Source organism: Ceratotherium simum, chromosome 6 (assembly GCF_057802395.1).
Source record: "Ceratotherium simum simum isolate JZ-2026a chromosome 6, ASM5780239v1, whole genome shotgun sequence".
Taxonomy (NCBI): Eukaryota; Metazoa; Chordata; class Mammalia; order Perissodactyla; family Rhinocerotidae; genus Ceratotherium; species Ceratotherium simum.
In genome coordinates, this window is record NC_141905.1 from 54,686,183 (window position 1) to 54,758,271 (window position 72,089).

The 72,089-nt window shown below is 40.2% G+C and overlaps 1 protein-coding gene and 1 long non-coding RNA gene across 3 annotated transcripts; one reads left to right on the forward strand and one right to left on the reverse strand.

Moving 5' to 3' along the window:
• Positions 1-2,293: 2,293 nt before the first annotated feature.
• LOC147916870 (uncharacterized) lies at positions 2,294-9,643 on the reverse strand. Its single transcript, XR_015552571.1, has 3 exons — positions 9,569-9,643; positions 8,271-8,523; positions 2,294-3,298 (listed from the first exon to the last, which is right to left on the reverse strand). It is a non-coding gene; the product is annotated as an uncharacterized LOC147916870 (long non-coding RNA).
• Positions 9,644-23,883: 14,240 nt separating this feature from the next.
• On the forward strand, positions 23,884-33,769 carry SLC35G1 (solute carrier family 35 member G1). 2 transcript variants are annotated; one of them, XM_087432291.1, is made up of 3 exons: positions 23,884-24,117; positions 28,288-28,465; positions 30,691-33,769. In XM_087432291.1, exons 1-3 carry the CDS (start codon positions 23,940-23,942, stop codon positions 31,427-31,429), a joined length of 1,095 nt encoding a protein of 364 aa, XP_087288417.1. In that variant the 5' UTR covers positions 23,884-23,939; the 3' UTR covers positions 31,430-33,769. The 2 variants fall into 2 exon arrangements, with proteins under 2 accessions (XP_087288417.1, XP_087288416.1); XM_087432290.1 differs by having other exon boundaries at positions 23,885-24,117; positions 28,285-28,465.
• Positions 33,770-72,089: the final 38,320 nt, after the last annotated feature.

The following is a 72,089-nucleotide window of genomic DNA, read 5'->3' on the forward strand; positions in this document are numbered from 1 at the left end:
TAAAATTTTATTTTACTTTATTTTATTTTAGGAGTATTAGCATTGTAATAGGGCAGGTCTTAGACAAAAGAAATATTACTGAACTCTGAAATAGCATCACATGGATAGGAACCTATTTTGCTCATTCATAAAAGCCATTTGTTTTTATTGTGGTAAAATATACATACCATAAAATTTACCATTTTATCCATTTTTAAGTGTACAGTTCTATGGCATTAAGTACATTCACATTGTTGTGCAACTGTCACCACCTTCCATCTCTAGAATTTTATCTTCCCAAACTGAAACTGTGCGCTCATTAAATACTAAAACTCCTCATTCCTTGCTCCCCGCAGCCCCTGGCAACCACCACTTTATTTTTTGTCTGTATGATTTTGACTGAGAGAAAACTCATTTTGTGCTGCTCAGAAGAACAGGCTCAGGATCGCGCATGTGAGTTGCAAGTGTTACATGGAGATCTGTTCGTGGGTGGACCCATTGTTGGCAGGCTGCTACAGACAGAGCTGCCTGCCTGTGGCAATGCTCGTGATGAGCCTGAATGACCATCTGCAAGGATGCCAAAGAAGGGTGAGGGGCTGAAAGGGAGGACACTCCCATCCCCCACCCCAATCCCCAGCCCCACGCTTGCAAGCTCCCTTCTGACTCTTTAATTCCATGGAAAGGAATCTTGGACGGAGGAGTATGAAATGTGTTAATAGAAAACACAAGTTGATTAAGTTATTGTAGCCAGTATGTCCATATATGAGTTACTGACAGTTAATGCCAGATTTGTGCATAATAATATTGACCAAATCGAGTGTTTTGATGGAGGCAAGTGTCCCAAAAAAAGCAGGAATGATCAATGTGGAAGTGGTGAGGGGAGGCAATACTCTCTACAGCAAAAGTTACCAATGGGGAGCTTGTAGGCCAGACTCCAGCGAGACTCGTCCTGTTTGGTCTGCACGATATATTTTAAAACGTGATTAGTTGGCAGATTTACACATGTGATTTCTGGTTTCACTTGAAAAACACTAGGCCTAGAATCCTGCATGGCAACAAAATAAGGCTCCCCTCTCCTTGTTCCCCTATGGCATGGCTCTAGGAGCATTCGAGTTTGCAATTCTACTCTGGGATTTTAGGGCCATCTTTAACGATACATTTAATAAAATGTCAAAGACATGATTAATTATAGCTTTAAAAATAATTTTAAAATGAATAGAGGAAATATTTGAAAATGAACAGATTCCACGGGTGTTATGGAAAGGGAGGTTCAACTTCATCAAATAAATTTGCAAAGTTGGTAAAGTAATTTAAATAAATCTGAGGGGAAAAGATGAATCAATATACATATTTATGGGGCACTTATAACACTCCCCACCACACCCAATCCAATCCCTGCTCTGTTTTTCCACAGTACTTATCACTATTTAACGTACTATAAGCTTTAGCTGTTTATTATATTTATTTACATATGTTGCATATAATTATTCATTATAGCTTAATAAACATAGTCACATTTTTAAACATAATTGTTCATGATAACTTATTTTCTGTTTCTGTTCTACTAGCATGTAAGCCTGCCAATGGTAGAATTTTTCCATCTGTTTTATTTACAGTTGCATCTCCAGAGCTGAGAATAGTTCCTGACACATAGCAGATACCCAACAAATATTTGCTAAATGAATGAATAAACTTATTGTGAGCAATGTGCCCTGGGGGACGCAAGGATGCACAAGGCACCACCCTCATGTTCAGAACTCGTAAGGTAATTAGAGAAATAGGTTATAAAGACAAAAGACAATAATAGATTTGTATATAATTAAATTGGATATAATTGGACTGGAGGAGACAAAATACTCCAAAAGTCCAGAAGGAGGAGAGATTATTTTGATTTAGGGTGGATGTTTATAAAGAAGGTGGGACTTACCCCTGACTTGGAAGAAAGGGTGAGATTCATGTGAGCAGTAAGCAGGACGTTCAAGGAAGAGGAAACTATATATTAGAAAAATTAGTAAAATAGTTTGATGACATCCTGTGAAAACTTTCACTCTATCCTTCTATAGTTGGAGCAGAATTTGAATAAGGTATATTCTTGGAGGTTTGGAGCAAGTCACTTGTCCAAATCAGTGTTTTTGGACAGTCAGCTTCGTGGCTGGGTAAAGGATGAATTCACAGACATGGTACTGATGGAACTTGCAGAGACAAGCAACAAAAGTCTTGAGGTTTCACAGCTTAGTAAGCAAGAGTATCATTTACAGGAACAGAGAAGTCAGGATAATGGAGGCAGGTGGTCAGGATTTTGATCGCCAGCGACAGAAATGCAATTTGAACTTTTATGGGCAAAATAGAGACTTTATTGGCTCATGAAACCAAACTGCAGAAAGGCGGGTGTGATGCGGAGTCTCAAAAACATTTGGCAGCAGGAACTGAAAGTTCATCTCACTCTCCACCTGCATTTCTCTCCTTCTCTCTGGGTTCATCTCATTTGTGAAGCTGGAATACATCTGCCAGCATCTCTCAGGCTCACATCCTCCCCACTCTGACACTAGAGATGACAGAACTTGCTTCCTTAGTTTCAATTAGGAAACTCCCAGGGAACACTCTGATGGATCTGTGGGGTCACATGCCTACTTAAGTTGGAGGGAAGAGGCAGTTCCTCTGATTAGCAGCGCCCACTAAAATCACAAGGTTGGCAGGGGGAGCAGTCCCTCAAAACAAAGGGAGGATACATTTTCAAAAAGAAATGGGAACACATGCTGGCTAAAGCAACTGATGCCTACCACAGGGAATAGGCTGATAGTTTTTTGTTTGTTTGTTTGTTTTGACATTTTAAACTTAGGTAAATGGCATAAATCTGAGATCACAGAATCTCATAATCTCAGATTTCCGTGAAAGTCATCTGATCCTACGTCCTATCTAATGTATTCATCATTTCCATAATATGCCCAACAAGTAATCTTCCAGCAGGCACTCAAACAATTTACTCCTTCCTTAAGCACTCTATTCCATTGTAAAATGTCCCTACTTGTTACAAAGTTGTTCCTTATAGTCAGGTAAAATCTGCCACCTTGGAGCTTCCAATAATTGATGGCAACTCCCACCTTTGGAGGTGTCCATAATGAATCCCTTCCATTTTGCGGGTTTGAAAAGAGCTCTCATGTTCCCCAGCGAGTCTTTTATTCTCCGGATAAGTCTCAATTTACTCCATTTCTCATGTGGCATAGAGATGAAGTCCCCTTGAACCTTTGTCCAGTGAATTTTTTCAACATTCAACAAATGTTTATTGTGTACTTTCTCTGTGTCAAGCAGTAAACTAGATCTTGGGAATAAGATGGTGAGAAAAACAGGTTACATTCCTGTCCTAATTGAATTTGTAATCCAGGAGGAGAGACAAATATTATATAGATAACCACACAAAAAGTTTGCAACCAGGATAGGTATAATAAAGAAAAACTACAGGGTAAAATGTTTCTCTTAAATTTCAATGCCCAGATCACGTAAAATGCTTCATGTGTGGTCCTGACAGTGGTAACAGTGGGTGGTTTAAACATGCCCATAAATTCTTCGACACTTCCTTCAGAAGGTGGAACCCTCCCCCTGAGTGTGAGCTGGACTCGTGATTTGCTTCTAATGAATAGAAGAAAAGCAGAAATGACAGATACCACTCCTGAAACCAGCTCATAAGAGGCACTGTAGTTTCCTGCTTGTTCTCTCTCTCTGGATCACTCGCTCTGGGGAAAGCCAGCTTCCATGTCATGAGGAAACGCAAAAATCCCTATGAAGAGGCCCATGTGGTAAGGAACAGAGGCCTCCGGCCAACAGCCATGTGACCAATCTTGGAAACAGATCCTCCAGCCTTAGTCAAGCCTTCAAGTGACCATAGTCTTAGCCAAAAGTTTTGTTGCAACCTCATGAAAGACCCTGAGCCCAGCAAAATCAGTCTAAATTCCTGACCCAAAGAAACTGTGAGATAATAAATACTGTTTTAAGCTGCTAAATTTAGAGCATAATTGTTTATACGGCTATAGACAATTAACATAGTAACCAAAGCACGACAATTGAATATCCATCCTTCACGTCGACTATTTTGGCTGTCATGTTGCTCTGTTGCTTCATGTTGATTTTGCAGTCAATTAATATTCCTAAGTCTTTTTATCCCACATTCTGCTAATATTTATCCCATTGTTCCATCCTGTCAAAACCCTTTGGGAATTTAATTCCCTTTCAAGTTAATAAGTTATCCCTATTGCTTTGTGCTGCTTCATGGAAGGATTAATAACATCAAAATCCAAGGAACTGGGTGGTGGTTCCAGATCTGCCACTAACTAGTTGAGTGACAATGAGCAAATCTACAAATCTCCTTCAGCTTCAGTTTCCTCATATGCAAGTTGAGTATAATAATGCTGACTTCATCGGGCTCTGAGGATAGACTAGCCTGAGACTTGTTTCTAGATCCAGGAATTACCAGCTGAAAGGGACATTTTTCACCTGCCCAGCATCTACTTGTCCCCTCTTCTTCTGGTAACAGTACTAGATTCTTTTGGGAACCACCCCTCCTACACTCTCAGTCCATATGGTTCAGCAAGCTTAAACCCACCCCCCCCCAAGCCCCAGGGATGGTGTTTAATTAAGATGCAAGGGAAAACTCAATTACAAGTTACTATAAACTATAGAGATATGTACTATATAGGTGTAGGAGGTTTCTGGATTGGACTAGTGGTTGAACAATGTCAGACTCTAGGCCTGCATCTCAGAGATTCTCTTGGCCTTCTCCTCATTGTCAAACTCCAGTCTTTTCATTCTCACACATTAGTGTCAAAGCAGGAAGTCACTGGGTGGGGTGGGGGTATACACATAGGAAGACTAATCTCTCCTTCAATCAGGGAAGAAAACTGTTAGGACTTTGTTAAATTAATATTTATTAAGTAGACCCTGGGATCCTAGATGATGAGCTGGGGTTCAGCAAAAGACCACAAGAGGAACTGAAATGAGGAGGTTTATTACTCACAGGTACTGGAGGAAGTACAATGCATACTTTGAGGGGCCACACAAGGAAGTGACCCTTGCAGGCAGAGAGAACGGCAGGACCTGGGGAACATGCATTTTTCAGGGTCTATGGGTGGAGTGCTTAGGGTTCCTAGGCTAAGGCCAATTTGTTCAATTCAAACCAAAAAGAGTGGGGTTTTGGTAAGCTCCACAGGGGTTTTATCTAAGGGAGAGGGCACAAGGGGAGGGCCCTGGTAGGTGGGGGAGACTTTATCACAAAGGCTGTTGGGGAAGTCATAATAGGAACTTACATTTACTTGTGACTCTGCGGGCTACTATCTAGAGTATGAGTTTGCATGAGGAGGCTGGTGTTAGTTTAAGGCCCCCACAGATCACTTGACCGAACAAAATAGATGCCAAAGCAGCAATACCTTGGAATAGCTTAGCTAAAATCTCAACAAAAATCTTCCCTGAAACTCTGACAGATCACTTCCCCTTTCACTTCATTGGCCAGACTCAGTCACATGGACACCCCTAACTGGAAGGGAAGCTGAGAAATGGAGTATTTGGCTTTTTCAGGCTCTCAGTCAATGGAGAAGAAAGCTGGGAAACACTACTGGGTAGGTAGTTAATCGTTAACATGTGCACATGATAAGTGACCACATGACCCAGACTAACAACTAGCATATTCCATCCTTCCAGTCACAGGACAGGTGCATAGATGGATGGATGCATGATCCTTGGCTCCTTGATCATGGCTCCTTGAAAGTCAGAAATACTATGGCCATCTTGCTACCTTTAGCAAGGAGTCCACCTGAGAATGGTATCAACACAGAGGAAGCAGAAGTGAGAGGCAAGGAGAAGCATATTCCTGTTGACCTCCCTTAAGTGCCTTGTTATAGCCTAAGTCAGCTATACTTCTTGGACCAGCCAGTAATGTGACTCAATAAAATCCCTAGCCCCGTACGGTTAGACTATTACTTTAGTAACCCTCAATGAACCATGCCTCCCAGTACTCATAACTTGCGTAGTCTCTCTCCTTGAATCTGGGTTGGCCCTCTGCCTTTAACCAATGTGAAAATGACATTGTGCAAATTCTGGGCCTAAGCCTTAAGATTTCAGCTATTGCACTCTTGGAAACCAACCACTGTATAAGAAGTCCAACCACCCTGAGACTATCACGCTGTGAGGAAGCCCAAGCTAACAATGTGGAAGAGCTATATGGAAGAGAACTGAGGAACCTAGCTGCATTAGTCAGGGTTCTCCAGAGAAACAGAAGCAATAGGATATATAGAAATATATAGAAAGGGATTTATTTTGAGGGATTGGCCCACATGATTATGGAGGCTGAGAAGTCCCATGATCTGCCATCTGTAAGCTGGAGGCTCAGGAAAGCTGGTGGTGTGGTCCCAGTCCAAACCCAAAGACTTGAGAACCAGGGGAGCCAATGGTGCAAGTCCCAGTCTGAGTCTGAAGGCCCACGAACCAGGTGTGCCGGTCTCCAAGGGCAGGAGAAGATGGATGTCCCAGCTCAAGCAGAGAGATCAAACTTGCCCTTCCTCCACCTTGCTGTTCTACTCAGGCCCTCAGTGGATTGGATGATGCCCTCCCACTTTGGTGAGGGCAGATCTTCTTTACTCAGTCTACCAATTCAAATGTCAATCTCTTCCAGAAACACCCTCACAGACACACCTAGAAATAATATTTTGCCAGTTATCTGGGCATCCCTTAGCCCAGTCATGGTAACTCATAAATTAACCATCACACCAGCTGACAGCAAGAACTGAGGCTCCCAGCTGAAGGCCAGCACAAACTCGCCAGCCGTGTGAATGAGCCATCTTGGAAGTCGACGCTCCAGCCCCAGTTGATAAGCTTTCTCCACCTGAGCCCTGTCCACATTGCAGATAAATATAACGTTGTCGTTTTAAGCCACTAAGTTATGGACTCGTATATTACGCAGCAATAGATAGTTAAAACACTGTTTGAGTAGGATTCAGATATCATTTGCAACTGAGAGGGTATTAGCTACTACACCAACCATGTAACCTTAAGGAAATTATATCTGCCTACAATTCAGTGTCTTCAGCTATACAAGGTCTGTAATTGACATTCGGTATAATTTAATTTTCTTTCACTCACTGGGTTATTTTTAGGATTAAAGGAAATAACATATGTAAAAGTGTCTAATAATGCTAGGGATTCTTGCTGACTCCCAGTGACACTGCCTTCCCACCTGCCTTGCTGAAATCCGGTAACACAGCCTCCAGCATCACCTTGATCTTCCAGCTTTGTAAATCATCAAAAAAAGAGATTAACTTAGCTGGTGAATTCTTGCTGACTCCCAGTGACCACTGCTTTCCCAAGTGGGTAAAGATTCATTAAATGGACCTTTCTAGAATTTTGCCATGGATAAAGAAAGGCATAGAAAGCCATTTAAAACTTCATTTTGTTCATTCCTGCATTTGTTTCTTGTTTATTCCTGTTTCCTCTCTTCTCCCATCCTACCTCCTCCTCTACCTGCCATCCCCAGAATAGATAAAGTTTCTCTGGTCTTGCCTAGTGAGTAGATTGGTTCTACTCGGTTCTAAGAGAGGAACATTTCACCCTCCTTCTCCCCTGGGCATGAAAAAGAGGAAGAACAGAAATCCCAGATTGGTTTTGGAGTTCTAAATGCAGAGGGGACTTAAGCTGCCCCTCTCCAGTAGAGCCCAGGAGGGGCAAAACAGCAGAAACTCTAAACGGGTTTGGGGTTCTGAGCTCAGGGGGGACCGGAGGCAAGATCTCAGACTAGGAATGGCTGTGGTGGCCTGGGCAAATGGGCCCAAGAGATCTTCACTGGAGTTCCCCACACTTAGCTAGGTAAGGGGACAGTAGATGATTCCACTGAATGCAACCCAGGCATAGTGAAGGGCAGCAACCACCTCATGGGGTTCCTGTGTGCCTGGCATGATGTGGAACACCAGGAGCCCCATGCTCCTGAGAAGGCACCCAGTGAACTAAGAGAGCCCCAGAGCTAAGAGAGGGACCCAGACCTAAGGAGGGATGACTCAGCTGGGACCTGGGTGGATTAACAACTAAAAACCAGGTGAGAAGGATGACTTCCTAGCAGATGCCAGCAAACAGACCAGGCATTCCACTTGCCCCTCCCTGCACTTTAACACTAGATCCTGAACTTTGATGCAACAATAGGGAAGTGGGGAATCCCTGAGTGACTAAGATTAGATGGTTACCACTCAAATCAAAGTGGGGGCTCATAACAGAATCAAGTTCACTTATAGAAAACTAAGTGTTAATATTTTGCATACCTGAGTTTGTACACCAAACATATCCTCTGCCTGGATTTTGGTAAAAGAATTTGCAGCCATACGGGGAGTACCAGGACCTGACCACCACTGGCGCCCTCACCTAATGTTGCATGAAATGGGCACCTGGCACTGCGCCTGGGCCCACTTGATCCAGATCACGAAAGTAGAGGAGATTGGGGTCAGCAAAGTGCCGCCAGCAGCAGTCAAGCAGCTCCATGACTCCAACATCAAGTTCTCGCTGCTCCACTGGGTCCTGTGTGGACAGCACAAGCCATGCTTCACCACCAAAAGACCCAACACCTTCTTTTAGATGCAGGGCCCTCCTCATCCCTGGGTCTATCCAAATAAATTCTCTGGGGAAAAAACCATATATTCTCCACCTGGGGAATGTGTAAAACAGAGATCTGAAAGATGGATGGGGATTAGGGACGTAGACCAATGCAGAAGGAGAGGAAGAGAATTCCAGGCAAAGGGAGGAGCTTGTGTCCTCTTGTTTTCAGAAAACTATGCAGGTCATTTTGAATAAAGTCCCATCCAAAAGAATTTTTGTTTGTTTGTATATTTTTAATGGCATTAAAGGGGCAACTCTCAAAAGCTACCAAAACCCAGTGATTTCTGGTTAGCTAAGCTGTACTCTACACTCCATGATGTTATTTTCCTTAACCAATCTTGCATAACAGTGGGGACTATTTTGAACTACATTGTTTCAGCAGAAACCTACTGGAGTATCTGCCCATTTCTCAGTCACCCTGCTCACAATGAATTGCTCACCCATGAAAGTGGACTCCTGGCAACCTTGTTTGTAATAGATGATCCTGGGCAATTATAAATTAGATAGAGGGAGACATCTGGCTCAATTTGAACCAATCAGATTCTCCCCTGGAAATTAACTTTGGCAGCTAAGCAACAGCTAGTTATTCTCAGGGTGCAACTGGAACTGAGGGACACATAACCCCAGAAGCCAAGAGATTTTCTTCCATTGAACAGAAAAATGAGGAAAGAAGCAGATGGGCAGGGAGATCTAGCATCAAGGAATCATCCAGCTCCAGAGAGAAAGAGACAGGAATCTGACAGAGGGTGCCCTAGCTCCTGATGGCAGTCCTGCAGGAGATCCAGCTGCATTCCTGCCTTTGGGTTCTGAGGCACACTCTGTATGTATATCCTTACACACATTACCTACCCCTCCACTCATCCTTTCTGAAGCTAGTTCAAGTGAATCCCAATACTTGCAAGAAAGGGCTCAAAAATAAGATAATAAATATTTGTGTGCCTTTGTTTTCTGGTGAGGCAGTCAGTACCTGCTACATGCCCAAGCAGCGATGTTGCAAGACCTCAAATAAAGATGATTCTCTGTTCAAAAGGCATCCCTGTGACTCAGCAGTTTCGTTCTCAAAGTCCTTGCAGAGTCCTGGTAAATCTCAGCCAGCTGCTGCCCTCCCCTTGTTCCCCAGCAAGTTAGGTTGGCCGCTTCTGCATCCTCACACTACCCTGCTCAGGGTACAACAGGTGAGTAACTCCTCCAACACATACCGATGCAGTGGTGAACTAGAGGGACTGGGTCTCCACCCACCCAGAGCTTCTAGCTATTGGGGGACACAGGTAATTAAACACACAGTTATAATTCTATTATAAGTGCTGTTTAGCCATGGGGAAGTACAACAAGCCAGGCAGACACGTGGCATGGGTGCCTAACCCAGTCAGGGAGGGGTGGAAGAGGAAGGGTGATTTGTCAAGAGGGAACACAACCCCAAACAATCAAAGCCATTGATTACATAGAGTAACTGTGTGTCAGATATCGTTCTAAGCACTTCACATGAGCTCATTTAATCCTCACAAGTCTATGTGGTGAATACTATTATTAGCACCATTTTACAGATGATTCAAGCACAACACAGAGAGATTAATAAGCATGTCTGAGAACACACAATTAGTAGTGGCGGAGCTGAGATCCAAACCCAGGTAGTTTGAATAATGAGTGTTTATTTATTGATTGAACAGTTACAAATTGGACAAAGTACAACAATGCTTTGCCCCCACCCCACCACCCATATTAGTCATTTTTATTTCTAAAATGTCAATATCCTTAGGCTTAGAAAAATGTATCTAGTGTGACCCTACTATACATACAGAGTCAATATCAAGATAAAAAAAGCATTCCGAGGGAATTCTGCCGTGTTGTCACACCCAAGATAATAATGAATAGCAATCACATTATTATCAGCCGTGACCTCTGCACACTGGGGAGCAGGAAAACAAACAGGATCATTTCAACGTTGCACCAGCTGCCAGCTAAAATCACCCCATTAAAGGGACCTCCGGAGGAGCGGTTGCTAGGTGACAGGAGAAGCTTGTTGACATGAAGTGCTCCTTTTTAGGAAAATCCTTCCATGCAGATTTTTATTTCCACATTTTTCAGATGGATTTTTTGTAGCTTCCTGAGAAAAATGATTATTTGGTTATTCTATTTAACAAAAGGTACTGCAGCACTTCCTTGTGAAGCCACTGAGAGGTGAATCTACTCCAGTCTGAAGGTTTAATTATTGGCGTTTGGATAGTATTTGGCTACACATATTTTGTACTAAAAAAAAGAGATCTAATTTTTTTTCAAAGTGACAGGCTTTTGTATGTTTTCCAAAAATATGTTTATAATTAACAAAATAAAGTACTCTACTTTAGAAGTTTTTCATTTGTTTCTGTTCTTCTTTCCTTCTGGCCTTTATTCCCCCCTCCTCTTCTTTTAGCTCACCTTTATATACTCTCAGTGATATTTTGTTCATTTTCCTTCTGGAAGCTGTATAATATTTAAGTAAGAGATAATGGCCTGATTTGTATATGTGAACTTGCAGAGAGATGATGGGTCTATTTTGATCTAATCTCTCATCTCTCCTGACATTAACTGTGTGACAGTCATTAGGACTACTCACAAATATCCCAGTGCTCCTGTTTCTGGCACATGTTAGGACTGTGCCTCCCACTCCCTTTGAAGCTAAGCATGATCATGTGACCTGCTTTGGCCAATAAAATATGAGCAGAGTGATGTGAATGTATTAAGAGCATGTAGGGTAATAATAATAATAATAACAGAAAATAACAACTCTTGACAAAAATGTGGAGAAATTAGAACCCTCATATATTGCCAGAAGAAATGTAAACTGGTGTAGCTGCTGTGTAAAACTACTTGGTGGTTTCTTAATAAATTGAACATAGAATTACCATATGACCCAGTAATTCTGCTCCTAGGTACATACTGAAACTGAACTGAAAATGGGTGTTTAAACAAAACTTGTACATGAATGTTCATAGCAGCTCTACTCACAATTGCCAAGGGAGGAAACAACCCAAATGTCCATCAATTGATGAATGGATAAACAAAATATGGTATATATACACAATGGGATATTATTCAGCCATAAGTAGAAATGAAGTACTAATACATACTACAACATGCATGAACCTTGAAAACATTATCCTAAGTGAAAGAAACCATATGCAAAAGGCCATATATTGTATAATTCCATCTATATGCATATCTAGAATAGACAAATAAAGAAAGCAGGTTAGTGATTGCCAGGGGCTGGGGGAGGGTGAGGATAGGGACTAGAGAGTGACTGCTTAATGGGTCAGGATTTCCATTTGGAGTGATGAAAAAGTTCTGGAAGTACATAGTAGTAATGATTTCACAACATCGTGAATATACTTAATGCCACTGAATTGTATACTTTAGTTAAAATGGTAAATTTTATGTTGTGTGTGTTATACGACAATTTTTTAAAAAATGAATATATATGTATGTGTGTGTGTGTGTATATATATATATATATATAGAGAGAGAGAGAGAGAAAGAGAGAGCACATGCGTAATTCTCCAAGGGGACCATGAGTTGATATGGAACACCATCAACCTAAATGATTACAGCATGACTGAGAAATAAACTTTCACTGTGTTGTCATTTGTTGCAGCAACATAACCTAGACCATTCTGACTGATATAAACTATTACACTGCATTTAGTTCATCTGATTTTTTCTTAAGCCTTCGTGCCAGACACTGGGAAACAAAGAAGAAAAGCCTCAAGCAGCTTACAGACTAGCAAGAGAGATAAACATGTTAACCAAAAGATGCTCTTCAGTGTGTTGGTGCCATAACAGAGGTAGATTATGAGTTACAGTGGAAGCACAAAGGCTAGAATGGCCAATTCCATCCTGGAAACTCAGAGAAGGCTACCCAAGAAGGCAAAGCTTGAATTACGTTTTAAAAGATGTGCAGAAGTTAGAGAAAGGGAGAGGTTCATTCCAGTTTGATGGAAGAGCTTACCTTCTGTGCAATGATGTAGCATGAAATAGCTTGGCACGTGACAGGAAATGGCAATCATTAGATAACAAGGTGTGAGGTGATGAGTCCTGGAGATGGGACTAGAAAGTTGATAAGTGTCTGGAGTTTGGACCTTGTAGCCAGTCCTTTCTAACCCCTCCATTCATGCCATACATAGAAAATGAAAACACGTATGGCACACTGGGATAAAAGGTAGAAGCTTCTTGTGACTGGCAACACACCTGGCCCAACCTTGGCCACCACTGGCATATTTTAATCCATTGCAGTACACGATTGGGGCACATGTTTTGGGAAGCTTTACTATGGGTAATGGAGTATCACTGAAGATTTTTAAGCTAGGAAATACTATCATAAGATTTGCATTCTAAATCATGGTTTGGAAGATAAATCAGTATGAAGAATAAGATTGAAGCCAGGAAGGTCTGTGAGAAGGCAATGGCAATAATCCAGAAAGAAATAGCAACAGTTTAAATCAGAATAGTGGCCACAGAAATAAAGAGAGCAGACAGATTCAAGATATAGTTACAAGGTAGAATTAATAAGCCTTATTGATTGACTGAATGTGGAGGGTGAAGGAGAAGAAAGAGTCTAAAATGGCTCCCAGCTTGAGTGAATGTTAGTTGATCCACCAGGATAGGAAAGAGAGGAAGAGAGGACCGTGAAGACAGGAGTTCTTAGGGACCTATTGAACTGATGCACCAGTTTAGGTGTCGGTATCTGAAAGGTAGTTAGATACCAGGGTAGTTAAATAGGGTTCAGAGAGAGAACTGGAGTAGAGTTAAAGATATGGGGGTCATGGACAGATACAAGCGGTAGTTAAACCCCAGGGAATGGATGAGCTGGTTGAGAGAGGACTTAAGTGAGAAATGAAAAGGGCCAAGGTCATTTAAGGGGAACATGGAGGAAGGAAAGCCCGTGGGAATGACACTGGCATTTCTTTGATACATAATAGGATCTTCTCAATTGACTGAACATTGCGATTCTTTGAAACGAATGACTCTCTTTAATCTTTCTAAATCCGTCTAAATTATCTGTAAAGGCGCCCATGGGAATGCCACAAAATTGGTCCCCTAATACAGTCTGAGGCCTATTGTGAAAAATGAATGTTTAAAAAATTATATCATTTAAAGTAATTTTAACAAGTCATAGTTATGGCTCTTGCTAACATATTACTAGAGTATATTGTGATTATCTACTTATATGTCTAACCCTTCTCACTAGGCTGTGAAATCCTCAAAGTTCCCCAGCCCTAGTGTCTAGCCTGGTACCTGGCACATAGTACATAATTAAAAAATATTTGTGAATTAATACAAATTTGAGTTTTAAAATTCAATATATACAGAGGATGATAACACTTTTTGGAACTCAGGTCCAGTAGTCTCTCCAAGGTTTTGCAATGGAAATACTATAAATGGGCAAGAGATACTATAGTTCTAAATGTGGCAGTGCCCCTCATAATAGTCAAAACTGATAATGATGCATGATATATTCATAAAATATAATGTCATATAGTAAAGACAATAAATCAACTAAAACTACATAGAGCAACAAGGATAAATTTCACAAATACGATATTGCGTGAAAGAGGCCACATAAAAACAAGTGCATACTATAGAATTCCAATCATATGAAGTTTAAAAACAAGCAAAACTAACGTATAGTTTTAGAAGTCTGGAGAGTAGCTATCTTTGGAGGGGATGTAGTGACGGGGAGGAGGCACAAGGAGGACTTTTGGAGAACTGATTATGTTCTATTTCTTGATCTGGGTGTTCTTTTCATGAGTGCACTAAATTTGTAATCATTCATTGAGCTGTACACTTATGATTTGTGCATTTTCCTGTATCGTTATACTTCAATAAAATACTATTTTACAAAAATAATTATGATACATGATACTACATGATAATTAATAACATTAAAGAAAATCTCTACAAGTACAGTAACAGTATGGCATTAAGCAAGTAGTTGAACCTACACTAATTGGCCAATAAGAAAGGAGAGTGAAAGGAAGAAGTCAATGGGTTTCAGAAGGTGTGGGAGACTTGGTTGGTTTATTGGCTAAAGACTCAAGGAGTTGCTAGTAACTGCATATCTGCATGGGATCAAAACCCAAAATGTCCTTACTATTTGATAAGACCATCTCAATTTCTGAGCTTTCAGTATAACTATCACCAAAGGGATCTTCACTTCATTAGATCAAAACTGGGGATGGAGGACTTCCAGTTCAGGCTGTGATGGAGTAACTGATATTATCTTAGCCCCCCTGCCATAAATAAAGTATAGATAAATATGGACAAAATATTAAGAACATTTATTTTAGACTCTGAACAACAGGCTGTCCAAGACTTTAATGTCTGAGAGAAGGGAAACAAGTGAGGTAAGTCCTGCAACTGCCCCAGCTTTAGGTTTAAAGGTACTTAGATTCTGGCATAAAGAGAGAGAACCCAAGCAAAGCAGAGCAGTCTTGCTCAGTTGAGGAGACAGAGATTTTAGTTCGGTGAGACTAAGACAGCTGGAATTCACAGAGAAACTATGAAAGAGGAGGATACCATGAAGAGAGAAACTTCAGAAATCTGCACACAGTCTAGGGAAAAAAAAGTACCGGGAAAAGAACAACTTTCAAGGAGCTATGAACTGAATAACTGTGAAGCTCACAAAGTTTTGGGAGACTTTTGAGTTCTAATCAACCAGAGTGAAGAGATCTCATTAAACACCCAGGACATTCATTAGCAATCCAAAAAGTCCACCTCTTATGAATAAAAATAATCTAGCCACAGAGTTAAAGCTACTCTACTCTAAACCCATTCTAGAAGAGCTTAAAGTCAAACTTTGAAAGGATCAAGCTGATCCACAACTAAATTAACTATAGGCCAGAGCAAAGTTAAACACTCCTTAAAGGAAGACAACAAAACCTAGACTCTGTCCAACATCCCATAAAAAAAATACCAGACGTGAAAAGAAGTAGAAACGTGCAACCCATAATAAGGAGAAAAGTCAGTCAATATGGAGACCCAGAAACGACAGAGATGATGGAATTAGCAGGTAAGGACTTTCAAACTGTTATAAATATATCCCAGGACTTAAAGGAAAACATGAACACAATGAGGAAAAAAATAAAAATTATAGAAAAGATCCAAATGGAACTTCTAGAGTTGAAAAATATAATACCCAAAATGAAAAACTCATTAGATGGACTTGACATCAACTTAGACACTACAGAAGAAAGAGAAGTGAACTTGAAGACAGGAAACAGAAACTATCCAAACCAAAGCACAGAGAGAAAAGGGGATTAAAAAATGAATAATCTCAGTGATCTGTGAAACAAAATCAAACAGTCTAACATTTGTATAATCAGAGTCTCAAAAATTCGGGGGTGTAGGCCAGTGGGGCAGGGGGAGAGAGAAAATGTTGGAGGAAATAATGGCTGCTAATTTTCCGTTGATGAAAAATATCAACCTGGAAATCCAAGAAGCTCAATGATCCTCAAGCAGGATAAACACAGAGAAAATTACAACCTATACCAATGCATATCGGTGAAAATCAATAATAAAAAGTTGCCAGAGAAAACAAGGAAACAAAGATAAGAATTTAACTGACTTCTCATCAGAGACAATTCAAGCTAGAAGAAAACGGAACAAGATCTTTAAAGGAACGAAAGAAAAAAACTGTCAACCCATAATTGTATATCCAACAAAAATATTCCTCAAACACAAAAGAGAAATAAAGACACATTTCAGACAAACAAAGACCGAGAGAATTAGTCGCCAGCAGAAAATGTTTTTAAAATTTCCTCAGGCTGAAGGAAAATGATACCATATAGAAACTTAGATCTGCACAAAGAAATGAAGAGTGTTAGAAATGGTAAATATTTGAATATATATAAAAGATTTTTCTCCTCATTTTTAATCTCTTTAAAAGATAATTGACTGTCTTGAACAAAATAATGTGTATCTATATATGAAGAATCTTATAACATTCCATTTCCTGTCTCCTGTTCTAAGATATCATTGTCACAATTGTCATACATTTTATTTCAACATATTATAAATGTGGATACACATGCACCTACATGTACACACGTGCACACACAACTTGCAGGATGAAGGAAATATTCATCTTGGCAGAACTAGACCAGCCTTAAGGCATTTGTTTTTGTAGGGCAGTAACGGTTCAGAATGTAGGCTTGAGTGTTACAGCCTAGGTTAAATCTAGCTCCACCAGTTATTAACTATAAGACTCTGAGCAAGTTATATAACTAGACAAAGCCTCAATTTTCCTATCCATAAAATGGCAGTAGTGCCTATTTACTGTGTGAGTATGAAGACTAATTAAATTATCAAATACAAAGTGTCAGCACATTGCCTGCCTGGCAAGAATAAAGACTTGACAACAGGCAATGACTATTATCCTAAAGTCAAACATGTCCCCACCTTGCCGGATTTCAACTTGGCCAGACTCCAGTTGATCAAAAAATATGACAGGAACAAGGGAAAGTACGAGGTGGCAAAGGGCACTAAAATTCTTCATCTTCCAAAGCAGAATAAAAGAAATCATAAAAAATTGATACATCAGTACCTAGAGACCTAGAAATGTGTAAGAGTATGATGACAACTACTGGAAGAGTTAAAAACAGAAATTGTTTACAGTGATTGCCTCTGAGAGATGGGATTGGGGGAAGAGAGAAAAGATGTTATTCTTTATAGTATATCCTTTTGTCCTGTTAAAAAATTAAATGTTGCCTAAAACTTCAAAACCTAGTTCTATAATTTAAAAAGAATATGTGGAAAAAGTAGAAAGGTTAAATAAATATACCTGGATTTGTATCAAAATGGAACTTCTTGAGTGCTTTCTATCCCTACAACCACTGAAGGTGAAATTGCTGCTGCTTCAGAAGCCTAGTGCTGGCCTCGGATTAGCTTGTGGTAGCCAAGAACTGTGTGCATGTGTGTGTGTGTGAACACACGCACGAGTGTCCACACATCTGTTTGTCTGTAGAGTAAATAACTCTTTATGTTTAATGTTGCAATTCTCCGCTCACTGACAGTTTGCGCAAGCCTTCTTCCTCCTTGAGGTCTCTTATTACTAAAAATTAATATTTTCCCCTTTTTGTTTGACAGCATGAAAAGTTGGAAAAAGATCCAGGAACGGGAAAAGAAATGGAGCAAGAGAGTGGAGGGAAAATAGTGGACATGAAAATAGAGGCTCTGAGAGAGGCTAAGTCACTTGTCTAAGGTCACACAGCTAATAAGGCAGCCAGGACAAGAGCCAGGCAGTCTGACTCCAGACCCCTGCTTTTAACCCTTATGCATTTAACAGTGCTTGGCATGTTTTGAGCATTTAATAAATGGTAATTATTAAAATATGAACTGAGTGGAAGTCAAATCCCAAGTAATAACAAGTTTGGGGTTAAAGTGGATTAGGTTGTCCTTTTATCATCTAGGGCCAAGTCTAAAGTTCAGGCATCATCACTCTCAAAGAATCTGCAAACAGAAGCAAGTTCCCACAGGAGGATGCACGGTCCCCGGGGTGCCAGAAATCATTTAACGGGAGCTACCTTTTGTAGTGTGGGAACAGAGGAGAATAGGAAAGCCAGGAATCACTGGAGAAAGTCCCAGCCATAGCAAGGCCTACAGAGTGCTCCTCTGCCCAACAGTGACTGCTTGGGGATCCAGCCATGTGAATTCCAAGCTGAGGAAATGGAGGTTGAGAGAGCTGAGTGGATTTGTCCAGACCACACAGAAGCCCGTGTCCTGACTCTCAGGCCAGTGTATGTCAAACTGAGAGGGAACAGGAAGCTAAACAAGTCACACACCACTCAGGCGTCAGTTTTGCATGATGCTAAGTAATGCTAGCATCATATTTTATTCCTCCATCATCCCTATCCTATCGCTGTGGGGACTGCAGCCTTGTCTCCGTTGTTCGCCACTCCGCCTCTGCTAAGAACTGTAAATGGTCCAGTGTAGCACTCAACCAATGTTAGTTGAATGAGTTACATGAACAATGGTACTAAGATAAACATAAATATATTAAGGCATAGAATGGAATATTTACATAAATTTTTAAGACGGGACATGGGACATCAAAGAAATTTCTCATTTCTGATAAGGGCTTTAAACTCTGTCTCCAGAAATGGAAGTTTAGAGTTCCAAGTTCACACTTTTTAGCCATGTGGGATACTTGGATGGAAAAGTTTCGGAAGCCCAGAACACACTATACCATGCTATCTCTTTTCCTATCATTTCCTTTTTTTACGCATGGTCATCCTCCTTCTATAATTATGAACCAGAACTGAAGAGACGGCATGGCCAGTGCTGGGGAAAATATCTTTCACGTCTCCGTTTGTAGACAGACAGTTTATTTCAACTTTGGATCTACGTTGCTGGTGTATTAGCTCTCTGTTGCACACTCTCAGAAGGGTTTTCCCTGGCATCTTTTTAAACTTTTTTTTATTGTGGTAAAATATTGACAACATAAAATTTACCATTTTAACCATTTTTAAATGTACAGTTCAATGGCCTTAAGTGAATTCACATTGATGTACAACTGTCACCACTATCCACTCAAGAACCTATTCACTATCCCAAACTGACACTCTGTACCCATTCAACAATAACTCCCATTCCCTCCTCCCATCAGCTCCTGGCAACCACAATTCTATTTTCTGTCTCTATGAATTTGACTGTTCTAGGCCCCTCATATAAGTGGAATCATACAGTATTCGTCCTTTTAGGTTTGGCTTATTTCACTTACCACATATCTTCAAGGTTCATCCATATTGTAGCATGTGTCAGAATTTCATTCCTTTTTAAGGTTGAATAATATTCCATTGTATGTATATACCACATTTTGTTTATCCATTCATCTGTTGGTAGACACGGGTTGTTTCCACATTTTGGCTATTGCGAAGAATGCTGCTATGGACATGGGGGGACAAATATCTGTTTGAGTCCCTGCTTTGAATTCTTCTGGGTATACACTCAGAAAAGGAATTGCTGGATTATAAGCTAACTCTATGCTTAATTTTTGTGTGTGTGTGAGGAAGATCAGGCCTGAGCTAACATCCATGCCAATCCTCCTCTTTTTGTTGAGGAAGACCAGCCCTGAGCTAACATCTATAGCCAATCCTCCTCCTTTTTTTCCCTTTTTCTCCCCAAAGCCCCAGTAGATAGTTGTATGTCATAGTTGCACACCCTGCTAGTTGCTGTATGAGGGACGCCACCTAAGCATGGCCAAAAAAGTGGTGCGTCGGTGCGCGCCCGGGATCCGCACCCGGGCCGCCAGTAGTGGAGCGCACACACTTAACCACTAAGCCATGGCGCCAGCCACCTCTATGCTTAATTTTTTTGAGGAACCAATCTTGGCATTTTTTTTCCAGTTGTATTTCCAGAGTCAGCTCTTATCATCTATTTGAACAGTTTATTTTGTCTCTACGATGTAGTACCTAAATTTACACTAAACCACCTCTCTTTGCTTTCCCTCTTTCATTTACCGCGGTATTTAGAATTATGATCTTATGTGCCACAGAACTGATTTTGAAACCGGCAAAGAGTTAGCCATTGATGATTAAGTAGCTAGGGACCAAAGACTAGTTTTTTTCCTTTTTGCAATTACTGGCTATAGCTTTTAGCTGTTCCCCCGCCCATCGTTAACTGTACTATTTAGGCAATATGCTATCTGACTCCCACTAGATTCCTATAGATAACATCTCTTTGAAGCCAGGGTCACCATGGTAATGGATGTTTGAGCTGTTTTTCAGGAATTTGAACCCCTTGTCCACTTCATGCTGGTTGAGACCACCAACCCATCAACTGGGCCCGCACAGATGTCAGATAAGCGACCTTTTGACGTCAAGAGGCTAAAAACTCCACCCTTGGGTCATGCCAACACCAAGATTTTGTGAACATGTGTCCCATGAAGGCATGAAGTCTGACTACGCTTGTGCAGATCATCAATTACCTCACCTCTCCTCACCTCCAATCATCTATCTCCACATTTCAGACCACCTTGCCCCCCTATCCCATAACTATCCCTGAGTCCCAGTTTTCAGGGAAGTGGATTTGAGACTCATTCTCCCATTTCCTCACGTGGCTGCCTTGTGATTAAACCCTCTCTCGCTGCAATCTCATCGTCTCGGTGATTGGCTTTCTGGGCAGCAGGCAAAACGAACCTGGTTCGGTAACAATTTTCCCCAAAGCACAAACACTGGACCTCACTCCTTGGAACCAACTGCCATTTTCCAAATCATAAGGTGCATTAGTTAAAAGAGTAAGAAACTAACAGTTTTTGAGAAAACAAAAAAGCAGTCTTTCAAATCAGTACCAAGGTACCAGTCTGACATGAATCAGGTAGGAAAAGAGAGTTCCTGATTTACAAATGTCTCACTTAAGAACATTCCTGATGTGCAAACAGTAGTGGAAGTCAGGAGGTGAACTCCCGCCACAGCAGCTGGAGGTCTCCGTCTGCCACCACTGAGGTGACAAGGAACTTGGACTCTCACTTGCTAATGGGACAGCAAGAAACCACCTCTATTCTACTTTCATCTTCCTTCTTCCTTCTTGACACCAGAACTGTGGGAGTGCCACCCCCATTGTGGTTACCTGGCATCATAGTGAGAGCTCCTGTTCTCACTTAGGATTGAATTCCTTCAGAAGCAGAAGAGTTTCAGGTGGAATACTGCATGACTTTGTAGACAGAAGCAGTGCTCTTTCACATCTAGTCAACAAATCTGTGTCCACTCCATCTCCTAACTACCTCAAAATCAATCCTTGCTCCCTGCTTCCTCTGCCTTGGGTTAGAACCTCCCCTAGACCACTGCAATGGGCTCTGAGATGGTCTCCCCCACAGTTAGGATTTCTGTCCCACCCTTCACACTATGGGGGAAATCCATTTCTCACCAGCTCGATGTCATTGTCACCAGAGCCTTGAAATGACAATGCTTACAGAAGAACTTAACTTGAAATGACAATGCTTACAGAAGAACTTAACTACGCTACACCTCTTCTGGGTGGAGCTGCAACAGAGCCCTGTCTTCTTACTTCTAGTCTGGTCCATACTTTCCAGTTGCTTTTTATATTTGCATGGCTCACGTTTGTTTACCAAACCAGAAAATATCATTCATATATCAAGGTCAGCAGCAGAGGGAAAGGAAGTTAAAGCGAATAAACCGCAAGACCAAAATCATCCCATCACCCTCTAGTCACTTTAGTCGATACTGGTGTGGTACCCATTTTCTTCTCTCTTTCTTCTCCCCTTTTGAGGATGGTGTTGAAAGTGAACTAGCAAAGTACTTGCTCAAATCATCCCAGTTCTTTCTTCCTTACACTTCCTAGGCACCATCGTCACCATTTGAAGAGGGGGATCTTCAAACCTTCTGCACTAAATCTCAGGATGCAATTGTGAAACTACACTTGATTTCTAGACTTTTGGAGAAGCTTCTTGGTTCTTGCTTTATGACCGTGATCTATCACTCTCACCACCCCTCCCTCAATTTCCTCACTAAAACACCACCACAACAAACACAACCAACAACAATAAAATCAGTCACACATATTTTTGTAAGCAGCATTAAATTCTTTTTAAGAAAAGGCAAAGGTTTGTTAATCAAGTTAGAATTCAGGTGATCATCTGTCCCAGTTTGCCTAGGACAGTCCCAGTTTATACCTGTTACCCTGCATAATTTTTTAAAAGAGCTCTCCCTTTCACTCTAAAAGAAAAGGGGTGGAGAAGAGCTGGAGCGGGGAAGGTGCTGGTTCCTGTGAGGAGGGTGGAGAGGCAGGAGTGAGGGCAAAAAAATAAATTAATTAGTACTAAAAGGAAAAAGGAAAAGAAGGGTTCCAGTTTAGAGGATAAATTATATGTTCACTCTAGTTAAAAATACACCTTGATTTTCCAGTAAAGTGCTTTCCAGGTCACGCTGTGCTTTCGCCCACTTTATAATTTTATTTATTTATTTTTTTCTCCCAAAGCCCCAGTAGATAGTTGTATGTCATAGCTGCACATCCTTCTAGCTGCTGTTCGCGGGACACGGCCCCAGCATGGCCGGAGAAGCGGTGGGTCGGTGAGCGACCGGGATCCAAACACAGGCCGCCAGCAGCGGAGCGTGCGCCCCCAACCGCCAAGCCACGGGGCCGGCCCTCCCCCACTTTATTACACTTTATTTGAATAACTGCAAATTTGGGAGAGAAACATTTCATCTCCACTAATTAAATGAAATGAACAAGGCTCCAAGTAGTACGGTGGTGACTGTTCCAGGTCACACACTCAGGGACAGAATCAGGGCCAGAACCCAGGACTTCTGACTTCAAGTTCAATATTGTTCAGCTGTGGACCACTTCCTGTAAATATCTGAATAAAGGCAAACCTTACTCTCGTTTGGTAATCTGCTTGCGCTCGGCCCTAGAAGAGTTTAGACAGGTTCCTCCTTGCCCAGAGACTGTCCCTCTACATCTAAAGCAAGCAGAGACGGAAGAAGATTTGCGTAAACATAAACAGGTTATTAGTGAATCCTGGGGCCAAACGACATAACATCTTTCATTGTACCAGGTGTAATTACACCCGATTATTGGAATCTTACATCTAACCAAATTAGGATCTCTCAGTTGGAAGGAAGGGAGGAAAGGAGGGAGGGAGGGAAGAAGGAAGGAAGGAGGGAAAGGAGGAGGGCAGGCAAAGAGCAATAATGAATGCCAACTGTTACAAAAAACATATAAATGGGTTCTGCCCCAGTCTTACAGATATATTCTCCCTATGGTTACATGCTAATCTTTTTTTTAAAACCTAAAAGCAGTAAAATTGTACCCTCCTTGGATAAGTGGCAATGAGACAACAGGGGGAAAACCTCGATCCTTCAAAGACAGGCACAGTCCTCGGCAAGTTCTCCAGGGTACCCAAAGGCGCTGAATGCGGCGCCACACCAATAAATAAAGGCACACCCTCCTGACCTCCTGACGGCCTGCCCCAAGAGAAGGCCACAGGACCCGCGGGCGTCCCTCCCACTCTTTACAGAAAGGGTCCAGTGTGCCTTAGGAAGGATGACTCCAAACCCCTGGCCAGTCTAGCCGGACCGCAGCAGAGGGGTGGACGCCTTCGGGCCAGCTGTGGGCACCGCAGCCTGACCAGAGAAGCGGGCAGCCACCCCCTGCGCAGGAGGCTCGGGGACCTGTAGGTAAGAGTGCAGCGGAGGACGAGCACGATCCCCCGCGGGGGCGGGGGGGGGGGGGGACCGCGCGCATGCGCCCTGCCGCCGCCGCCGCCGCCGCGGCCGGAAGAGCCGAGCAGCCGGGCCGCTGCTGTCGGCGCCAGACGCCGCGGTGGCCGCAGGGAGAGCGCTGGCCGCACGATGCGGCCCCTGGACGGCACCGGGGCCGCCGAGCTGCCGGAGCTCGGGCTGACCCTGACGGACGATCCGCCCCCCGGCGCGAGCGAGGAGCCCGCGGCCGCCGAGGCAGCGGAGACGCCCGGCCCGGGCAGGTGCTGGCTGTGCCGCTCCTCGCCGTGCGGCTCGTGCGCGCAGCCGGGTGAGTGCGGGGTGCGGACCCCGGCGCGGATCTCACTGCTGGGGGGCCGGGCGGGCGCCAGCGGCCGGGGTCCCCGCCGCTGCGGGCCGGGGGCGCGGTGCGGACCGCGCCCCCATCCCCACCCTGCCCAGGGCTGGGGAAAACCCTCGAGCTGTCACCTGGGGGGCTGCAAAGCAGAAGCCCCCTGCGCCCCTGCCGGCGCAAAGACCGGAGAAAGTTTCTGATTCTGTTTGGAACCCATTTGGGATTCGAAAACTGTTCCTATAATTAAAGTGTTGCCGGCAGGACCGTGGAGTCAGATTGCATTTCCGTGCGCCCTGCCCGAGGTCAGAGGTTGGGGGCTCAGCGAGAAAGGCCAACTCGAAGCCGGCCGAGGTTGGGAGGAAGCAAACCATGAAAACTGGTCTCGGTGGTTGACAGTGTCCCCCGAAGAGAAAGTTGAAAAGCATCCAGTATAGAAAATGTTTGTCCCAGAGTCTTAGAATCTTGGGAGGGCAGAGTTGAGTGGGACCACTGGTTCTAAAACTTTTTCGGTTACGAGGACTTTTTTGCAACTGATGCAAAACGAAACAGAGGCACAATCTTACATACATGGTTAAGAGGTTCACGGACCCATCCCTAAAGCCGAGGACCCCGTGTGAAAAACCCTTGATCTTATTCAACCTCTTCCTTTCACAAATGAGGAAAGTGAGGCCCAGGAAGGTGAGGGCTTTGGGGGGCTTTTTGTTTTATTTTCCCCAAGAACCAGCATGTGTGGGTGAGACAGGGCACAGGTCCAGGCAGCACCAGGGTTAGGATCCCAGCTTGCCAGAGACCCAGCCCAAGGCACTTTCTCCTGGCCACAAACACATTCCTCCTTGAACTTCACCACTCACTTGGAGCAGCTTTCTGGAAGAAGAGGGAAATAGGCAGATCTCCTTTCAAAACAAAGTTACACAGTCTGCACCACCTCATCATCTGGGTTGCCTCTTCTAAGTGTGACCCACGATTTCTATGCCTCCTACCCCACGCCCCCCACTTTTCCCTCCTCCCTGTATGCACTTTCCCCAGTTTAGAGAGATAAACCCCAGGAAGATGATTCTTGCTCCATTTTTCTCCTAAATGCTACCAGAAATTATCAGACTGATAGTTATGCATGGGCTAGAGCCTCCAGAGCAGAGGTTACCACAAGCTGGGGTGACCAGATGTGCAGCCTTTGAAGCGGTCACCCTATGGCTGAATTTCATTCTGGGAGAATGCTGAATCAGTCCTTGCAAACTGTTAATGTTTCCCCTGTTTGTGAGCTGAAGAGGAATACTGTATGCTCAGGTAGCATGTGGCAAAATGACAAACCTATGAAAACAGTTTGCACCTGAGAACCTTGTGGGGTCTTTCAACTTCAAAGACGGTTGCTAACAGTAAGACTTAGTTATTGTAAGGTGACCAGATAATATTCCGAAAACAGGATTGCTGTAGAAACACTTTAAACCACTGCACTGTTGCCATCGAACTTGGTGACGGTATCATTTTAGCCTCTTGATCCAACTGGTTATCTCAGCAAAGCTCATTTTCAAGTTCAGGTTGAAACTCTCACCCGTTTTTCTTACGTTCTTGCATAACCTCCACAGACAACGTACAGCTATCCTAAGACATCGATTTATTTTCTTGAGGGACAGTGTAAATCTTAGACTGAAGGAAGGAGAAGCTGTCTTAGGTCTGGGCCTCACATCCCCCTGAAGGAGTGAGTTCTCTAGCGTGGCAGTGGTTCTCAAACTAGTGAAGCTTTCTACAGTTAGAGATCCTGTTTCAGTGGGTCTAGGGTAGGGCTTGGGAATTGAAATTTTAAAAGTTACTCAGTTGATTCTACTTCCCAACCAGGTTATGAGTCACCATTTTAAAGCAGAGGATAGAGAAACTGAGCAACTTTTCAGTTTTCTTCTAACTCAAGAAATTGCACTGTGGCTACTTAATTTCAGTTGTTGAGGGTTGCCAGATTATTAGGTATGCTTGTAGTGGGATGTGTACATGGAAGCACAATACATAAGCAAATGCCTCTTTGGATTATGTTACTCTCTTGCTCATCTCCATTGACAGAATTGAAATTATCATTCAGTTAAGAGACTGAGGTTTGTCTGAATGGAATCAGTCCTCACCCTCCTTAACAAATAATCAAATTCAGCCAGGCCCTGTAGCAACTGTCCTGTCCCAATCAGGAAGCATGGAACTTAAGTTTGTAGGCAAGAAAATATGTGAGTGTATGTATGTGTTTTAAGAAAAAAGATCATCAGAGCCAAGGCTGTAAAATTAAGTTTTAAAAGAGTTAAAATATCACGTTAAGTTAAAATATGCCTGGAAAAAAATTAAAAAGCTTAGGTTGGAGAAGATCCTTGACATACAGACAAGGGAGATGTTTTCTGTCCTTGATCTTTCCATTCTGTTCTGTCTGAGGGTGTAGGTTCTATATATGGGTTGTGTTTCTTTTAAGAAAAACTATTTTATTTGGACCTGAATCCTGAAATTTCAGAAGCTGAACTCAGGCTGACCACAGCCAAGACATGTATTTTGTGGTGCTTAACTTGGAAGTCTTCTAAAGCTTCCTTCACATGAGCTGAGTGGGTATGCACAGTTTGTTTCTGCAGTGTCTGAGCACATAGTACAGAACAGAACGTGGAAGATTCTGGCACTTATAATGTATAACCTATAACATGACGACTGCCAGCAACAAATTATTCTCTTCAGCTGTGCATCTACAACAGGAAGAGGTGGAGGCCTCTGACCAGAGGGGATTTTACTACGAAGGTCAGGCTATAGAATGCCCCAGAAAGACTGTGCATCATCACACTTTGGTCCTGATTTGCAAAGTGTCACTTGTGGGCAAAGGTACCTAGCTAACATGAGGATGTTAAAATGTATTACCTGGTGCTTGCATTTATCAGAGAACGGCATTTAAAAAAAACAACAACAACAACATTATTGTGCAATACTTTTCAATAGATGAATAACACAATGTAAATTCCTAGATTAGAATGATAGTCCTAATTTTACTACAAATTGATGTGCCCACACATCCTTCAGCTCTGCTATGCTCTTAGCTGATGAGGGCCAGTATTCTTATTCTCTCCTTGTTTTTGTGTTAGTTTCAAAAAAGAATATATTCCTCAGTGTGTGGCCTTTTAGGGAGTTCTCTGCTCACCCTGCTCTATTTTGCTCTCCTCTGAATGACGGCGGGGTGAGATTGAAAGCAGATTCTACTCCTGTCTTAGGCATCTAAGACAGAGGTAGTGACTAAACAAAAGTTTAATGCTTACACAGATGGTCATTAATGGATTGAATACTTGATGGCCTGGAAAAAGGAGAAGTTTCGTTCAGATCAAGCCAAGAAGTTGGTATTAGATGGCAATTCTAATACAAAATTAAAAAAAAAAAAATTGGGGGGACAGAGGGGTAGATAATCCAGCCCCTGCCCTCAAAGAGTTTTATGCTCTAAATGGAAGATGTCATAAACCATGAAAAGTTCAGTAAAGATTTGATTAATGGTTCAAAATAACAAAACAGAGAGCCTTCTCAGAATGTTGCTGCCTGTGGTGCTAGACTCTGCGTCTTTCTATGAAGTTCTTTCATATTCTTTTATTCAGCAAATATTTATTCAGGGTGTGCCAGGCGTGAACAAGACAGCTGAGGTCCCAGCCCTGGAGGAGCTTACAGGCTTGTGGGAGAAGTCAGATAATCAGCAAGTAGCCGTATAACACAGTTATAAACTGTTTTCCAGAAAAAAACACTTTCTTCATAAAGCCCAGTTCACCAGTGAGATGGTATAAATATCATTTGGAAGTATTTTTCACCAGCCATCTTGACAAGTGTTTCTTAAAGATTTTTTCTCACCATCTTGGCAAGCCTTTTACTTCTTTTTGACTTATAAGTGAGGGATGATTCTTCAGTGAGCCAAAGGGAATCTATTTTATAGGGTGAAACTACATTTAGAAAAATACAGGTTTACATTGTTGCCTTTGTCTGTGGTTCTTCATTCTTGGTGGGGAAATGTTTCAGGTCCAGAGAATGGATATGCTTAGGAGATAATATTTGTAGGCTGTTAGCCATTAACACTGTTCCATTTTTCTCAATTTCTAAGTGAAAATGAGAAAACATATACTTGGAAGCAAGGACTAACCAGAATTTAATCTTTTTCAGAAGCCAAGAAGAAAGCACCCTGTCCTGGACTTGGCTTGTTTTACACATTTTTGTCTGCCTTCCTTTTCTCCTTGTCCTCTTTATTGGTTAAAAAAGTGGAAGACATCCATGCTGTAGAAATTAGTGCATTCCGATGTGTGTTCCAAATGATAGTCGTTATCCCTTGCTTAATATACAGAAAGTAAGTATTTCTTACCTGCAAAGTAGAAGGTATTAATTAATGTTTGTAAATCTTTTGACCTGCTTAAATCATTTATTCTATAGTATCTGCTTTATCCTTTTCATAGATTTACCAGTTCCTATACCCTTTGGCTCTGATTAATTAAGTCACAAGGATCCACCCACAGAAGATTCTCTCAAAACTGCAAACTGTGTGCCCAACAAAGAGGGAGAAAGAGATTCAGTTATTCTCCACCCCTCATTTTGAGAACAAAGCTTTCCTTGTATAATTCCCCCCATCTTGTACCACCGTCCCTTCTTTCCTTTGGCATAACTAGTATTTGGAAGAAAAAAGTAAATGAGAGGAAGCGGTAGTGTCTCCTAGTGTCAGAGGTTTCTTTCATTAGAACAGGCTTCTCTCTTACCAGGGCAGACAGAAGGTTACCGTAATGATATTTAGGTCTTCCCCCTAGGGCGCTTTGGGAAAGGGGAAAGGTGTCTTGAGCAAGGCCTTTTTAACTACTTTCATGTTCAGTGTCCTCATCTGTAAAGTTGAGGGAATGATATTCTTTGTCCTCGATTCTGCATGGTGGTTGCAAGGGTCAAATAAAATTTATTATAGATCAGAGCGCTTTGTATGTGAAAGTATATGAAAACTATCTTTAGTCCTCATCCTTACTGTTCTCTCCCCACCCAGCCCCTCTTCCCCTTCCGTATGGAACCCCCTGCACTCACCCTCACCAGGTTAAAATTATGCCTCCTGCAAGCTCTTATAACCTCTACATACCCCTGTGTACTTAGAACCCTGGGTGGAGAGACCAGTTGGATTACTGGTAGTTGCCTGGCTCTTTCTCTCGTTGGGCAAAGATGCTTAAACCCCAAATTAAAAGCTTCAGTCGCTTGCCACCAAAGTCTCCTTGCGTCTATAACACAATGCAGAGTCATTAGAATAGTTTCACTCTATATCCCAAAGATTTGGTGAAAATCTGCTAAGGTCGGTATTGTCAGAAATTCCTGTGTCAGTGTGGACAAGTCACAGTATTAGGAAATGATGGTGAGACTTCAGAAATTTCTAAGGTTGGCAACAGACCACTGATGCTAACAGCATCATCTTCTCCATTTTGGAATACAAGTATCGACCGGAAGCCAACAGAAGAATTTTCTTAAATCCTTGGCATTAATCTGTTTTGACCTATTTTTTGTTTCACTATCTTGGAAGACTCAGCTTCTCAAAGTATGGACCAAAGGTGACCACACTATCATTTCTAATTTCAGGGACCCAGGTGTCCCCATGTCAGGCCAGATGCTGCCCTAAAGATGTCCAGCCCTGACACGGATCAGCGAGCTGCGCCTAGTCAGGAACTTACACAGTACTCTGCTTAGTAAATATTTAATGGGAAAAAATTTGAGTAGCAGTTATTATACTTAGCCAAATGCTACAGGTTCTTTTTCAGTGTTTTTTTTTTTTTTTTTTTAAGATTTTATTTTTTCCCCCCAAAGCCCCAGTAGATAGTTGTATGTCATAGCTGCACATCCTTCTAGTTGCTGTATGTGGGACTCGGCCTCAGGATGGATGGAGAAGTGGTGCCTCGATGCGCACCCGGGATCCGAACCCGGGCCACCAGCATTGCAGCGCGCGCACTTAACCACCTAGCCACAGGGCCGGCCCTTCAGTGTGTTTTAATTCTTTTTCCGAATGAGAACAATGAGAAGTTGCCTCACATGCAGTGGCTAAAATAAATTTTAGAAAAACTTATGAGATTGGGAATGCACACTAGCCAGGTCCAAGTTTTCTTATATGGGGCAGCTAAATCTTGAAATTGTATTTATCATAAAAATCACACATTTTCATTGTAGAAAATTGGGGGAAAATAAATATAAAGAAGGAAAATTGTCTATGAGTTCACCTATTAAGGTATAACCACAATGAAAATTTCAGTAGATTTTCCTTTTTGTGTTTTTTACAAGAATATATATATGGGAAATGATACCTATATTTACTGAATTATAATTATGCTATTTATGTGGTTGTCTTGTACTATTTTTGCTTATATTGTGAACATTTAAATGTCATTAGCTATGCTTAGCAAACATTTTTCAGAGGTGTATAGTAGTTGTGGACATTATCATAATTAACTATTCCCTTATTTCTTGATAGGACTTTTAAAATAATGTTTAATTAAAAATTGTAATTTAGAAACAGATACCGAGTTCATTTAATATGCCGTCCTCCGTTTGAATTTGCAGAAGTGGGTTTGTAGGCCCCAAAGGGCAGCGCATCTTCCTGGTTCTCAGAGGACTCCTCGGTTCCGCCTCCATGATGTTTGCCTACTACGCTTTCCAGGCGACGTCCCTCGCTGACGCCACGGTTATCTCGTTTAGCTGTCCAGTGTTGACGTCTATATTTGCTTGTATATTTCTCAAGGAAAAATATAGCCCTTGGGATGTTCTCTTCACCCTATTCACGATCGTCGGAGTGATCTTGATTGTGAGGCCACCGTTTTTGTTTGGTTCCGACGCTGCGGAGGTGAATGAAAGCTATTCGGTTCACCTGAAGGGCACGTTCGCAGCGGTCGCACATGCCTTGTTTGCTGCCATGACTCTGGTTATCCTAAGGAAAATGGGGAAATCCGTGGACTACTTTTTGAGCATTTGGTATTATGTGATACTTGGCCTCACCGAGGGCGTCATCGTCCTCTTTATATTAGGAGAATGGCGTCTGCCGTACTGTGGGTTGGACAGGCTATATCTCATACTAATTGGGCTCTTCGGTTTGGGGGGTCAGGTGTTTCTCACGAAAGGCATTCAAATAGAAAAAGCAGGGCCAGTAGCACTAATGAGGACTATGGATGTGGTCTTTGCTTTTATCTTTCAGATTATTTTCTTTAATGATGTGCCAACGTGGTGGACAGTGGGTGGCGCCCTCTGCGTGGTAGCCAGTAGTACTGGAGCAGCCATTCATAAATGGTGCCAGAGTTCCAAATGACACGATTGCCAAATGCCTGTTTTTTTCAAGTACACGGTCACCCCGTGCAGACACACCACACACGCACACACCTGGAAAATCTGGATTACTTCATTGATTATATTAAATAAATTACATAATTAAAGTACCATTTTTGAATATGGTATGTCTTTAATTTGCTAAGAATAACCAGTTAGTTTGGTTTAGCAATCATTTTTTCAGCAATTATGTTTTGGTTTTGGTTTGCTTTTTTGTTGGGGTGGCGTTGGAAAGAGGACAGATCATTAGTTAAATAAAAACTGCAAAATTTGTTGGGGCTCTACTATAAATATAGGTAGTTTTTTAAAGTGTATTTTTGGTACTGATGGAATATAGGTAGAGAGGAAATTTTAGATGCTCTTTTAGCAGTATAGAGGCTAAGAAACTTATTGATAATAGTGCTGCTATAATTAGTATTATGTTGATAATTCATTTGAAACATAATTCCATTTAGGAGGCCAAAGCTGAAACTTGGAATAGGTGCCTACTTAATGGTGTTAATCATACAAATGAATTAGCCTTATTTTCAAGGCTTTTATAAATGATTATCATTCTTTTAACCCATATTCGTGCCTTTTCATTTTAATGCTGGAATTTTTCTATGTAAACTTTTTTAAAAGTCTTTAAATCACCAAATTTGGCTAATAATTTTCTCTTTCAGTGTCATTAGCAACTGTAGCTATCATCCTGTAATTTTAATTGTCCTCTGTTTTTTTGAAATTGCACTCGATTTTTCCTAACTAAGATTTCAGGTCTTTAAATCACAAGAGGAATTCTTGGCATGGCCAATGTGCACATTTCCATCCTGAAGTGTTTTCCCCTTCACCAGAAATGTGATTTTCTATGAATTCTCTTTGAATTTATAGTGTGATGCCAAATAAAATTTTCTCAGGATTTCATTAGGTTGAACCATATGAAATTGCCAAGATTTTACCTTTTTAACTTGCAAAAACCAAAGTTTCTTATGGTTTACCCAAATAGATACCTCCCTTACCCTCTAAACCAAATACTTAGAGGACTTTGGAATATGTATTTTTAATACAACTTTTTAAAGTACAGTGATCCTATTAAACTTATATTTTTATAGTCTTTTTCCCTTATGGAATTCTATGTAATAATGCTTCATATTACATTTTAAATGTAAAGATCTGTGAATCTATGGTTGATTGGCTTTTGTAGTTTCTTGAATAGAAAAAAAAAATCCCTGTTAAAGTCTAGTATATGAGTATGATATTAAATGTCAATTCTGCACCATCATGCTAACATCATGAATGCAAACAACATATTTTATATCTGAAACTTCATCAGGCCAATACTCTGCAGTTAAAGAGACAATTTAATATTTAGGAAAGCTTGGGAGGTTAATCAGGAAGTAGGGAGTAGATGTAAACGATTCTTTGTCACAATGAACCCTTTATTGCTGAGGCTATAATGGTCTCCAACTCTTACTGTGTCAGAACTAGCATCTATTATTATCTTAAGCCTGCAGATTTGAAAGAATTATAGGCTCTTTCCCACCCTTTCATCACAGTTCTTCCAAAGTAAGAAAGATCTTGGCTTCTGAGGTTTATGCCTTGGTGAGAAAGGATCTTTTCCAATAGTTCCAAGAGAAAATTTTTGGCTTACTGATCTTCCCAAATGCTTCCCACCTGACAAATCCTAAATGCAGTCTATTTAGGGGAGTTACACTATCATTATAACTTTAGCCTAATCTACGATATTGGAGTTAGAGTTGCAAAAGCATCATTTTGCAAGTTTCTTAGATAATTACAGAATTGGAGCATTTTTGAGTTCAAAGGTTAGAAATCCTCTTATAGGAGCCACACTCCATAGATAGGAATGTAAGGGAGGGGACCTGCCCAAGATGGATTTCCATGGCCTTCTCCCCTCCCTTAGTTCCATGATAAAAGTATGGAAAGCAAACCACTGCTTGAGCTACCTAAGGTAAATTAACTCTCGGGGAATCCTCTCAAAGTTCTTTACCTTGCACAATAAAAGAACCTATGGGACCTTGAAAGTTAAATCCCTTTGGGCCTGTACGCTAGAGACATGTTTTATTTCAACGGTGTGGTTTAAGTACTTGAATGTCAAGTACTTATATGTGACCAAGGTTGGAGAAAATGTTTCTTCTCCCAACTTTTACAAGGCATGATTCTTAAACACTTTCATAATGTCTAAGGTATATACAAGGATATGTTTTGTAACAATTATGGGTGTGTTTATTTTATAAAAATTATAGTTTCTCTATCTTGAAAAGGAAAATATTTTCATAAATTGTTTTTATTTTATAAGTACTAATAAAGTTAATATGAAAGAAAGCTATATTTCGGTTTTTATGATTATAGCAAATGTACTAGCTAATATAACTTATTTCCTTTTTCAATCATGTGCTTCAAAATTCATTTTATGAAGGAGATTGACCTCTAGCCATGTAGCTGTGATGTAATATGAATTTTCAAACTTTATCTGTCCCTCTAATACTGTCACATCAACTCCAATATCTCCAAAATAAAGGCCCTAATCTTTTGTTCCAGTGAGGCCTTCATTGTTCTAGACCCTTCATTGGAGCAGCTTTCAACTCTGTACTTTCTGTTCCCATAGCTAATCTGTTACTAAGTCCTGGTGTGTCTGTCTTCCTATTGTCTTGTGGATTCATTCTTTCCTCTCTATTTGCACTGCTGCCATCTTAGTCCAAGACTTATCACCTCACATCTAAATTACCACAACAGTATCCTAACTGGGTTACCCACTTCTAGACTCTTTCTTCCACTCCGATCTTTGTCCCACTGCCAGACTAATCTTCCTAAAGCCCGGCTTTCATGGTTACTCTGGTTCTTATGAAACCACAACGATGCCTTTACACACCACACCACATCCAAATGATTCCTCTGGCCCTATTCCCACATTTCCAACCTGATTTCCCACATCCCAACACAAATTCGATACTTGGACCAATTTCCCACCAACTCCCACATTTGCCAAGAAACTCCTGCCTCTGTGTTTCCCCTGCTCTCTTTGCCTTCTCTTCTTTGCCCTCTAAAGCCTCTTAGCCTCCAATGGCTCAGCGTGAGCTTTTTATTTCTTCCACTATCTTCAGCTCCTCCCACCCGCACTAGTCCACCTTGGAAGAGTGGATAAAGCACTGGATCAGGAGTCTGAAGATCTGAGTGTGGCTTTATCGCTGTTTAGCTGGGTGAGTCACTTAACGTACCTAAGCCTGTTTTCCTCATTTGTTAAATAGGATAATATTACTTGCCCAACCCACGTTACAATGGGTGCCATAGGAAGACTTGTAGACCATAAAGGAGAACAAAAACACTAAGGATTGAACTATGATTAATACTGTGGAGTTGAGCATTCACTCTCCCTCTCTTCAAAATGATGCCTACCCCAGCGTCCTTACTCCTGAGCGGTCTCACCAGGAACTGTAGGGAGTCTTCTGGATTACAAATCTCGTTTGGCTCCTTAGTGCTAGCACAGAATTCCACTGTTGGACAGCTCTCATTTCCTGGCTGATCCACCCATGTAGGGCTGCCAAGGATCACCAGTCTTTTTATCATATGCATAGGTGTTGCCACCTTTCCGTTTCTGGCTTTAGCTCTGGTCTTCTGTGAGTATTACGCTTGGCTCTGACTGGGGGCATGAGCCTAATTCTCTGTGTGTTTCACATGCACCCTTCTCTATACTCAGCGTAACTCTTCTAGCCTCTTATATGTTCAGCCAATAAGCATAGTTAGTCTCTTGAGGGTAATCTAGTGGGAAGAGAGCCAGATCTCCTTGATAGCACGCTGGCCTCTGATCTAGGTGTATGAAGCCATGGTCAATACTGAGCATTAGAATTTTGTTATTAGGGTATAAGCTGGGCATGTGAAACCTGGGCACTACCCCAAGCACACTGTTATATGGCCCCTTTGGTCCCTTACATCAAATCTAATACAGCTACCATATTCACTTAGAATTCTGCAAGATGCCCTATCACAGACTCTCTGATCCACAAAGAAAGACCTATCCAAGTTTTAGCCTATTTGAACACTAGGTTTGGTGCTGGACTGCGAAAACCAATTCATAGAAAGCCCATGAAGCTTGGCACTGCCCATCATCTCCTGGAAACTGGGGATGGGGTTCATAGCAGGAGGGTAAGGAGCAGGCATATCTGGTGTCAAGGCAGGGCAGGAAATGTTGTACCATAGAAGTCTAGTCCACAGGAAAATGTTCCACTGTGTTCCCCAAGGTACCATGCTAGCTATCATCTATAAAGTCAGATTTAACAATATAAATATAAAACAAATGCTATTTTATCACTAATTTTTAAATAGCTATTTTTCATAATGTTATTTACATTAACATGTAAGAATCATTTTTAATAAATATTTTAATTTTGTTTCAGTTTTGCCTTCAAATATGGTAAATATCTATATATTTAACCCACATAAATAGAAGCTCTTTGGAGTCTTCCATAATGTCTAAGAGAGTAAACAAAAAGTTTCAGAACTGTAGATTTTATAGAGTTATCGAATTTGAAACCTTAAAAAACAAAAATTAAACCCATCATCAAATCTGCTAACTTCTTCATGAGGTTCTGACAGTCTGAAATGCAGCTAAATAACAGTTTGTAAATTAGAAACATCTTTAATGTGGCATTCCATTTTAGAATTGTGAAGTTAAACAACTCTAAATCTACATGAGATCTAAATTCCCCGAGAGAGCAAAAGAACGCTATGCAATCCAACTGGCCCGTGGTCATAGGGTCATACCAGATTGTCTCTGTTACTTCCCGTGTAAGTGATTTGGTTCCTTTGTGTGTGCTTTTTAGAAAAGTTGGAAGACTTCAATGCTTTGCAGGTGAGTATGTGCATTGGTACCACTTCTACGAAGGGCAATTTGGCAGCGTCTATCAATTTACAAGTTCACAAACTTTTTCATCTGGAAATTCCATTTCAGGAATTTATCTTATAGATATATTTGCTATTGCAAAATAACATGTACAAGATTATTCATTACAGCATTACTTGTAATAGCAGGAAAAAAAAAAAAAACTAACCTGAATGTGCCTTAATAGAGTACTGGGTAAATAAGTAATTGAAAATACACAACATAAAATATAACGCAATTAAAAATAACTTAAGGAAGAGCAAGTGAGCTTTCTATGTATGAGTGTGGAATAATCTTCAAGATTGTTAAGTGAAAAAAGCAAGATTCAGATAGTAGTACAGTTGAGTATGTGATCATTTGTAGAAAAAAGGGGGTAAACAGAATATTCCTGGAGGATACACAAGAAACTTAACATTGGTTGCCTTTAGGGAAAAGAATTTGGTGGCTGAAGGATAGGATAGGAAGAAGACTTCACTGAATCCTTTTTTATACCTTTTGAATTTTGAACCGTGTGCATATATAACCTAGTCAAAAAATAAAATTAAAAATTGGTGGAACAAAAACAGAGATGACTTGATAGAAAGAAAAGAGGGAAAGAAAGGAGGGGGTAAAAGAGCTAGAGATGGACATGCATGCATACATAGAGAAATGTTGACTGCTTTAATCTGAGCTATCACCCTGGCTCACCATTACTGACTTCTTTTTGCTTTCTCTTCTTTTCCTCATCCAGCCTACAAACCAGACTTAAATTGCCACATGCTCCGTGATTGAAAAAAATACAAAAGGAAAAACTGAATTTCAGCTTTTAAATAGAAATATATCCTCCAAGATCCCAAAAAAGCGTTCCCCAACCCGTGCCAAAAATCCTCCTTTTCACAGCACCAAAACCATTTTTACTACGGAAGGAAACTAACCTTTATTGACTATGTCCCATCCAGTCCAGGAGCTTCTTGATCCTTCTCTCATTCAATCCTTGCCAACTCTGGGAGATGGGCTGATTGGGAAACTGAAGTTCAAAAGGATGAATGGGCTCACCTACCTAGTAAGTTCCAATGCCCTCACTAGTAAACAAGGAAGCTCGGCCACTGCCCTAAGTCTGCCTGATCCCAAAGATCTTGACCTTTCCAGTACCCTTGACCTTTCCAGTACCCTACCTAGCTGAAGTAGAATGCAGGTCAGGGAGACACTGTGGTGTTTGTTACTGTGGTAACAGGATTGTTTCTTGACTTTGGGATTTAGAGGTATGTATGCCCTCCTCCTATCTCCTTTCCCCTCACGTAGCAAGAGCTGGATGTGAAAGAATAGAAGGGGATGACAACATCACATATATTTTTGTTTTATTTCTTTCAGTCTATTAATATTTATTGAGCAGTAGCCATATGCAATCACAGTCAATATAAGGAAATATCAAATATTGTCAAGCCCTCAAAATAGTCAAAACTAAATGCAAATATGACGTGTATACGCTATGTAATCAGTATGCCCGGGCTACAGCAAGACACTGCCCAAGGGCCTAGAAATGAGAGAGCCTCCTGAGGTCTCAAACCAGGGAAGAACAGAGCTATGCAACGCCACCTAAATATACAGAATTGAAACCTGGGCCAGCCACATTCAGCCATAACTTCCCTGGACGTACTAAGAACATTTCTAAGGGTATAACATAGTCAGAAGGGTTGGCCAGCCACAGGAGCAAGAAAGGAGAGTGGCTGTGGCAGGCATGTTCCCATCGTAGAGTGGGGATGCACCAAGATGGTGAGTTCCCAGTTTTTCTCCCTAAAGTGTCCCTAATAGCTGAGAAGAGTCTGGAGCCACAGCTGTAATCACAGCAACAATAACTACTGCCCTCTATTGTGTTCGTCATGTGTCAGCTACTTCCCTAACTGCTTCTTGTGCGCTGGCTTATTGAGTCTTGCCACTCTGTTAGGAAAGCTCTTTATTGTCTTCATTTCACTGTTTAGGAAATAGAAGCTTGGAGAACTTAAGTGACTTGTCACTTAAGTGTTGCATAGCTAATAAGTGGCAGAGCCTGGGTCTTAAAACCCTTGTCTGTCAAACTCCAAGACTATCTTCTTGACTCCAGTGTTCGACTGCTCACCCTGAGCCTGATGCTGCCTATTTCAAGCTCAAACTTCTTTGAGGCTTCATGCTTCTTTTAAAGTTCATGCAATTTTTTGCATCCTAATTAATAAAATATCTGTGTGTTTTAGTGTAAAGATATTATTTTAAATTACCAATTCAGTTATTTAACTTTTTATCCCCCAAATCTTTGGTACGCTAGGAAGATGTGCCAAGTTTATCCTGGGTCTTGTTTAGCCCCTGGCACCCTCCACTATAGCCCAAGGTACTCTTGTACTCCATTTTAAGAAACATGACCCAATGACTAAGCAGTCAATTCCTCATGCTACTGAACACTACAGTTATAAATCAACACCACTTACTCTCTGTATATCCATGTTGTCGACTATCCATGTGATTGTAATTTGGTTTCTCATATACTTTAAGTCCAGAAGAGAATGGACTAAGCAAAGGATTGAGCACCTGCCTCCCTAAACTGTTATATTTCTCATTGTATATTAATAAAATTGGCATTGTTCCACATATCAGTCTCCATGTGCTTGGTTATTGTGACTCTTCCCAGAGAGATATGTTGTCTTCCCAGCATCCTCATCCCCTTTCTTATAAGATAATACTCCTGTTTTACTCAGGGTAATTATGCTAGCTTCTAGAACAAACAACCCCAAAATCTCAGACATGTGCCAATAAAGTTTTATTTCCTAAGTATGTCACAGTCTGAGGTAAATTGTAAGCTCTCTGTAATCTCTCCTTTAAGTGGTGACTCAGGCTGCCAGGCTCCTTCCATCCTATGATCCTGACTTCTTAAACATGTAGTCTCCAAGCTTGCTGCAGATTTTATGTCCACACAGGCTTGGACATGGAGAACACCACTTCCACAAACATCCCGCTGACCTTAACCTAACTGAAAAGGAAGGTAGGAAGTAAGGTTTTCTTTTGTATCCAGGAAGAGGAAAAGAAAAGAGAGTTTGGTGAACACATAGCATTGTCTCTGCCACAACCCCCTACCTTTGGAGAACTACCTGAACCTAATCCCCACAATTCCAGTGGAGCTGGCAATACAGAATCCCACTCACAATGGCCTAAGGAGTGGGTGGACCCATGACATGAGCTCAAGAAAACCAAGTTTCTCTCTCCTGGTAACTTAAATGTTGAGCAGAGTCACAAGAGCAGAAGGCACATAGTTAAGTTGTCTGATGACAATGTCCAGAGAGGCAGGCCATGGATGATGGCTGCAGAACTCTTGCAGTTGCAGTGGGTCCCATGCGTCTTAATACCCAGCTGTCTCTCTCTCTCTGTTGTCAAGACTGAGGCCACTACTGTCATTCCAATTAATCCCCTATTGGTGATTCAGTTAGACTTAATTTCTGTCATTTCCACCCAAAATACCTTAATCAATACCCAATATTTGCTACCTATATGCTAACCAACCAGATTTCATTTCCTCATGACTTGGCCTTAAACTGTGATAATTTCACTGAGGTGGTACCTCCCTTTGGGGATCTGATGGGGTGTCTGATCAATCTTTTCCAGGTGACACCTATCTCTTTACTTGCTGTCTTTGATCTTCTATGCACATGAGAAAAGAAATTAACAATAAAGAGCAGATGTTTAAGACCAAATAAGTGGTAAAGATGACGTGATACCCTCAGAAGGGATGTCAAGTGGGCAATGGAGTCATATCCAGGAGTGCTCTCTAAAGAAAGATCCCAGACAACAATTTGTCAACCTTTTCTATTTCACAGGCAAAAGCCAAGATTCTACAGTAGCACAATCCAATAGAAATATAACATAAGCTACATATATGTTATGGACTGACTGACTGTGTCCTCCTAAAACTCATATTTGAAGTCCTAACCTTTAGTATGATGGTACCAGGAGGCAGGACCTTTGGGAGGTAATTAGGTTTAGATGAGGTCATGAAGATGAAGTTCCCATTATGGGATTAGCATTCTTATAAGAAGAGGAAGAGACCTGAGCCCTCTCTCTCTCCACCATGTAACAATACAGCAAGAAGGTGGCCATCTGTAAGCCAGGAAGAGGGCCCTCACCAGGAACCGAATCTGCCAGCACCTTCTTGGACTTCCTCGCCTCCATAAGTATGAAAAATAAATGTCTGTTGTTTAAGCTACCCAGTCTATGGTATTTTGTAATAGCAGCCTGAGCTTGTTACCGAACCCAAACACAGGTTTGTTTACCTGCCGCACAGTAGGGCCAATAAAGAAAAAAACTGAAACACCAGGCTTGTGGCAAGGAAAGAGGTTTACTATTTTTGAAAGGCAGCCATACGAGGAGATGGGACTTAAAACTCAGATCCACTTCCTAAAAGGGAAAAAGGGAGGGATTTTTATCTGAGGTTTTAGGTAGGGGAGGGAGAGTATGTGCTGGGGTTTTAGATAGAGGAGGAGGAGCATGTGGCCGCGCTGGTTGGCGCCTTCCCACCAGCCTGTGTTTGGCCTTGAAGACTGAATTTCTTTTCCCTTGACTGTCTGGACTTTTCTGGTTAGTTTTCATCTTCAGCCTGAGTTTGGCCTTCTGAGGCTGAATCTTGATGTCTGGACCTTGACTTCCTGGGAAAGACAGCTCACTTGTATACTAAGGAGAGACAGAAAGATCTGGTTAGTTTTAAACAACAGTTAATTATGCTGAATATGCACAGCTGCAGTTAGCAAAGCTTATCTCAAAGTTTTTTGCTCTAGGGAAGATTTTTTTAACTTCTTTGTGCTCGGTTTCAATCCCCACTGTCTTATGATCATTTCTCAATCTTGGGAAATGGGGGCAAAGACTGCTCTAGCTACTTCCTGCTGTGAAAGTGTGAAGATCAGTATCAGAAGAATGAAACTGTTTTACCTTTTTTTTTAAATATTTGGGGGTAACAGGTGGGGAGAGTGAAATATGATTTGATATTTGATATTTGAAATATGATCAATATTTCAGTACTCTGATCAATGGCTTTACAACAACACTTAAGTTTACATTTTATAGTTACATAGATGACCACAAAGATTAGCAAAATAGACAGCCCAAATTTTAGTATCCCCTCCATAATGGACCTCAATCCTTGGGGAATCCAGGAGAAGAGGCCTGTAAACCAATAAAGATTAGTGCCTAGAATCCTAAGTGAAATCTGCTGTAGCCAAGTAGCCTGCTGTCTAATAGTCCAACCAACAAGATAAGAACCTGAGAGGCATTTATTACTATCTTTAGAAGACCATCTCCTGAACAGCAACTTGCAGTCTGTCAGGGATTCACTTGGCTATTTGGAGAAGTCAGTGTCTAGAGTATGAAGCCAGCAAAGGTTTGGGTAATCCCAGTTGTGATGTATTTTTATGGTATGGTTCCCGTTCCCTGTGGTGTTTCTTGTATGGTCCCATCTTGTGCTTCCAGGATTTTAATATGACCTAGTCTCCATGACGAATATGATGCAAAGAAACATCTGACAGTGCCTAGTTCCTTAGTTGAAGTTCCCTACAAGTCTTTTGGATCATCTCTAGAACATAGGAAGGATCTCCCAAAGTTAGGCCTATATTGTAGAAGCAAGTAATCAGGTATTTAACAAGAAGTATTTCTAGAGAAACAAAAAGAAAAGCAAGATTAATTGTTGGAGCAAATTATAAACCAATTTCTGAGCCCTGGGGACAGTCAGTCAAGAAGATCTCTAGATGTTAGGGTTGAAGCAGCCCCTGCAGTTTGAAATGTCTCCAAGGATGACGTCAGGCATTCAGATAAACCTTTTGAGCATCTTACACAGCAACAGGCATGAAGATTATCCAAACATGGGCTATCATGGTGCTCTCTCTTAGGTTTATATCAAGTTGTCCAGCTTCAGTTTGCAGGGCTTCAGGAAAATGGGTGGTTTTAGTTTTCAATGATTCCAAATGAAAATGATGGAAAAAATTGAAAATTTTAGCTTTGAGAGTTGTACCAGCTATTTGAGGAAACTAGAAGTATTCAGGATTCAGTCCAGTTTACAGATAGAAAAAAAAAACCTTGAAGAAAATTAACAGAACTAGAATCCAACATCCACATATGTGTATTATAGTCTCTACTGAAACATAATTTTTCTCCCTAAAATCACCCTCATTTTTACCAAAGATAGCCAAATTAAGACTTGCACAATTATTTACATAAGTACATAAACTTTGCACAATTATTTACGTAAGTACAGCAAGAATAGCAGTTGATCATATAGGCTCTTTTAAATCTGCTTTGCTGGAACTTTTTATAAGGAATCTCAGATTGAACTTTTTAGGTGTCTTGAGGCCAGGCCAAGCCAAGGACTTGTTATTAGACTCCACCTGCAATACCTACAGATTTGAATGAATTCCTCTCTTCTCTTGAGGTTCCCAAAATATCCTGGGGTTCTTCCACCTGCCAGGGAAGTGACCTCCTTTACTCACCTGGTAAGGTTGCTGGGAACCCTGTAAGCAAGGTACCAGGCCAATATTTCCAAGTGGCTTTATTTCATAAAGTCCAATCTTTGTTTCTCAAAAGCTGTCCTGTCATATCTGAGTCTGCATGGTTTTTTTTTTTTCAAATATGACATTCCAGTCAAAGCCTTGGTAATATAACCAGTGTTTCCAATTGTGTCTTGATATAAGGAGAACAGATTCTTATTTAACTTATGCAAGTAACTATATTGCCACGAATATAAGAATACTCACTCATCAAAAGTTTTCAAATTCTGGAGGGATCAGATAGGGAGAAAAATATAAACGCCTCAATTCTGTTTACAAATTGTTATAAGTCATAGTTCCATAAGAGAAAAGAGAAAAAGTTTTCCTTAGACCTGTAAAAAGAAAACATTAAAAAATCAGCAATGTTTCAAACAAGAAATCATAAAAACTATAATCATTCTCATCAATTTATTCAGTCCCATGACATCAACCCTTGATCTTCTGTTAGCAATTTAATGAGGCCATCAGTTTCTCCATTACAGTTCTGTAATTTTTTACCCAGCTCAGTTTCATAATTTGAAAGTTTATCAGAAACCTGTATTTTAGAACAAGTGTCAGAGTCCTTTCCATGAATCTCTCTGAAGATGAAACATATTTGCAAAAACATCAGAGTAAAACTGTTGTCTGCAAATGACCAAATACTCAGAATGACAATTGACAAAGACACTTGGCTAATTCTGTGACATTCAACATTTTGAGATAATAACTAGAATTATGACTGACAACCAGATCAGAACTTTTGGAATGTTATATAGTTTTTAAAACACTTATATTAATAACATTTACCCACACAATATAACCGAGGAAGGCTTATTATCATTTGTTTGATAATGTTTCCCACGTAATTTAACATACCAAATAAGTCTAATTTGTTTAATATCTTCCTCTTTATAGAAAGAGAGAACAAATTCTTTGAGAAGTGTCAGGGCTGATTGGAAATTCTCAAAGTTTCTTTTTTAAATCAAAAGAAAGTCTTTAAGTTTGAGGGGGATTTTGTCAAAAATATCAAAAGGTTTTAAAACACTTGGTCAAATAGGAAATAATATTTAGTTATCCATTCAATCAAGGTGACAATAGAAGATGTCAAAGGCAAACAGAGAGTTAAAACAGTCAAAAAAACCCTTAATAGAGATATCTCAGTCCTTTTGAACATAGGAAATTATTTTAACAAAACATAGATTTTCTGTCTTTTAGATGGACTTATTCAAAGGTAAAGAAAAACCTTTTATAACCTCTTTATCAAGAGCAGTCCAAAAGTTAAAGCAAATTTTCTTTTTAAGAGAGAAAGCCAAATTCTAATTTTGTACCAGCGTATTTTTGATATTGAAACTCATTCATTTTAATCTCAGCCAACTTGACCATGCACAAAACTCCTCAGGGTTTTACTTCCCCAAACCTTCTGTCACTTGCTTTTTACATTCAGAATTTGTCCCATGCCTTCTTCTCTTTTCTTTCTTTCCTAGTACTTTAGGACAAATTTATCTTTCTTAACAAAGCAAACAAAAGTATCTCTATTATTTATACCTCCTTTACTGAAAACATACATTCTACTTTCCTTGTATACAGACTTTCCAAAAATACGTGCTGTCTCATAGAAAATTCTTCAGCATGCACAAAACATGTTTATCAATAAACTCAAGCATCTTTTAGTTTCTTTGAGATAAGAAAACAAAGACAGACAAATCTATGCTTAGTAATCAATTTCTAATATTTTATCTTCTGTGGAAATGACCTAGATGCTCAACAAATTTTTATCATTTAACTTAATTTAGCAAAACTCTAAAGTTTCAAATTATCAAAAAGATTTTGGAAGCTATTTTTCAAGCATAGATACCATAAAACACAATTATTGCACCCAAAACCTCTTACCTATTTTTACTCATCTAAATTATTTGTTCTCAACAATTATGTTTAGATTACCCACAAAAACTTCATGTGCCATTAAAGCAATTAGCCATCATCTTGAGTTGTTTTAACATAAACATATGTTTTATGTTACGTTTATGTTTATATGTTTAACATAATTATTGTTAAAAAGTTCTTCCAAAAACTTTCATCCTTTTCATGTCTATTTATTTTACTTGTTCCAAATAATTATATTTAGGTTGCCTATAAAACCCTCATGAGATATCAGACAAAATCAGCTATTATTCTAAATTATTATTTTTTTGCTGACAAATTTTGTAACAGAAATAATGTTTGCACAATATCCAATGTTGATAACTCTGAAAACATATTTATTTTAATTAAACTAACAAACTTAAACAAGGTTTTATTTACCAAAGATAATTTTATATTATGTTAACTTGAAAGACATTTGGGTTAGTTTCTATTATGTTTAGAAATAATTTATATAAGCACTTATTTCAAGCCAATTAAATAGAGATCCTTTAGAAATTGTACCATTTTGAGGTAGACAAATATATAGAAAGACTCACATACAGATAGACACAAACAGAGATCTTCAAAATTTTAACCAGGTCTCAGGTACAAAACTCAAAAGAACGGTTGGGTCTGAACTGTTTTTCTGGCAGATGGACCTGTTCAGATAGCCAAAGATTTTTACTAAAGATTCTTTTTGTTCTAAGGATCCTTTTTAGAGCTGTTTTTGTAATCATTTTGTCTTGTAGAAGTTTTGGCATATTAATCAAAGATTGCATTTCATCATGAGAGGTTTCGAATCCTCTCTTTTAAGGGAGACCTTAAGGTGGACTCATCTGAAACAGAGGTTCCCCAAAATGGCCATTAAAATTCCAAATTATCTCAAAAGTTTACTTATTTCCACTTGCTTAGTTTTAGATCAGGAATTTCGGGGGAGTCGAAGTAGGGAAGCTCAGCAAGAGAGGAGAGAGGACCAGCAGATTTGGGTTCAGCTGCTGGCATGTTTAATTATTTAATTATTTTCTTCCAAAGAGGCAGTAAAGTATTCCTGATTTTATTTAGAAGCCTCAAAAGATTAAAATAGGCTTCTCATTGGTTGTTTAATTTTATAGCTGGCTTTTTCCAATTGCATGTGCAAATATACCAGTTTGGGTAAACTGAAATTGCCCCATTTTGGCCATTTTAAAATGAGATCTCCTTTAGCATGTTTAATTAACATTGCCTGAAGAGTGGATTTATATGCTCTTATGATATCAGGCAGGGGAAACGTTCCCCAGTGAGACATAATGTTTACCCCCATAATATAATCTACTATATAACCATGTAAAAAAGATGCAATCATTTAACACAGAGCCCACTTAAATATACCAATTTTTTATAAAACTTTATCTTAGTTTTATCAACTCTCATACCTCTAATCATAGCTTTCATTAGGATTTCATCAATAAGTCTCAGTCTTATAATATTGTGTAGGGGAAGCATTTCCAGACAGACATAACATCCATTTCCAAAAAACATTCAGGCAAAGTTGACATGACCTCTTCTTGTAAGATTAGCTCAATACTTTTTAATCTTTATAGTCTTATCAACCTTAGTGGCCTAACTGTTGCCCCAAACAATTATTAGGTTTCTCATTGTGACTTCTGCCTTCTGGCTTTTAAATTTTTTTCCCAAACTGGAGTGAATAGAATGGGCTTATTTGAGGTCATTTAATGTTGGGGGGCAAATCGAGGGTCCCTTTAGCCCATCCAACCTTAGGTAATGTTTTATTAAAACCTTAGTTTTAACCTCATTTATGTACATTTTATTCATCCCACTTTTCTTTTTAATAACTAGCTAAAGATTTCCATCCTGCTGAGACAAGTCCTGTGATTCCTCCCTTTCTGATTCCTCTTTATTTCCCCCCTTTTAATATTTGTCTTATTTACCTTAGCTTTTTTAAAAAAAAACTTAAAAAAAATTTCCACCTTGTTGAGAAGAGTCCCTTTATTTTTTTCTCAGCTTCTTTTTCTTTTTTTTGGTGAGGAAAATTGGCCCTGAGCTAACATCTGTTGCCAATCTTCCTCTTTTTGCTTGAGGAAGATGGTCCCTGAGCTAACATCTGTGGCAATCCTCCTCTATTTTGTATGTGGGACTCCACCACAGCATGGCCTGATGAGTGGTGCATAAGTCCACATCTGGAATCTGAACCCGTGAACCCCGGGCCACCAAAGCAGAGTGCACAAACTTAACCACTATGCCACCGGGCCAGCCCCTCTCAGCTTCTTTTTACTCTTTTGTTAACTTGTTTTCATTTTCATTTTCATTAGTAAGACCATGAGAGGAAGCTGAGACCCCAAATTTGATTAAGTTTCATCTTTTTCTTTTTCATAGGTTTATAACTGAAAACATCCCAATTTAGCAATACATAACCCAGATGGCTCCTACTGGGAATCGAATCCAAGTTTCCCATTATGCTGCTGCCCACACACACACATTATACACACTCACACATTTCCACACAAGTATCAAAACAGATGGGAGCAAGAGTTAGTCCTTTCAACAAATTGGGGTTCCCCTGAAACAAACTCCAGTAACCTAGAACAAAATCCCTGAAACAGAGGCAAACAAACTACACATTCACATATACACATACATACACACACACAAGTATCAAAACAAATGGAGCTCAGAGTTAGTCCTCTCTGAGTGAGATATCTAGTCCTTTCAACAAAATCAGAGCCCCCCTGACCAAACTCCAGCAACCTAGAAACCCCTGAAGCAGAGGCAAACAAATGAAAGGAAAAATAAGACTCGGTCAGTTTTAACGAGGCAACTCAACCAAGACAAATGGAGCCCAGAGTTTTTTCTCTCAGCGAGATCCCTAGTCCTTTCAACAAAATCAGAGCCCCTCAAACCATCTCCAGTAACCTGGAACAGAACCCCTGAAGCAGAGGCAAACAATGAAAGGAAAAATAGGACTCAGTCAGTTTTAATGAGGAAACTCCCCAAAAGGACGTCTGTTCCAAACCAGAAGTCAAAACAAACAAACAAACAAACAAATCTAGAGCCTATTTCCACACCACAAGAAAAATGAGCCTAGGGTCAGTGGTGCCGGGTCAGATGGAAAGTACTGGGGACAGTCCCTAGGGCAAATCACCTAGGCAGCTGCTGGACTGCTTCCCAGGAAATCCCAGTTGGCCCAGGGCCACAGAACCATAGGCAAAGAGCCTCCTGGTTGGCTCACCAAATTGTTACCAAATACAAACACAGGTTCATTTACCCGCTGCACAGTAGGGCCAATAAAGAAAAAAACTGAAACACCAGGCTTGTGGCAAGGAAAGAGGTTTACTATTTTTGAAAGGCAGCCAGACAAGGAGATGGGACTTAAAACTCAGATCCACTTCCTAACAGGGAAAAAGGGAGGGATTTTTATCTGGGGTTTTAGGTAGGGGAGGGAGAGCATGTGCTGGGGTTCTAGATAGAGGAGGAGGAGCATGTGGCCATGCTGGTTGGCGCCTTCCCATCAGCCTGTGTTTGGCCTTGAAGACTGAATTTCTTTTCCCTTGACTGTCTGGACTTTTCTGGTTAGTTTTCATCTTCAGCCTGAGTTTGGCCTTCTGAGGCTGAATCTTGATGTCTGGACCTTGACTTCCTGGGAAAGACAGCTCACTCGTATACTAGGAGAGACAGAAAGACCAGGTTAGTTTTAAACAGTTGATTATGCTGAATATGCACAGCTGCAGTTAGCAAAGCTTATCTCAAAGTTTTTTGCTCTAGGGAATATTTTTTTAACTTCTTTGTGTTCAGTTTCAAGCTGACTAGAACAATACATAATTTTGAATTTTCTGGTGAATTTACGAAACAATGTAAAAATAAATAGGTGAAATTAATTTTAATAATATCATTTATTCAACCCAATATATCCAAAATATTATCATTTCAACATGTAATCAATATAAAAAATTGTTAGTGAGCTATTGTACATTCTTTTTGCCATACTAAGCCTTCAAAGTGTGGTGTATATTTTATTGTTACAGCTCATCTCAACTGAGACCAGCCACATTTCAGGCACTCACTGGCCACATATAGCTAGTGGTTATGATGTTGGACAGCCCAGTTCTAGAAAGTGCTCGAAGGAAAGGAGGGAGTACGATAAAAGCCACCATTTCTAGAGCCCAGCCATGCACCAGGACACATCAAAGCTCCTTACACATTTCTCTCATTTGATCCTTGAAATAACCTGTGAGATTGATGTTCTTTTCTCTATTTCACCACTGAAAAAGATAAGACTTAGAGAGTTTAAGAGACTTATGTAAAGTTACATAGCCAGCAAAGGACAGAGGACAGTGCAGGTCACGCATGGATCTGTTTGACCCAAGCACTTTCTAATTTATCTCATGCTTCCCATTTACAGATATTAAGAGGTGAATTGCTCTGGACTTCACCCCAAAGCTCAGAAAGCAGGGAAGGCCTAAACAAAGCTCAGGGAACATCACTAATACCACCAGTAAGATGTGCGACCCAACCACCCATTCCCTGTGAAGGCAAGAGGCACCTACTATGTGAATCAGAGAAGCAGAAACAAGATGTCAATACATTTCCCCACCCAAAAAACTTCTACAAAAAGCAATGGTGAGGGAATGAACAAGGTGAAACAGAAGGAAAGCTACACTAACTGGAAAGAGATAAGTGAGTTTGAACATTAACAAAGGGCAGGGGTGATGATATAAAAATAATCATAACCTTGGCAGATAAACATGCAATTTCAATAAAGCAAGGGGAAGTGGATGCCAGAGGTCCCATCTGGAAGGTTGCCCTTGGGAGGAAGAGGAATCAGACTCTGTGGTCAGGGGTTACCTGGATGGCCTATGGAAAGCAAGTCAAAGGAAAAGCTAAGGTCACAATGGAGGAGACAAGGATGTGCAACCAACCAAGGTGTGCCGTTAGAACACTCCATTCAGGCCACCTCTGATCGGGTTACCAGCGCAGACACAGCTGCTTACCCGTGCTCAGCTAGGACTAGCACCAACAGCTTGAGTCCATATAAACTCTCCTCTATGGAATGAGAACTCATGCTAAGTTTATTAAATGTTTACACTATGCCTTTTCTATATTTAAAATTTAAATACCTCTTATTTATGAAATGATGGTAATAGTGGATAGCCATTGTTTAGATGGCTTTCCCTGTCTTTTTTTTTTTTTTTCAATGTCTTCATTTGGCTAATACAGAAGCTGACAACCTTATATTGGTCCTCCAGTTTTATTATTATCTTTTTGTGTGTGTGAGGAAGAACGGCCCTCAGCTAACATCTGCTAATCCTCCTCTTTTTGCCGAGGAAGACTGGCCCTGGCCTGACATCCATGCCCATCTTCCTCTACTTTATATGGGACACCACCACAGCATGGCTTGCCAAGCGGTGCATCGGTGCGCGCCTCGGATCCGAACCTGCGAACCCCGGGCCACCACAGCAGAGCGCACGCACCCAACCTGTTGCACCACCGGGCCAGCCCCCAGTTTTATTATTTTTAAAAAATTTTAGTGGCATATAAAATCAAAAAACCACTGCTTCAGATTCCATCCTTTCTCATATGTATTGGAGTTTGCTTCCCTCTGGTATAATTTCAACTACTCCCTCTTCCCTAGCTCCATCCCCTCAGCACATAAATATGCTCGAATTTGTTCTGATTAAACCAAATTAAGTGAAACTTTCCTTGAATTCCCCTCCATTCCTCTCTTGGTACACCTGAGCACCTGTTTTCTTCTTTACCACTCTTTCCTCAACTCCCCAACTGTTTTTTTCTCCCAATTTTTCACACCGGCAATCAAATATTAAACAACTGTGCAACAGTTTCTCCACCAAAAGAAAAATTAATTAAAATCTATTATTCAACTGTAATGTTTTCCCTTCTGGTTGAATCATTATTACTACAGTATTGCCTTCTTCCTATGGTAATCACCTTCGGTGGGCTCAGTATTTCAGCTACATTAAGTGTTAAATACTTCCTTGTCAGCTACCTTGGGAACTCAGCCAAGTTCACATGCTTGGGTACAAGAGAAAAGCCATGTTCCAAACTGGTTTTCAAAAATGCTTGGTTTTTCTGTTATCTTTTTACTTTGACTTAATTTCAGAATTACAGTTGCAAGAGTTGTACAAATAATTCCCAATACCTTTCACCCAGATTCCCCAAGAATGAACATTTGAGAGTAAGTTGCAGACATGATGCCATTTACCCCTTGTATTATTAAGGGTTCTCCAGAGAAACAAACCAATAGGAGATATATATACACACATCTTAAGAAAGAAAGAGAGAGATTTATTTTAAGGAATTGGCTCATGCAGTTGTGGGGGCTGGCAAGTCTGAAATCTGTAGGGCAGCCTGGCAGGCTGGAAATTCAGGTAAAAGTTGATGTTTCAGTCTTGAGTCTGAATTCCACAAGGTAACAGACTAGAAATTCAGGCAGGCTTTCTATGTTGCAGTCTTGAGGAGAATCCCTTCTTCTCTTGGTAACCTAAGTCTTTGTTCTTAAGGCCTTCAACTGAATGGATGAGGCCCATCCACATTATGGAGTATAATCTGACTTACTCAAAGTCTACTTATTTAAGTGGAAATCACATCTTAAAAGTACTTTCACACCAACAACTAGGTGGATGTTTGACCGAACAAATGGGTATCATAGACTAGCCAAGTTGACACATAAAATTAACCATCACAACTCCTAAAATCTTTCAGTATATATTTCCTTTAAAAGGATATTCTGTCAATAACTACAATAAAATTTGCAAAATCAAGAAATTGACATCAATATAATGCTAATATCTAATATACTAACCTTATTCAAATTTTACCAATTTTCCCAAAAGCCAAAAAAACAATCTAGACAGTTCCAAAATCAACAAGAAAAATGTTTAAAAATCAGAAACTGCTACCAAGAAAGTAATTTTAATGAAAGGATTGTTGACTTTTTAAAAATGCTTCTAATTGAGGAAATAAAAAGTTGGCAACTCTCTGATGGACTCACTCACTTTTTGGAATTTGATCTTCAAAATCCCAAAGTCTGGTACCTGGCTGGAGATTCTATCCATTCTCATATGCTCTAGGAAATTGTTTTTCTAATTCCCAAACTCCCCACTTCTACTGGCCCTTCTTCTACATATAAATATGTTTGCGTCTCTCCTATCTTCAAGCCAAACAAGAGCAAACAAGCCCTTCTCTAATTCCAACCTTTCTCTTTTGCTAGTTCTTCCCATCAAACCTAGATTTCTAGAAAGAATAACACACTCCTGTCTTATTTTCTTCCTCTCCCATTCACTCCCCAATCATAGTAGACCCCAAATCCATCCACCTCCCTTTTCCTTGTTTGAATATCCCCAGTTTTGTTTAGTTGCTCAGGGAAGGTGACCCCAATGCAACCTCAGGAGAGGGGCTAAGGTGGGAGTGAATTTTAATTCCCATGATGATTCTAATCCACTTGCCAGCAATTGACAGAGAAAGCTGCAAAGAAAGCAATTCTGGTTGATGAGATGATGAGGGAAGTCTACAGGCAACACCTCTGGGAAAGATATCCTTGTTCTCACAATCAGGCTTCTGATAAGAACCTTTTCTGCTTTGTAAGGAGGTGACGCTTGGAGCCACTGCAGCCTCTTGCAACCATGAGGACATCTAGCCAAAGGTATCCTTACTGATACAGCTCAGAAGCACTACGAGAGGTAGTTAACATTTTGCAACGTAGCAACCATTTATTAGACAACTGTACAGTCATTTCTCCCTGCAGAATTCAAGGTAATAAAAAATCCATTATTTAAAAACTTTATTTTTCAGTTTTTAAACATCCTAATTATTTACTAATACTGTAAAAGCATTATTTCTTATTTCCCTCTCCTTTTTTTCCCTTTTTTGCAAATGCACAGAATTTCAATTACGTGTGTAAAATGAACTATTGATGGATACCTTAAGAATTTAACCAATGGATATGACATTATATGTAGGACAAAATTCTAAGGCGGCACGTAAATTAACTTTTAAATAATAAGTCATCTGTGAGCTGGAATGCCCTAGAATCCATCGGTTAATGGCAATGTTATGTTAGCCATGGCTCCCAGTCTTTCAATTCCATGTGAGTTACTTTAATGCTATATTTTTCTAAGGTTCTGTGTACTTTCTCCTGTATGGTCCTTTCAAAAGGCTGCCCAGCAGGCTTGGTCTATGATTTTTCAGCAAAGATAGCATTAGGATTTCAAACACAAAAGATTTTAAGATTCAGAAATCATTTACATGAAAGTGATTTTAATGAAGTGGTTTAGGAGTTCGCATTATCAAAGAACGTTGATTTGGAGGTCTGCCTGGACTACACTTCAGGGAAAAAAGAATTGTCAAAATCCCTTTGGGACTATACACTCTCCTTGGTTTACAGCTCATTTTTACCAGTAGATGTCGCTATAGTCAGACGTTACTTTAGAAAAACACAAAAAGGTGACCTCATTAGTGAGTGTTTAAAGCTTATGGGGGGGAGGGAGCAAACAAGCTCTTCTATATCTAAACATGTGCTCTTCTTTTTAAGAAAACACAATAGACAACTACAATGTTTGCTGCATAAGTTAATGAACAATCCCTGTATATTAATTATTCTGCCTTGAAATCTTGGTGATTATGTTCTGATAGGAATGTCAGAGGAAAAGCTTTAGACTTTGCAAAATAAAAATGATTTCTGACATACGAGCAGACAAGTTGAGAGGAAAACAACTTGACTAGAGTTCATTCATGAGAAGCAGCCTGAGAATTCAAGCAATTCCATTTCACAGACATTAAATGCTCCCATCCTATTCAGCACGGAGCTAGGTTCTACTGGAAACAGAGGGAGACGTGACCTAGTGCTCCACGGGAAAGCAAAGCAGAAGCCATTTGTTCTGTCCTCCACCCACGAAATGGGGAAGGGGCAGATTTTCTTGGTACCAGAGACAGACACAAGTTCTAAAATCTGGAAGCAGGGGCCAAGAAACAATTCCCACTAGCTCTCCTCAACACTCACTTTCCTTTTTTTAACTGAAGTTCACCTGCATATGACATAAAGAGATTAGGAAAACAGTTTACAAAGCTGGCAAATTACTCAGAGGTTTGATATTGATTCTGTGTGACACTACGTATTATATTCATTTTGAGGCTTTGCTAAGCGGCACAGGCTGCGCCAAGTCCCTTATCTGATTTAATCCTCCCAAAAGCTCTATGAGGCAGGAGTTTTTATTATCCTCATTTCAGAGATGCAGTATCTGACAAACGCTTAAATACTGAAGGGAGCTGGGAGGTTGAGTGGTTAAACAACTTGTCCAAGATCACCCAGTTAGCGAAAGGTAGAACCAGATTCAAACCTAGCCCTGTGTGAAGCACTCTGCCGTGCCCTTTCTCAGTTCATTATTCTAATGTAACGGGCTCTAGTCAAAGTCTGACCAAAGATAAAATCTGGAGTCGATGTTATTTAATGTTGACTTTACCTCCCAGAAATAAACCCACACATATATGGTCAATTAACTTATGACAAAGGAGCAAAGAATATACAGTGAGGAAAGGACAGTCTCTTCAATAAACCGTGTTGGGAAAATTGGATCTCCGCAGGCAAAAGAATGAAACTTGACCACTGTCTTACACCATACACAAAAATTAACTCAAAATGGATTAAAGACTTGAACCTAAGACCATAAAACTCCTGGAAGAAAACATGGGCGATAAGCATCTTGACATCAGTCTTGGCTACAATTTTTTTGGACTTGACACCAAAAGCAAAGGCAACAAAAGCAAAAATAAATAAGTGGGACAAATCAAAGTAAAAAGCTCTGCACAGCAAAGGAAACCATCAACAAAATGAAAAGTCATCCATGGAATGGAAGAAAATATTTGCAAATCACATATCTGATAAAGAGTTAATATCCAAAATATATAAAGAACTCACACAACTCAACAGCAAAAAAACAAACAATCCCATTAAAAAATGGGCAGATGATCCAAATAGACATTTTTCCAAAGACACACAGATGACCAACAGGTACATGAAGAGGTGCTTGACATCATTAACCATCAGAGAAATATAAATCAAAACCACAATAAGATATCACCTCACTCCTGTTAGAATGGCCATTATCACAAAGACAAGAAATAACAAGTGTTGGCAAGGATGCGGACCAAAATGGAACACTTGTGCACTCTTGGTGGGAATGTAAATTGGAGCAGCCACTATGAAAAACAGTATGGATGTTCCTCAAAAAATTAAAAATAGAACTACCATATAATCTAGCAATTCCACTTCTGGGTATTTATCCAAAGGAAACAAAAATACTAACTCGAAAAGATATCTGCACTCCCATGTTCATTGCAGCATTATTTACAATAACCAAGACATGAAAGCAACCTAAATGTCCATCGATGGATGAATGGATAAAGAATTTGTGGTATATATATACAAACATATATATATGAATATTCCATAGAAAAGAAGGAAATCTTGCCATTTGTGACAACATGGATGGACCTTGAGGGCATCATGCTAAGTGAAATAAGTCAGACAGAGAAAAAGACACATACCATATGATCTCACTTATATGTGGAAACTAAAAAAAATTTTTTTTAAACTGAACTCATGGATACAGAGAACAAATTGGTTGTTGCCAGAGGTGGAAAGTAGGGCATGGGCAAAATGGGTGAAGGGGGTCAAAAGGTGCAAACTTCCAGTTATAAAATAAATAAGTCCTGGGGATGTAATGTACAGCATGGTGACTATTGTATATTTGAAAGTTGCTAAGAGAGTAGATCTTAAAAGTTCTCATCACAAGAAAAAAAATTTGTAACTGTGTGGTGACGGATGTTAACTAGACTTATTGTGGTGATCATTTTGAAATATATACAAATATTGAATCATTATGTTGTATGCTTGAAACTAATATAATGTTATACGTCAACTTAAAAAAAAAGTTGACTTTACCCCAATCAGTCATTTAAAAAATCTTAATTATTGAACCATGCCTATGAACAAGGCACTCCGCTTTGTGCTAGGAGAAGGGAACACAAAGGCACGAAAGCTGAGTGCCCTAGGAGAACTTATAATGGGGTGGGAGTAGACATGGAGAGTTTGGAGATGAGGAGGAACTAGAATGAAGAAGGTCACCCAGCCTCTGACTTCTCCACACGGCTTAGGAGGGTTTAGAGAAAGAGGAGAAGATTTGGAGCAGCTGCTGTGAGGAATGTGCTAGGTTAAATAATATGTCTGGAGAAGCGAAGGGTATTTCAGATCCTTCTTTCCACTCCTCAGAATTAATTAAGCTTATTTTCTCAGATTTTCCAAAACAAAGTTCACCTCTGGCTAGAATTCAAGCTTGAAGAATTTCAGTACAGAATTTAGTCTTGTCTCTTGAAAATTTGTCAGCACTTAAAATTTTTACCACGAAAATAGATAATTGATAACACTACATTAAGGAGAAGGAGGCTGAAACACTTACTTGACTTTCAGTGTTGATTGTCTATTCAACTTGGTATTTCTTAATGTCACCTCACTTCTGAAATAAGGAAACAGCCATGTAAGAAACGTTTTCAAAACCACAAGATGAAATCATAAGACAGACCTAACATTTAGGGACATTTGTGTTTGTATCTTCGAGGGACATGGATTTAGGCCCCAATCCTTGCATTTTGAACGATGTCGTCTGCCTGCTTTGTGTTTCTTCATAAACGTGTAGACATTTTCTGGCTCCATCAGGCTGTTTTCATTTCTGCCTCCATTCCACTTAAAATATTTTGTTAAATTATCTCATTGCATTTTATGTTGAGAAATCCTCTCTTTGAGACATTCCATCTTCCTTCTGGAGAGGGAGGTAAATCTAGTTGAGTGTTAATTACTAATGGAATTTCTTCAGACTCAAATATTCCTCCATACATTTTGCCTCAGAGCAGGTAGAAAAGTTGCTCTGGAGAAATTACAGGATAAATATCGCTAAATCAGAGGCTTAATAACCAAGTCCATAACCAGTATATTTTTCCAGAGTGGCCTTCAAAAACTGTATAAATTCATTATTAAAGCCCTAAAAAGGGGAAGGGGACTCCCAAAACAGGATACACAAATGGTTAATAAATATATTAAAAAATGTCAACCTTACTACAAATAAAGAAAATTACGTTAACAGAGCAATAAGTTCTTTTAATTTTAAGTGAAAGTTTTGTTTTTGGGTTTTTTTTTTTTAACAGTAATGCTCAATATTGGCAAGAGGGTTCAAATTGCTAGATGGCACTGTGGTTGGAGTATAAACTGGTAAAATCTTTTTGAAAATAAATTTGCAATACATATCATACTCTGCGGCCCAACAACTCCATTTCTAAGACTCTTCCCTAGGAAAAGAATCTGAACACAGAAAAAAACCTTTACATGAAGATATTCCTTTTTATAATTTATAATAATAAATTATATGACAATACGTTGGTAGGATTCACTTAAATATGTAAATAACTATTTCCCCGCTCAACTATATTAGGTTTTTTTAAAAAGCTACATTCATAGATTATAATATTATGCATCTTTTCTACAAGTATGTTTTAAAGATAGAAGTAAAGGAAAATAATTGTGATATGATACTAAGTGGAAAAAGCAAGAGAATAAATATATATATGTAAATATATATTAAAACACATATAAAAATATATATATATGCATATACACACATACATGTCCTTTCTGTAAAATAACTAGATGATCTCTGAGGCCCCAAGTGTAACTCTATAAAGTGAATCCTACCAACGTATTGTTATCATATAAGTCATCACTTTCTGGAAACTACAAAATGACATCAGTGACCCTTACCACTTGTATTAGGTAAGATTCCCTAGAAGCAGAGCCTGAAAAAGGGATTGGGGGTCTGTGATTTATTGGGGGCATGCTCTTCAGGAAAAGCCTGTGAGGGCATGAGAGAAACAGACTATGGAGGGGGAGAGAGGCAAGTAAGGATATGGTTTCAGGTAACGTCTAGTCTTGGCCAGATCCCAGGGGTGCTCTGGAGCATAAACCACCCCACAGCATTGTAGGTGGTTCCCATCCCAAGGGCAGGTCGGGGGGTGGGCAGAGTGGAATCAGTGAGCCATTAACAGCCGAGTTCACAGCAGCTGGGCAGGCGCTGGGTGTAATAGCAAAGGGGATCTGGGCTGGCCCTGTTGTGTCTACTAAACCATCTAGGGACATTGTGAGGATTAAATGAGGTCACTTTTGTGGCCCCACGAGACCCATCATGGAACAGTAGCTTTTCTGACTCTTAGTGTTAAGTAGCTACCAATTTTTAAAGACCACATCTAATTTTAAACCCATACATAAATCTGGCTCTTCGAGTGGGGATGTAGCTGCAATGCAGAAGCTCAGCTTAGAGCGTGTCCCCTTCCCCTGGACAAGCACCATCTGCTGTTTCCACCTGCTTTGGTACCTGTCTCCCTGCTGGTTGCAGATGCGTGGAAAACCAGGAGTGAGAAAACAGGGTTGAGCCCTCCCTATGGGTTCTGTGGCCTTGATCTCTCTGGGCCATGTTTTCCTCCTCGGTAAAATAAGTGAGTGAATTAAATCAGTGAAGGATTCTTAATCTAGGCCTGGAAATCCCCAGGAATTGTCTTGACAATTCAGCCTTCTGCACAGTTTTCTGGGATTAAGATGCCTAACTTTCATCAGATTCTTTAAGGAGAGGGTGACCCAAGAAAACTGACTTCCAAGCTTCCTTCCACTCCAGAACTCTGATCATGAGTGTGAGAAGAGACTTAGATCAAAGGAGGAAATTAAGCATTAAATTCTTTGTTCTGTTTTTATAAACACAATCAATTAGAAGAAGGATTCTTGGTCTCATCTTCCCTCAACACCTCTTCAGATTTAGGAAAATTAAAAGCAGACTCCCAGGACACACCAAATAACTCTCAAGGCGACATCTTCCCCACCCTTTGTGAGGTAAGGTGTTATGTTCATTTTACAGTGGAGGAAACTGAGGCACCTGTGAAGTGACTCAGCCAAAGTCCAACAGCACCCCCTTGTGGACCTAGATGGTCAAGACTTCTTGTGGCTGTCAGATGTCCTGGGGAACATACTTTGAAATATTTTTATTTAAAAAAATATATAAATTTCCTCTTTCAAAAGTGATACTTTAAAAATCCAACAACACAGAAATGTGTAAAATATAAATGAAAAGCTCAACTCTACAACTTACCTCCCTAGATGCTAAGTAGTATAGTGGATTCTTTTTTATATAGATACATATAGATTTTTTTGTTTGACTGATTTTTACAAAAATGGAATTTTATACACCCTGTCTTGAAACTTCTGTCCAGGCAGTATATCATGAGAATTTCCATGTCAGCACATAAAGATGGACCTCACTCATTTGAAAACTGCAATAAAAACAACTTATATTAAAGACCACTAATATGTTAATTTGAACTGCCGGGTTAAATCATCTTTGTGAACAATGTGGAATGAAACCTACCATCTTGGAGCAATTATTCGAACTTCTTATAAACTAATTATGGAGGTTGTAGCTCTGTACTGTTCAAAAAAATTCAGGAACTGTTTAGGACCACTCACATGAAATTATTCAAGTAAGCACACTCCCACTGCCCCAGGAAGCTGCCCTCCAATGAATGTCCAGCAAGGTTCACATCAAGTTGCTTCACACAGGCTGCTCATCACATCACAATTATAAACTGTGCAATAGCAAGAGAACGTATCAGCTGCCTTAGCATATCATATTGTATTATACATAGGTTTAGCTTTTATAATTTTGGCATCCTGTCTGTCTAACTCTCTATACTTATACTAGAGTTTTTATAGGTTTTGGACACATGTGATTTAGTTTTTAATTTTATAAATGTTATCATATTTTGGTAGAGGTAAAATAAGTAACCTAAGAACTGGAAGCCAAATGATGGATGGATAGACAGAGATATAGATGTATAATTATTTAACAAGTACTATTAAAAACAGGACACTTAATAGCTTCAAATTGAGTTAACCAAGCTCAATTTGGCAACGCAGAAACACAACTGTACCAACCTGGAATGCAAACAGAATTCCAGGAGTGAAATTTTACATATAATATTCTTTTATTCAACATATAAAACAAATGAAACATGACAGTTTTGAAACTTCAAGTAAATGCTTGACTGACACAGGCACTGAGTATCTGAATATTTTCAAAATGTCTTGGTTGAACATCTCATAATGTTACAATATACACCTGAAAAGTGTTATACCAAGCAAAGAATAGTATAGCATTGTGGTTAATGGTTCCAGCTCTGGAGTCAGGTCAACCCAGGTTTGAATCTTATCTTCATCATTAGGTAGATGACCTTGAACAAGTAACATCACTTCTCTGAACCTCAGTTCCCTCATCTGTGAAATGGGTTTATTAGTCCCCAAACAACAGGAATGTTGCAAGAATTACATGAGATCATGGAGGTAAAGAGTTGAGCACAATGCCTAATGCTGAATAAGTATTAAGGATTGTTACCGTTTTAAATAAAAGAGAAGCAAGAGCCAGCTGGGGCCACGGTGAAGAATGCTCTTCTCTGAGGTCTTGCTGAGCCACACATAGCTTGTCAGGATTTCCTTGTCTCATCTGCCTGACCCCTACTTACTGTGCTCTTACCACTCACTGTGGCTCTACAGTGAGTGTCCATTTCCAGCAGGGAGATGCCCTCCAGCATGCCTATTTTTCTTTTTTTCTGAAATCTGCATGGAAAAGGGGAAGAAGGTCTTAAAGTTAAGTACAAGGAAAGGCAAGCATTACTAGTCAGAGGAAAGACCCTGCTGTTGGCCTCTGAAGAAAGCCACCCAGAGGGGCTTTGATGCTAACCTGATCTGAAGGAAGTGCTTCATTTCCAGGCTAGAATTCACAGTGAATTTATTTTGTCTTCTTTTTTATGAAAGGAATATATAGGGGCCGGCCCAGTGGCGTAGTGGTTAAGTTTGCACGCTCTGTTTCGATGTCCCAGGGTTCACGGTTTCAGATCCCGGGCGCAGACCTACACACCGCTCATCAAGCCATGCTGTGGAGGCATCCCACATACAAAATAGAGGAAGATGGGCACAGATGTTAGCTCAGGGCCAATCTTCCCCGCAAAAATAAATAAATAAATAAATAGTGACATAAATCACTAAAAAATAAAAAGAAAAAAGAAAAAAAGAAAGGAATATGTATACTTGGTAAAGGGAAAAAATCACATAGTTCAGAGAAATTAAACAATAAGTTTTTTGTTCCCGAACACCTCCAGTCCCAGTGTTTTACTCCATTTTAACTACTGGTTTTGGGGCCTTTTGTGGTCGTCTCCATTGGAGGTGGATTTGAATGGAACAATCTCATCCAAGTGTTTGTAAAATTTGAAGTCAGGATATGCTGAACCACTGGGAAAAAGAGGATTTTGTGTGCTTCTGGTTAAGGCCAGCAACAGCACTAGGAATTAGCAGACATCATCCTAGCAGAATTTGAAAATGGAATTCTAGAATAAATGAGCAGACCATGGGCAAAAGGGCCAACAGGGTCAGAGGGACTAGGATAGGCTTTTCAGTTCACCCCTTACCTCACCCACCCCCACAGTCCCTGGGTAGAGATAAGCAGGGGACCATCACAAACTGGGCAAATGCCCAGAGCACCCGAGGAGCAAGGCTTGGAAACCAGACTAGGAACCAGATCTCTCCCGGCACACCCAGGCACCCGGGATGGTGACGGAATGAACTCAGCCCCGAACGGTCCAGACCTGGCTCCCAGGCAGATCCCTTGAGAAGAAAGATAGGAGAGACCATCTGGTGAGATGCAGGATTCTCCTAGCCAAGCCAGCCACATGCAAACTGGGAACAAATCAGGACTCTGCTCTTCTTCCCACAGACATACCAGCCAACTTGCGACTTACCTAGCGGGAATTTGGAAACTGCTTAAGGAAATGAAAGCAATCCAAGTTTATTTCATTGTGGCCAGATGCCAGCAAAATAAATCTAGATTATCATTATGTATTTATACCCACAAAGGGAACAACCTGGCATGGATTGCAAGGTATTTAATTACAATTTAGACACAACATGGCATTCAATGTTTTGTTTCATTATGCCTTGATTTATTGACATGCCAACGTGACCACAGAAAATGCTAAGTTTCTGCCAGTCCCTCACTGACCTCTTGCATTGTTAGGAAAAATAAAAATTAGCTGTACAGGAAAAAAAAAAAGATTCACTTTCATAAGTAGCTTACATGTGATGTAGTAAGAAGAGTGAAGCTAGAGGAGGAAGGTGCATCTCCTTAAGCACACGGGCTCTTTGAAGCTTCTCTGCCTTCTCAAAGGCTCTTCTCCCCACCTCCAAGTTATCCTTTCACACTCGCCCCTCTTTCAAGCCTTTCACTTCCTGGTTAGAATGATTTCTCCTCCTTTCTACTTCTGGAGTGCCCTGTTTTTACCTAACTAATTGTACCAGCGATGTGTTCTATTAGTTTAACAGTCTGTCTCTCTGACTGGCCAGTGAGCTCTCCAGAGGGCAAAAGACTGCAAGACATTGCCTTGCTCATTATGGTGCACCCACACAAAGACGTACTATGCTGCAGTCAAAGACAACAAGGAATCATCAGGCATCAGGGGTATGAAAATCAAAGCCACAATTAGATACCACTCTACACCTACTAGGATAGCGTGGTCAAGAAGTCAGATAATAACAAGTGTTGGCAAGAATGTGGAGAAATCTGAACCCTCATATGTTACCAGTGAGATTGTAAAATGGTACAGCTGCTGGAAAATAGTCTGGCAATTCCTCAAAAAATTAAACATAGAGTTACCATATGATCCAGCAATTCCACTCCTAGGCATATAGCCAAGAGAACTGAAATCGTTTGTCCATTCAAAAACTTGTACATGGATGTTCACAGCAGCATTATTCCTAATAGCCAAAAAATGAAAACAACTCAGTGTCAATCAACCAAAGAATGGAACAACAAAACGTGCTGTACCTATACAATGGACTATTACTTGGCAATAAAAAGAAACAGAGTATTGATACATGATACAACATAGATGAACCTTGAAAACATTGTGATAAGTGGAAGAGGCCACTCCCAAAGGACCACACGTGGTATGAATCCATTTACGTGAAAGGTCCAGAATAAATAAAGTTCAAGAGACAGAAAATAGATTGGTAGTTTCTTAGTGTTGGTGGAATTAGGGGGAATGGTGAGTGACTGCTAATGGGTAAAAAACTATTATCCTGTTGTGTAAAGAAGGGTTCAAAGAATGATGAGGATATGTCAAAAGTTTTCAGAAGCCATCTTAAAGGGGTTCCCACTGGCCAAATCAGGGAAAATTTGAGCATGAAAATAAATATCATTAGCAATAGACTGTAACATGTTAAATAAAATAGGAATCCATGAACCCATACTGATATAAATAATAGATAGATATAGATAGATGGTAGGTAGATAGATAGGTAGATAGATAGATAGATAGATGATAGAAAAACCTCCTTGCGTTGGAAAGTCAATTGATAAATGTAGATAGAATTGTGGAATTAGAAAATCACTACTTGGCAACCATCACAGTAATAATAAATTCAGCTGAGAAATATCAGTGAATGTTAAAATTAGGGAGCAAATGTTTGATGAGGAACAAAATACTTACGTGGTCTCAAAATAACACTCCACAAAACACTTATTGAGTACAAAGCAAAAGAGAGTAACTATAGTAAAGAAACCTTGCAGCAGATACCACTTTAATCAAGTAATGAAGGTTAACATCACCGTGATAAGACTAACTGAAATTGTAAGCCACCTCATAGGATACACAGAGGACACACAACAATGCTTCTGAGATATCCCTGCTAAAATGTAAAATCTGCATCTAATCACAAAGAAACATAAGGCAAAGTCAACTTGAGGGACATTCTACAAAATAACTGACCTTCAAGAGTGTCAAGATCGTAACAGTCAAGGTAAACACAACTCGTGTTCCTGGATTGCATCCTTTGGCAATTGGAGAAACATGAATAGGGTCTACAGAGTAGATGACAGTAATTATCAATGTTAATTTCCTGATTTTAAAAGTTGTTTGTGTTATGTAGGAGAATGTCCTTGTTTAAAGGAATGCTAAAGTATTCAGGGGGAATGGACATTCTATAAAACAATAGGCAAGTACTCTTTAAAAACGTTAATGTCATGAAAAACTGTGAAAGGCTGACAAATCATTGCAGATTAAAGGAAACTAAAGCAACATGGCAGCTAAATGCATTGTATGATCCTAGATTAAATCCTGGACTGGAGAAGAAAAGTATTGTTATTTTCAATGTTGGGATAGTCAGCAAAATTTGAATATGGACTGTATATCAGGGAATAATATTCAATCAATGTTAAATTTCCTGAATTTGATATTAAGACACTATCCTAACTCCAAGGAGATACAAATTAGTGGTAAAGAGTCTTGATCTCCTCAATTTACTCTCAAATATTTAATTTGAAAAAAAGAAGAAATGTGTGTGCGTGCGTGCACACACATGCAGAAAAAGCACAAATGTATCAAATTGCTAATAAAAGGTGAAGTTTTCAAAATTTTAGTTTATAAAAAAAAGAAATCATCTCACTCAACTCTGTATCCCCAGCACTTCCTTGCATAACCTCTGGAACACAGTAAGTTCTCAATATATATTTGTTAAACACTTAAATGACAAAGTCTGATCAGGACTCTTTGAATTACATGTGATAAGGTATGCACTTCAAACTGCCTAAGTGACAAAAGAAGTCAGTATCTTTTTTTTTTTTTTAATTTTTTGTTTATTGCAGTAACATTGGTTTATAACATTGTAAAAATTTCAGGTGTACATCATTGTACTTCTATTTCTGCATACATTACATCATGTTCACCACCAAAATACTAATTACAACCCATCACCACACACATGTACCGAATTATCCCTTTCACCCTCCTCCCTCCCCCCTTCCCCTCTGGTAACCACCAATCCAATCTCTGTCCCTATGTGTTTGTTTATTGTTGTTATTATCTACTACTTAATGAAGGAAATCATGCGGTATTTGACCTTCTCCCTCTGACTTATTTCACTTTGCATTATACCCTCAATGTCCATCCATGATGTCACAAAATGGCTGGATTTCATCGTTTCTTATGGCTGAGTAGTATTCCATTGTGTATATATACCACAGCTTCTTTATCCATTCGTCCCTTGATGGGCACTTAGGTTGCTTCCAAGTCTTGGCTATTGTGAATAACGCTGCAATGAACACATGGGTGCATGTACCTTTACAAATTGGTGTTTTCAAGTTCTTTGGATAAATACCCAGCAGTGGGATGGCTGGATGATATGGTAGTTCTATCCTTGATTTTTTGAGGACTCTCCATACTGTTTTCCATAGTGGCTGCACCAGTTTGCACTCCCACCAGCAATGTATGAGAGTTCCCTTCTCTCCACATCCTCTCCAACACATGTTGTTTCCTGTCTTGTTAATTATAGCCATTCTGACGGGCGTCAGGTGATATCTCATTGTAGTTTTGATTTGTATTTCCCTGATAGTTAATGATTTTGAACATCTTTTCATGTGTCTGTTGGCCATCTCTATATCTTCTTTGGAGAAATGTCTGTTCAGGTCCTTTGCCCATTTTTTAATTGGGTTGGTAGTTTTTTTGTTGGTAAGATGCATGAGTTCTTTATATATTTTGGAGATTAAGCCCTTATCAGAAGTATGGTTTGCAAATATCTTCTCCCAATTGTTAGGTTGTCTTTTCATTTTGTTGATGGTTTCCTTTGCTGTGCAGAAGCTTTTTAGTTTGATGTAGTCCCATTTGTTTATTTTTTCTATTGTTTCTCTTGCCCGGTCAGACGTGGTGTTTGAGAAGATGTTGCTAAGACCGATGTCGAAGAGCATACTGCCTATGTTTTCTTCTAGAAGTTTCACAGTTTCAGGTCTTACATTCAAGTCTTTAATCCATTTGGAGTTAATTTTTGTGTATGGTGTAAGGTAAGGGTCTACTTTCATTTTTTTGCATATGGTTATCCAGTTTTCCCAACACCATTTGTTGAAGAGACTTTCTTTTCCCCATTGTATATTCTTGGCTCCTTTGTCAAAGATTAGCTGTCCATAGACGTGTGGGTTTATTTCTGGGCTTTCGATTCTATTCCATTGATCTGTATGTCTGTTTTTGTGCCACTACCATGCTGTTTTGGTTACTATAGCTTTGTAGTATATTTTGAAATCAGGGAGTGTGATACCTCCAGCTTTGTTCTTTTTTCTCAGGATTCCTTTAGCTATTCGGGGTCTTTTGTTGTTCCATATAAATTTTAGGATTCTTTGTTCTATTTCTGTGAAAAATGTTGTTGGAATTTGATAGGGATTGCATTGAATCTATAGATTGCTTTAAGAAGTATGGACATCTTAACTATGTTAATTCTTCCAATCCAAGAGCATGGAATATCTTTCCATTTCTTTGTGTCTTCTTCAATTTCTTTCAGCAATGTTTTATAGTTTTCGGTGTACAGATCTTTCACCTCTTTGGTTAAGTTTATTCCTACGTATTTTATTCTTTTTGTTGCAATTGTAAATGGGATGGTATTGTTAATTTCTCTTTCTGCTACTTCGTTGTTAGTGTACAGAAATGCAACTGATTTTTGTATGTTGATTTTGTATCCTGCAACTTTACCATATTCGTTTATTACTTCTAAAAGTTTTCTGGTGGATTCTTTGGGGTTTTCTATATATAAAATCATGTCATCTGCAAATAGTGACAGTTTCACTTCTTCCTTTCCAATTTGGATCCCTTTTATTTCTTTCTCTTGCCTGATTGCTCTGGCTAGGACTTCCAGTACTATGTTAAATAGGAGTGGTGACAGTGGGCATCCTTGTCTGGTTCCTGTTCTTAGCAGGATGGCTTTCAGTTTTTCACCATTGAGGATGATATTAGCTGTGGGTTTCTCATATATGGTCTTTATTATGTTGAGGTACTTTCCTTCTATACCCATTTTATTCAGAGTTTTTATCATAAATGGATGCTGTATCTTGTCAAATGCTTTCTCTGCCTCTATTGAGATGATCATGTGATTTTTATTCTTCATTTTATTAATGTGGTGTATTATGTTGATTGATTTGCGAATGTTAAACCATCCCTGCATCCCTGGAATAAATCCCACTTGATCATGGTGTATAATCTTTTTAACGTATTGTTGTATGCGATTTGCTAGTATTTTATTGAGGATTTTTGCATCGATGTTCATCAGTGATATTGGCCTGTAATTTTCTTTTTTTTTGTGTTGTCCTTGTCTGATTTTGGTATCAGGGTAATGTCAGCTTCGTAGAATGAGTTAGGGAGCTTCCCCCCCCTCCTCAATTTTTTGGAAGAGTTTGAGAAGGAAAGGTATTAAGTCTTCTTTGAATGTTTGGTAGAATTCACCAGGGAAGCCGTCTGGTCCTGGACTTTTATTTTTGGGGAGGTTTTTGATTACTGTTTCGATCTCCTTACTGGTGATTGGTCTATTCAAATTCTCTACTTCTTGATCCAGTTTTGGAAGGTTGTATGATTCTAAGAATTTATCCATTTCTTCCAGATTGTCGAATTGGTTGGCATATAGCTTTTCATAGTATTCTCTTATAATCTTTTGTATTTCTGAGGTTGTAACCTCTCCTCTTTCATTTCTGATTTTACTTATTTGTGCCTTCTCTCTTTTTTTCTTGGTGAGTCTAGCTAAAGGTTTGTCAATTTTGTTGATCTTTTCAAAGAACCAGCTCTTGGTTTTATTAATTTTTTCTATTGTTTTTTTGGTCTCTATTTCATTTATTTCTGCTCTGATTTTTATTATTTCCCTTCTTCTACTGATTTTGGGCTTTGTTTGTTCTTCTTTTTCCAGTTCCTTCAGGTGCATTGTTAGATTGTTTATTTGAGATTTTTCTTGTTTGTTGAGATAGGCCTGTATTGCTATAAACTTCCCTCTTAGAACTGCTTTTGCTGTATCCCATAAATTCTGGCATGTCGTATTTTTGTTTTCATCTGTCTCCAGGTATTTTTTGATTTCTTCTCTGATTTCTTCGTTAACCCAGTCGTTGTTCAGTAGCATTTTGTTTAATCTCCATGTATTTGTGGCTTTTCTGATTTTCTTCCTATAGTTGATTTCTAGTTTCATACCGTTGTGGTCAGAAAAGATGCTTGGTATTATTTCAATCTTCTTAAATTTATGGAGACTTGTTTTGTGGCCTAATATGTGATCAATCCTGGAGAATGTTCCATGTGCCTTTGAAAAGAACGTGTATTCTTCGGTTTTTGGATGGAATGCTCTGTATATATCTACTAGGTCCATCTGTTGTAGTGTGTCGTTTAAGGCCAATGTTTCCTTATTGATCTTCTGTTTGGATGATCTATCCATTGGTGTAAGTGGAGTGGCAAAGTCCCCTACTATTATTGTTTTACTGTCTATTTCTGTTTTTATGTCTGTTAATAATTGCTTTATATATTTAGGTGCACCTACATTGGGTGCGTAGATATTTACAAGTGTTATATCCTCTTGTTGGATTGTTCCCTTGATCATTATGTAATGCCCTTCTTTGTCTCTTTTTACAGTTTTTGTTTTAAAGTCTATTTTGTCTGATATGAGTACTGCTACCCCAGCTTTCTTTTCATTGCCATTTGCGTGGAGTATCTTTTTCCATCCCTTCACTTTCAGTTTGTGAGTGTCTTTAGGTCTGAAGTGTGTCTCTTGTATGCAGCATATATATGGGTCTTGTTTTTATCCAGTCAGCCACCCTATGCCTTTTAATTGGAGCATTTAGTCCATTGACGTTTAAAGTAGCTATTGATAAGTATGTACTTACTGCCATTTTTTAACTTTTTTTTTTTCTCAGTGTTTTAGTAGTCCTTCTCTGTTCCTTTCTTCTTCTATACAGAATTGATGGTCACTTTAGTTTGACCTCTGTCTGAAAGCTGTACTCTTTAACTCCCCTCCTCCCTCATGTTTTTGATATCATATCTAACCTCTTTGTTGTGCATTTGTATCCATTACATTCTAATCATGGAAATAGATAATTTTTCCTATTTGTGGTCTTTTCTTTTCCCCTTAAATCAGACCCTTTAACATTTCTTGTAGCACTGGTTTCTTGGTGACAAACTCCTTTAATTTTTGCTTATCTGGGAAATTTTTGATCTCTCCTTCCATTTTGAATGATAACCTTGCTGGGTAGAGTATTCTTGGCTGTAAGTTTTTTCCTTTTAGCACTTTAAATATATTGTGCCATTCTCTTCTAGCCTGTAAGGTTTCTGCAGAGAAGTCAGCTGATAGCCTTATGGGGTTTCCTTTGTATGTAACTTGACATTCTCTTGCGGCTTTTAGGATTCTCTCTTTATCTTTAATTCTGGACATTTTGATTATGATGTGTCTTGGTGTGGGCCTCTTTGGGTTTATCTTGTTTGGGGCTCTCTGTGCTTTCTGTACCTGGATGTCTGTTTCCTTCCTTAGGTTAGGGAAGTTTTCATCTACTATTTCTTGAAATAGATTCTCTGACCCCTTGTCTCGCTCTTCTCCTTCCGGGACACCTATAACATGGATGTTAGTGCGCTTGATGTTGTCCCAGAGGTCCCTTAGACTGTCCTCACTCTTTTTAATTCTTTTCTCTTTTACCTGTTCACCTTGGGTAATTTCTTCTAGTCTTTCGTCCAGCTCACAGATCCGTTCTTCTGTATCCTCTACTCTGCTTTTGAGTCCCTCTAATGAATTTTTCATTTCCAGTATTGTATTCTTCATTTCTGATTGGTTCTTTTTTATATCTTCCATTTCTTTGTTGACATTCTCACTGAGTTCATCTATTCTTCTCCCTAGATCAGTGAGCATCCTTAACACTCTTAGTTTGAACTCTCTGTCGGGTAGGTTGCTCATTTCTGTTTCACTTAGTTCCTTTTCTGGGGTTTTGTCCTGTTCCCTTACTTGGAATGTATTCTTTTGCCTCTTCATTTTGCCTCTTTCCCTGTGCTTGTGTCTACGTATTAGGTAGGTCAGCTACGTCTCCTGCTCTTGGATAGGTGACCTTATGTAAGTGATGGCTTAGGAGGCTTCCAGTGTGCTTCCCTCAGTTCTCAATGTTCCAGGGGTGACCCCTATGTGGGCTACGTGTATCCTTCTGCTGTGGCCTGTTTGCTCTCCCTGTAGGCGCCCAGGGAGGCTGAGTTATGCTCCTGGCCAGCTGTTGTAATGCTCAGCTGCTTGTAGTTGTTGTGGGCCCTTCAGTCTCTTTATCAGGTGTGGGGAGCCCCAGCACAGTTGGCTGCAAGTTCTAATACCACATTTGTGTTGCAGTATTTCTTTTAAGTGAGTAGGCCCCCACCGTGGCAGGTTGTTAGGCTCAGGGCCTTACAATTGCCGTAAGCCTCTAGCCTATTAGGTCTCTAGTCAGCTCTCTGAGGATTGCAGCTGGGTGGGGCTGGCCTCAGGCACAGGAGCACCCAATTGTTTCAGGTTTTGGAAGGTGGAGCAAACCTCCTATGTGGGTCTTTGAGAAGTACAAGTCTTCTGCGGCTGAGAAGCCCTGCCGCCCACAGGTCCACACACACAGTCAACATAGTCCTGCCCCGTGTGAGTGCCCCGACCTACCCAAGCGGACCCAGTCTCTCCACGGCGGGAGCCCCACACACTCCGCCACCGCCCCACACTCTCCACCCGCTCCTTGTGCACACCCTGCCCTGCTCAAGTCGGCTCAGTTGCCAGGCTGCAGAGAATCCAGTCACCAATCTATGCAGGCCCACACGTTGCCTGAGGGCTTGTTGTTGGGTGGGGCCAGTCTCTAGGGTGGGCTGCCTGCCCTGGCTGAGCTGGATTAAATCGGTGCTCTAGCGGGTGGGGCAGACCCTGGGCTAGCAGGTCTCAGGGAGAACTCCAATGGCGTCTGTGTCAGCACGCCCACACCAGGCCACAACAATGGCCGCAGCCAATGTCCCAGTCCCTGGAGAGGTCTCACCTCTCACCGAGATGCACTGAGGGCCTATTAGGTGAGTATCTTGTCACCAAAGCACTGTACACCTTTCTTTCTGGTGATTTTAGGGTGCTTCCTGAAACGGGTGAGTTTGCACACGGGCCCTTTAAGAGCCAGTTTTAGTTTCTTTGTGAATCGGGTTTTCTGGGGGTGCTCCCCAGTGTTTTAGTAGCAGGCAGTCAGATATTATGCCGCTGGTCTCAACTGTGCTGGGTCCACAATATGCCCACAGCGGGGGCGCTCCCCGGCTCAGGGCCCCGCGCCTCCAGGGAGGCTGCGTACCTGTGCGCTGCTCCCGGTGGCCGTGAAGCTGGCGGCTTGTGAAGGCGGCGTTTTTCCTCTCCAGAAGGGAGTCTCTGCCTCTTCCACCTCAGTTAGGATAGTCCGTTGTTGCAGGAGTTCCTCTCATCCAGTTTTCAGTTCTGTCTCAGGGGTAATTTTTCCACGAGTAGTTGTAAATTGGCTGTGTCCACGGGAGGAGGTGAGTTCAGAGTCTGCTTACGCCGCCATCTTGACTCCTCTCTCGAAGTCAGTATCTTTAACTGACTTTTACAGTACAGTAAATTCAAAGGGTATCTTGCTTCAGGCATAGCTGGATCCAGGGGTTCAATCAATGTCATCAGGACCTGATATCTCTCTCTCTCTCAGCCCTATTTTCCTCCGTGTTAGCTTTACTCTCCCTCTTAAACTGACTCTCCATATGGTGGCCCCACATAACTCTCTAGTTCAGCAGAAATAAATATACTTTTGTCCAACTATTCCGTACACTTCCACCACTAAATCTCATTGAACTGACTTGAGTGGTCAGAAAGGATGAAAAATGCTGATGGGCTGATCTAAGACTAGTGACTTTCACTCAAACCACATGGAGTAAGAGGAGGGTCAGTTTAGTTCTCTAAGGAAAATCAGGGTGCTGTTCCAAAAGAAGAGGGATTCGATGCTGGGCCAGCAAAAGCCACAGATGTCCACTTCTGAATCACTGTGTCATCTAAGACACAAGAAACCAAACACTCCTGTTGCTCTTCTGAGCTATCGTGGGTCAGGGCCAATGGCTACATCAAAAGTGGACAATCACTAGCTCCCCGGCCAGACCTGCTCTTCACTTAATTTCACCCTCTAAAGAAGCCCCGAGGGGATAGTGTGACCTCCACACCTAGTGGAATGAGCCTTAAATCTTTCAAAGCACAAAGACAAAGTCATGCAGAGTCTTGGAACATCTCACTGAGAGGAGTGCCGGCAGGTTCTCCCTTCTCCCCTTGTGCCCTTTGATTAGCATCTCTATGGGCCTTGTGGCAGAAAACTGAGGGACACCTCAAAGTCCCCAAAGTGAATCACCAAAGTCAAAGCTATTTATTCTCTGGGGTTAATTAACCTATGCTTCAACATAAAATG

Bases quoted from the DNA above. Each gene is read 5' to 3' on its own strand.
- SLC35G1 (XM_087432290.1), top strand. From the start codon at position 23,940: ATGCGGCCCCTGGACGGCACCGGGGCCGCCGAGCTGCCGGAGCTCGGG. The intron at 24,118-28,284 runs GTGAGTGCGGGG...AATCTTTTTCAG, and splicing joins CGGCTCGTGCGCGCAGCCGG to AAGCCAAGAAGAAAGCACCC. The intron at 28,466-30,690 runs GTAAGTATTTCT...TTGAATTTGCAG, and splicing joins CCTTGCTTAATATACAGAAA to AAGTGGGTTTGTAGGCCCCA.